General features: G+C 35.8%; 2 protein-coding genes and 2 non-coding genes across 4 annotated transcripts; all 4 read left to right on the top strand.

Annotated features, from left to right (window-relative positions):
• The first annotated feature begins 41996 nt into the window (after positions 1–41996).
• Positions 41997–43880, top strand: LOC110602054. Its single transcript, XM_021739480.1, has 3 exons — positions 41997–42087; positions 42271–43194; positions 43351–43880. Exons 1-3 carry the CDS (start codon positions 41997–41999, stop codon positions 43878–43880), a joined length of 1545 nt encoding a protein of 514 aa, XP_021595172.1.
• Positions 43881–51336: 7456 nt separating this feature from the next.
• LOC110602553 (thaumatin-like protein) lies at positions 51337–52324 on the top strand. Its single transcript, XM_021740102.2, has 2 exons — positions 51337–51410; positions 51489–52324. The coding sequence occupies exons 1-2, from the start codon at positions 51347–51349 to the stop codon at positions 52202–52204; spliced, it is 780 nt and encodes a 259-aa protein (XP_021595794.1). The 5' UTR covers positions 51337–51346; the 3' UTR covers positions 52205–52324.
• A 15817-nt stretch (positions 52325–68141) lies between these two features.
• Positions 68142–68219, top strand: LOC122722021. The gene has a single exon (XR_006348872.1). It is a non-coding gene; the product is annotated as a small nucleolar RNA Z199 (small nucleolar RNA).
• Positions 68220–68627: 408 nt separating this feature from the next.
• On the top strand, positions 68628–68720 carry LOC122722022. The gene has a single exon (XR_006348873.1). It is a non-coding gene; the product is annotated as a small nucleolar RNA R64/Z200 family (small nucleolar RNA).
• The last annotated feature ends 3369 nt before the right edge of the window (positions 68721–72089 follow it).

The following is a 72089-nucleotide window of genomic DNA, read 5'->3' as shown; positions in this document are numbered from 1 at the left end:
TTTCCGCAACATATTTGGCAGCAAATCCCGTTTTTCACTCCAGATCCAAACATCTTGAGCTTGATTTTCATTTTGTCCGCGATCTTGTTCGCAAAAAGCTTCTCCAGGTATCTTATATTGCTACTACTGATCAGATTGCGGATTTGCTTACGAAACCTTTGTCTAAAACTCGGTTTCTTGAGCTGAAGTTCAAACTAAAGGTGGTTCCCTCCATTAGTTTGCGGGGAGGTGATAAGGCACTATCGTGAAGACCTATTCTTTAGGCATAACTATTCCGTTTATATTTCTATAAACTGTATCTCTTTGTATCTGATTGTATCTCCTTTAGTTTAGGGATTTAGTTTCACTTACCTGTATAAATTCAGTCTCTGTTTACAGTAATATATTCATTGAAATTTCCTTTATACCTTGGGTCCTTTTATTATATGTACTTTTATATTAAATTTTAATTTTAAATAAAAGTTTTTTTTATCTACCATTGTTAAATTTTATTAATGTGGCATAAAATTTACAATAAACTATATTACGATTTTACAAATTTTTAATTAAGGACACTCAAATATGTAGTAATGACCAATGTGGCTTCACACAAATAAAAAATTTTCTATCAAAATTATAAATTTTAATGATATGACATTAAATAAAAAATTATTTTTTAATTATAAAATTGATTCCACTTAAAATAAAAATAAAAAATTAATAAAAAAAAAGATGAGAAGCACGGTGGTGACCCATGACTCCTGACCATCTGTTTTTAAAAGTAAGAATTAAAAATCGGAGTAATAAAATATGAGATTTCTCAAATTTACTCAGATATAATTATTGTTAGATTAAATTTGTGAGTGTTTCAGAACTATCGTTTTAAAAAAGTAAGAATTGAAAATCGAAGGAATAGAATATGAAATTTTTTAAATTTATTTAGATATATTTATTATCAAATTAAATCTGTGAGTGTTTTGAACTATCATTTAACGTGGAAATATAATATAAATTTAAGATATTTTTATAAAGTTTTATTTTTAATTTATAATGATTTTTTAGTGTTTATTTGATTCGTTAATATTCTTATATGATTATTTGTTAGGGATTTGATTTTTTCAAAAGCGAATATAATTCTCTTAAAAAAAGTCATAATTGGAATAATATTTAAATGAGAAAAGCGTGGGAGCAAAAAAAAATCGAATATTTTGAAATAAATTAAATATATAATTTAACTTTTAATTTTTATTTGAAAAATCAATTTACACTTTTTAAAATTCTGAAGTTGCATTTATGGCTCTTAATATTTTAAATATCCCATGTAAACCGTTCCCTCTAATTATGATTTTGGTGTGGTGATCGAGTTATTGATTAATACTGCAGCTCACTTAAACCTGATGCAGGTGAGGCTCATATATAATCACGGCTGTGTATGGTTTTTGAATTTTTAAATTGAATTATAAAATCATATCAAATTGTAGTAGAATTGAAAAAAACTGATACAGTAAAAATTAAGCCCTATCAAATTAAATTTATTTAACTATTTAATTATGATTTTAAATTTTTGTTGAGAGTCATATCGAAACTGAATTAGAAGTGTATTCAAATTAATATTATATATATATTTTAAAAATAATTTTAATAATATTGTAGTTATATTATGTTATTTTAGTAATTATATTTTATATAATTTTAATATAATCTTATAATTTATATTATTAAAATTATAGAATTTTATTTAATGAATTCAAATTTTGATTTTATAAATTTAAATAATATATAATATAAAATTATAAATAAATAAAAGTATAAACAAAATAGTTATTTAAAATTATTTTAAATTTAATAAAAATTTAATTCCTCATATAGTATATACATTCTCTTTTATTACTTTTATATTTAATATTTTTTAATTATTTTTATAAATTAAATTATTCATATAATTTAAATATGATTCACTCTCTTAACTATTAAATAATCATATAATCTAATTAGCTATTAAAAAAAATTCTAATAATATAATTTAAATGATTTAATTAGTTAGAATTTATAAAATCACTTGACGGATTGAAGTCGGTAGTGATAATAATGAATATTATTAACAGATTTTGAAAAATATTTTATCTACTAACGGAGATATAGAATCGTTAGTATTTTCGTTAGTGACTATTAAGCTTATTAACATCTATCACAAATCCGTTAATAATATACTAACAGATATATGGTCCGTTAAAAATTCGTTGGTAAATTAATTATATATACATCTCGTGTTATTTTCATTAACAGACTCAATAATCCGTTAATAAATTATAAATCCAATTAGACGAAATCCCAACTCAAATCCCTAATCCATGTTCTTACACATTTGAAAATTCTTAATTTGGTCGAAATCCCATTTTGTGTCGAACGACTGTAGCTTCCACCGCCATCACCGTCGACAGGTGTGCCATTCCTGCCATTACTATTAACAAGTGAGTCATTCCCGCCAGTCCTTCCATCTTTGCATCTTGAGTTTCTCTCCCATCACCATCCACAGGTATGCCACGCTTGTGTTGCGTTTGCTTAGCGTTTGGATTTTTATGTATCATGAATAATGATAATTTAGCCATGGCCAAGAAGAATAATAACGGTAACTTCTTCTAATTTTTTTTCTTTTTTCTTCTTGAAATTCTCTGTGATTGATCTCGGTGGAATTTCGATTTCTGCCTGATTTCTGTTTAGACTGCTACTTATGGTGTCATTGATATTTGTAATTTGATTGTCTTCCTTTATGTTGAGGGATTCGAATGATGTATGATTAAAATTGGAAAGTTTAGGTATTTTCGACCAACTGAAGAATTAGATGGGAAATAGGTTAATGATTGGAAATACAATGGTGACAGAAATAGGTTAAAGAAAAAATTGGGTTAGTTTTCTCACTCTTTCAGCTAAGTTGTGACTGTCTATAGCTTGGCCTCTTCTTGTTCTGACATGAATGTAATCCTTAGGAGGTTCAGGAGGCTTTGAGTTATTATTCTTGGCTTGTTTCTCATCTCCATCCTTCTGCTCTTCCTTTGCTTTAACAGCAGATTTTTTTCATTTCCATTCCCTTTATTTGGCTTGATTCTCTTGAAATGAGAGTATAAAACAATAAATTAAATTGAATTCAACCATTTTTGTCTCACATCAGTGTCTTAAAAACACATCAATTTTACAATGTTTCTAGCCATTATTGGTCAAGAAAGAAGAGTTATAGGATAGCAATGGAGAGAAATTTTTAATGGAGATGGTGGATTGAGGCTTGAAATATCAGAGAGAATAGAGGAGAGGTAATTATGGAGGGTAGTTGTTTCATGAATGCCAATTAAGGAAAGGATAGCAGGCTGGTGGCAAAAGTTAATTTATTTATGGTCCTCACAGACAGAGCCCTCTTTTTCTCATTGACTTGCTTGATGGATTCAATTGTACCGGTGCTTGCTGGTTACTAAGCAAATCGTTCCCAACTGGTATCAGCAAAGCTTTTATGGTGTTTTCTGGTCCTCGCAAAATTGTTAGGATCTTTATACAAATGAAGTTTACAAAATACGTGTATATATATATAAATTAGAAAAGAGATACATACCATAAATATATATACCATATATTTATGTTAAGAAGAAATATATTAATAAGTTGATAAAAATTACTTATAGTTTAAAAATGGATGAAAAGTAAAATAAATATATTTTGATGAGATAGGAGTAATGTTTTAGTAATTTATATCTTGGCCATTCGAAATGGAAAGAATTGTATTCTACCCATCATCTTCACATTCCTCTATCATTAAGCATTTTATTCTTAGTTCTCCAAACAATTGATATATGAGAAGAATCAATCTCAATTATAAAATGGGATTATACTATATTTGTTATGTGATTTAGTGTTTGAATTTGATATTATTACTGCATATTTTATTCGCACATAATGCATATATTAATGGTTGAAATGTACACTCAACTTTTGTTATTCTTATAGGCTACTTTTCAGGTTTCTTCGAAGATAAGATTTATAAGTATTCTGATTTCATATCAGCATAGTGATTGTAGTTATTATGTCTACTGAAAGAAGTTGGATGTATGCCCATTTCAGAGACGGTTTACTGAACCCTAGATTTTTAGAGGGAATAAATGAATTTATAGAGAAAGCTAAGAACTGCCCAGATTATTTAAATGGTGATCAGATTCTTTGTTCTGACAATCGATTTAAGTATCAAAACCGTAACTTTCAGGATGAAAGTATAGTCAAATATCATTTAATGAAGCATGTTTTGTACAAAATTACCTTGTTTGGTACTTGCACGATGAAACTGAAGTGCATCACGGTTCTAATGATTCACTATTAGACATGTCTCATAGTTCTGATAGTGTTAATCATCCAAATTTTAATCGGTTGGAGGATATGGTCATGGATGCAACAAATTGTCATGTAACAAATAATGAGACATATGAGATGCCAAATTCTGCTGCACAAAAACTGTATGATATATTAAATGTAGCTAAGCAAGAACTATGGCTTAGATGTGAAAGTCACTCTCAGTTATCAGCGATTTCACATTTACTAACTTTGAAGGCAAAATATCATTTCTCATATTGGTATTTTGATAAGATTTGTGAACTTATTAAAGAGATGTTATCGAGTAACAATATCATGACGGACAACTTTTACTCAACAAAGAAATTAGTGCAAGGATTAGGACTTCCTGTAGAAAAGATATATTGTTGTGTTAATGGGTGTATGATTTATTGGGAAATAGATATAGAACTAACTAGATGCAAATTTTGTGACCATACAAGATTCAAACGACTAAAGGACACTGTGGAAAAAGGTAAGACTCTTATACCATACAAAAAGATATATTACATCCCCATAACACCATGTTTGCAAAGACTTTATGCATCGTCTGTTACAGCAAAATATATGACTTGGTACAATGCACATACAAATGAGGATGGGGTGATGCGCCATTATTCAAATGCTCCTGCTTGGAAGCATTTCAACCAAACTCATCCAATCTTTGCAACAGAGATCCGAAATGTTAGACTCGGCCTTTGCACTGATGGCTTTTAACCATTCAGTCAATCTGGGCAATAGTATTCTTCATGGCCAATAATCTTAACTCTATACAACTTGCCACCGGGGATATTTATGAAAGATGAGTGCATGTTCCTGACAATTATCATACATGGTCCTAAGAATCCAAAGGAAAAGCTTGATGTATACATGCAACCATTAGTTAATGAATTGAAAGATCTATGGGAATTTGGTGTGGATACTTATAATGCTTTCCAACAGAACAATTTTATCATACATGCTGCTTTAATTTGGACTATTAGTGACTTCCTCGTTTATTCAATGCTCTCATGGTGGAGCACAACCGGACGCACTGCATGTCCATACTGCATGGAAAATACAGATGCTTTTACATTAAATAAGGGAGGTAAACAATCATGGTTTGATAGTCATTGGAAGTTCTTACCACAAGACCGCCCTTTTCATCGAAATAAGACATCTTTTATTAGCAATCGAAATGTCTGCAAGTCACTGCCACCAATTAGAATTAGGGAATACTTGTTAAAAGAAATTGGCTTGATATGAATAATAGACAATGACAATCAAAAAATAAATGGTCGAATTTCAAAGACAAATGGTTGGCGTGAACGGAGCATATTAAGGGATTTTCCATATTGGTCATCAAACATGGTTCGCTATAATTTAGATGTCATGCACATTGAAAAGAATGCATTTGAGAATATTTTAATACAGTGATAAATGTGGAGGTCAAAGGATAATATAAAATTACGGGAAGATTTAAATGAAATATGTAGAAGACCAGAATTGAAGAAAGATACAATCACCGGAATGACTAAGATTCATGATGATGTTTCGACAGATGAAGATGACTTCCTTAGTGACCCTAATTCAGATGCAGATATAGATGGTGATAATGAGTTCGATTCGTATGTATCAGAATGAATTAATTTACATCCTCAATTAGTTTAGATTTGTATATTTTCATACTTTGTCTGTAAGTAACTTACTACTTCTGCACATTTGTTATTTAATGTTAATGAATTCTATACTATTTTTGAGTCCTGACTATTTTCTTTTTTTTTCACAGATGAGGGGACGTGGAAGGTTTAAGAAGTCAAGAGGACTAGTTCGACTACCTAACCATACAAGTCAGGAGGAGCTTACTGCAGTTAACATAGCAGAGCATGAGCTACAAGTACCACGGACATCGACCAGAGTTGGTAATACAGAGCTTCAAATATGGCTACCACTTACATCCAGAGTACAAATATCTCACAGTGATCGAGCATGTCTACCAGTTCCTCCCTGTACCACTGCATCTCCTCTCCGTCCCACTGTAGCTCCTCCTCGTCCCCTTGCAACTCCTCCACGTCCCACTACAACTCCTCCCCATCCTACTGCAGCTCCACGACCTTCAGCATCACATTCATAGTCATCTTATCCTGCATCCTCTTCTGCTACTGCATCAGCTAGTGCAGCAGGATCTGCATCAGCATCTACACCAGCATCTGCAAGTTTGACCACTGCTGTAGGTGGCACACAGTCCTTCTGACAGACCATTTCACTTATTAATAATATGTAATAATGAATTATTTTTTAATTACTATTAATTTCATTGTTTTCCTTAACTCATTAACTATTTTGCATGTAGTTTACATCCGTCAAAGTTGTGTAGTCGCAGGATCACTCTTATAATAAAAAAGAGACTGGTCACAGAAGGGCACTGTTGGAAGACAGTACCAAATGATACGAAGGAGTTTTATTGGCAAGAATTGAAGGTAAACCATAAAATTTAATGCATATTGAACTATAATATGAAATGTAAAATTACTGACTACTCGTATATTTTAATCTTTTGCAGAAATACTTTCAATGGGACCAAGCAACTGACAGCTTGGTCAAAATTGCATGGCAGAAGAAGGCTACTAAGAGATATAGAGGCCTTATGTGTGAAATAAGAAAACGGAAGACAAAGAATCTAGCTACACCAGATTCTATTTTGAGGAAGTGGCAAGAAACTTGGAATACTTCTGAATATAAAGAGAAGTGTGACAATTTTTTTGCCAATAGGCGCAGTGAGGCTAGAGGGGTAGGATCTGGCATTTTCAAGCATACTTGTGGATCAGTTTCACAATATACCCACCAGCAGATGATGATATTAATAATCACTTTAATATTTTTTTCGTTATATATATTTTATTGCGATGCTAATTGTTATCCTTCTTATACCTGGTAACAGAAAGAAAGATTAGGAAGAGAACCATATTCTCATGAGCTTTTTGAGGCCACATATAAGAGAAAGAGGACGGAGGAGTTTGTTGATGCTAGGTCAAAAACTATTTATGTAAGTTGATAATAAATTTAGTTATAAACAATTTTGATATACTTAAATCTTATCATATTAATAATAAGAATAATTTTATAATGCATGACAAATTCATACAACTAAAGGAGGTAGCAACACAGCAACAGGAGGGAAGCAGTGAGCCTACACCCATAATGAGGCCCAATTACTACAAGGCAGTTGGCGGGCAAAAAAAGAGTCGAGTTTATGGATTAGGGTCCCAGGCTTCTGCCTATTTTTATGCATCATCACATTGTTCCGCCTCATACTTGTCTGCACCCCAAGTGGATCCTCCTACCATTGAAGCAATTAACAGGATGCAGAATAAAATTGATCGACTGGAGACAAAGAATGGTTGACTTAACTCAGTGGTGGAGGAGTTGCAGGCGTTTATGCATAGAATGATGACACAACAGGGTGCTGAGACATCCACTCAGACATCTGCTCCTCCGGCACCTCCAGCTCCATCTCCACAGCAGCAGCATGATGATGCCCCTGTCATTGGTGATCATCATACATACAATGATGATGATACAAATGATGAGTTTGCTAGTTTAGTTTAGTATGTATATTTTATTTGGACCAGTTGATAATTTTATTTTAATTTAGATCTGTTGTACAAAATTAATATATGTAATACAATTATGAAATATTGTAAGTTTTAAAGATATTTTAATTTATATAATAATTGATTTGGCTCTTACATATATAGTTGAATAATGTACATGGTCATAATAAATATATATGAAAGTACAGGGATGATGATGGATATATATGAATGTATAGGGATGATGATGGACAATTATATATGAAAGTACAGGGATGATGATGGATATATATGAATGTATAGGGATGATGATGGACAATTATGGACTTCACTAACGGATTATCAATAGATTTTCCGTTGGTAGTCCTAACGGAAAAAGTCTGTTATAATGGAAAACAATATTATTTTTCTTCGCTAACTCATTACTGACGAAAATTCCGTTATAGTCAATAATGGATAATTTAGTCCGTTAGTGAAGTCCAAATTAAAAGTTTATTACTTCACTAACGAATATGTGGTCTGTTAATAACAACAATGAAAACATCCGTTATTGATCCATTAGTGACACTAACGGATTTTAAAACTGTTAGTAAATAAATTACCGATGACTTTTTATACAACCGATTTTATCCGTCACTGATCCGTTAGTAAATTGTTTTACTAACGAAATTGCATTGTTTACGAACAAAAATTTCCGTTAGTTTGTTGTAGGGAGTTAATCATAAACAATCTAAATATGTTATATATATATATATATATATATATATTTGTTATTCAACTATAAATATATTAATTATTTTATAATTATAATTTTTAATTATATTATATGAGTAAATTATATATTAATAATATAATATATTTTTTTATATTAATTACATATATTTTTGCATTAAAAATATATAATTAATAATTATATATAAAATAATATAATATTTTTACACAGAAATATATAGAATATATATTAATATTATTATTGTTTAAATGTTAATATTATTATTTTAATATTAGTTATTTACTATTTTAAAATAAATGTATTAATATTATAATTTTATTTAAAAAATTAAGATTTAAATTAAAATTAAAATTAAAGTTAAAAAAACTAAAATCAAAATTGAAATTATATTGAAATTACTTAAAATCGTACCAAAATTTAGTGATATGAAATCAAATAAAAAATTATTTTTTAATTATAAAAATGATTCCACTTAAAATAAAAATAAAAAATTAGTGAAAAAAAAATGAGAAGTATCGGTGGTGACCCGTATCTCCGAACCATTTTTTTTTTTTAAAAATGGGGTTGAAAATTAGAAGAGTAAAATTTGATATTTTTCAAATTTACTCAGATACATTTATTATCAAATTAAATCTGTGAGTATTTTAAACTATTATTTAATGTGAAAATATAATATAAATTAATTTATAATGATTTTTTAGTGTTTATTTGATTTGTTAATATAAGAATATGATCATTTGTTAGGAATTTGATTTTTTCAAAAGGGAATATAATTCTCTTAAAAAAAGTCATAATTGGAATAATATTTAAATGAGAAAAGCGTGGGAGCAAAAAAATTTGAATATTTTGAAATAAACTAAATATTATAATTTAACTTTTAATTTTTATTTAAAAAACCAATTGACACTTTATAATATTCTGAACTTGAAGTTATGGCTCTTAATATTTTAAGTATCCCATGTAAACCATTCCCTCTAAATATGATTTTGGTGTGGTGATCGAGTTATTGATTACTGCAGCTCACTTAAACCTGATGCACGGTGAGGCTCTTATACAATTACGGCTGTGCATGTTTTTTGGATTTTTAAATTAAATTATAAAATTATATCAAATCATATTAAAATTAAAAAAAATAATAATTGAGTTGTATAAAATTAAATTTATTTAGTTATTTGATTTTAGTTTTTAATTTTTATCGATAGATAGTTGTACCAAAATTGAATTGGAACTATATTAAATATCTAATATTATATATATATATATATATATTTAAATAATTTTAATAATATTGTAGTTATATTATGTTATTTCAGTAATTATATTTTATATAATTTTATTATCATTTTATAAATTATATTATTAAAATTATAGAATTTTATTTAATAAATTTTAATTTTAATTTTATAAATTTAAATAATATATAATAGAAAATTATAAATAAGTAAAGATATAAATAATAGAGTGGTTTAGAGTTATTTTAAATTTAATAAAAATTTAATTCCTTATATGTGTACATGCATTCTCTTTTATTATTTTATATTTAATATTATCTAAATATTTTTATAAATTAAATTATTCATATAATTTAAATATGACTCACTCTTTTTTAACTATTAAATAGTTACTAAAAATGTTATAAAATAATCATATAACCTAATTAGTTATTAAAAATTTCTAACAATATAATTTAAATGATTTAATTACTTAATCATAGTTTATTTTATCTAAATATGTTATATATATATATATATTAATTATTTTATAATTTTTAATTATATTATATGCATAAATCACATATTAATAATATAATATATTTTTATATATTAATTATATATATATTTGCATTAAAAATATATAATTAATAATTATATATAAAATAATATAATATTTTTACTGAAAAATATATAGAATATATTAATATTAATATTATTATTGTTTAAATGTTAATATTATTATTTTTATTATTATTTTAATATTAGTTATTTACTATTTCAAAATAAACATATAAATATTATAATTTTATTTAAAAATTAAAATTAAAATTAAAATTAAAGTTAAAAAGAATCAAAATAAGAATGAAATCATATCAAAATTACTTAAAATCGTATTGAAATCTATCAAAATTTAATTTTATGTATAATTTTTAAAAATAAAAAAATGAGAGATTTAATTCCGATTCTAGTTGTCGACAAGAATCATATTAAAATTAAAATCCAGTGACACAAAATATTGGCTATCTGTATGATATGGTAACAAGTCAAATTGAATTTTTTTGACTTACTATTTTTTTAATATATCATATTAACTATACTACAGATAAATAAATTGATTATAATAAACCATTAACATGAGTTTTGCTGAAGCAAAATCGAATGATCTTACTGAAGATATCATGTAATTGAATAAAAGTTAAAAAGAATCATCATCAATTCAATGCTATAACTCCATCAACAATGCTATAGTAACATGATCAATTGTATTTATACTTAGTCTTTGGATTCTTTACAATTTTAATTATTTTATTTTAATATTTTTAATTGGTTTAAAGTTTTAGAGCATGAGAACTTTGTGAAAGGCAATGATGTTGTTGTGAATTTCATGTTCACAAGCTTAAAAATTTACCTTGCATTTAGATAATTGTAATAAATTTAGATGTTTATCTGGTCTTGGATGACTGGATAGTTAGATAATTGTTGGATGTTTGTATTTGATTATTTAGATGAATATTTGGATATTTGGTTGATATTTGAATATTTGGATTTAGATGATATTTATATAGAAATTTTTTTTTTCGAAATTCATAATTAGGAATTGAGAGTAGAATCTGAGATTTCTCAGATTTACTTAAATGTCTTACCAGCAGGCTAAACAATTTTAATGCATTTTAATAAGTTAAAATGGATCATATGACACTATAATGACTCATTTATTTAAATGAATTAAACATATTATATAACATTTTAGTGATCCAATAATTTAAATGGACTGTGTTATGTGTCGTGTGATCTATTTAATAAACATATTCATGTTAAGATTAAGCAATTTGAAATGATTAATTGAATGGATCGTAGATTAAATTAGATCATTTTAGTGCTGGCTGAATATATAATTGCATTCCTATACTAATTAGGATTAATATATTAATATTTAAACTAAAATTTTAACTTATTTAATACTTAAAAATTATGATAATATTTAAATATAAATTAATTATATTATCGATAATTTATTGAAATAATAAAAAATTAATTATATATATTATTGTCTATACTCTAAATTTTGTTAACCATATTCTAAATTTTTATGAATAGGTAAAATTAAATGAATATAATTTCATCATTTATAAGAATTTAGAGTTCAATTAGTAAAATTTTGAGTATAATTATTGATGTAATATAACAATCGCCCAAAATGAATTATAAGCTGTCAACATAAACATGACCGCATGGTGAGGGTCTGATAAGATAATACATGATTCCACCCTTGGAAAGAAAGATCCAAACATTGTAGTATCGTATTCTTCATCAAGACTCGTCCACTCCCGAAGAGGTCGAGTTTTTATATAAAGTTACCGTTAACATGCACAACTCAATAAATTTTCATTACATTTATAATCACGAAATCATCGATCAATTAGCCGGTGGGATCTCCTATCAATTAGCCGGCACCAATCAGATCTCCAAGAAATATTATAATTAACTCCATCTTCTTACAGTATAAAAGCTAACGATCCTAGAGACAAAGGTACGCAATTCTTACACAACTACTCATGTTCTAAGCAATTGCATACATTTGACCTTTCTCTTCCGTTTAATGACTTGAGCGTCAGAGTGGCTGCCGTAGACGCCAACCACCTCACATTCTCTTTCCTGTAGAATTGATCAATCACAGTACAACTCTATTTCGATCACATCATTTGGCTCATTTATCAGGAATATCCATTGTATTCTCTTTGTTCATTTGAATTAAAACTGGTCTCTTATCCCCTCTCTCTTAAAAAGAAATATATCTTTTCTCTCTCTTGAAATGGCTGACAATTCGCGAGTTGTTGTTAAGGTTGCTACCAATGAGGGCCCTATCATTTCTTCCGCTCTTGATAGTGGACAAAACACACCTTCTGGGGTTAATTGGTTTAAAGTTTTAGAACATGAGAACTTTCTGAAAGGCGATGATTTTGTGAAGTTCATTGTATGGTTTGGCAATAAATGGAAGAAAGTTACAAACAAATACCGATCATAGAAGCACTTAATAAAAATAATAACGAGATATTAGAAAAAATACTTTTCATTAAAATCTCAGAAGATTACAAAGGATGAGGGATGACTTCAGATTCCTCTTCTCAAGTCTCTATTACATCAATATTTCCTATATTTATTACATTTTCTACAGAGACTCGGTCGATATCATTGATCCTATCCTCCTCTTGCTCGTCCGCGCCCTCCTCTTGCTCGTCCGCGCCCTCCTGTTCCTCTGAAAAGATATCATCTATCCAAGTAAAGTCCTCAAAAGGAAACCACTCCACTAGATCCTTCTTGACCAAGTCTTGGCTCTCGACATACATTTCTCCTCCCCAGGCCATCATCTCTTAAAGCTCGGCTTGTAATTTAGTAATTCTATTGGCAGCGGCCTAGTTCTCCTCAACCTAAGACTATAGCTCCTAGACTTGGCATTGAAGCATGGCCACTTGGTCCTCAGCGCTCTTAGCCCAATTCTCAAGGGGAAGTTTGGAAGTGTTAGCCTCACCAAGGTCTGTCTGAAGCTTGTCCACCGACTCTAGAGTCTCTTTCATGGTGCCTTCTACCTCCTCAACTTGAGGTTTTAGCCTCGAGCACTCCTATTGTAATAGTTTTTTGTCCGTCTCTTATGCCCCAAGCTCTAACCTCAAAACCTCTTCTCGCTCCTTGGCCATGTATGTGCACAGGGCATTCTCCATTGCGGAGTGGATAATGTTGTCGTAGAGATTGTTTGTTTTGAAAACATCCGGACAATGATGATCTCCAGGCTACAGGTTCTTAGATATTAGGACAGACAACTAGGGCTCCTCTAGAAGAGAGGTTGTTCGAGTCAGTACCAGAGCTAGGTACTGGATGCCCTAAGGCCATGTGACTTCCGCTTTAGCATCTCCTTGTGAAATTTCGACTTGGCAGGAGCTACTTCAGGTTCACCCCTCGTGGAAGACTCGGGCTCAGCAGGAGTCGATTCTTCGATCACTAGGGGAGGAGGAGGAGGAGGAGGAAGCATGATCATTTCCTTCGCGCGACGGGCATGTTTGTGTAGAGGTGCAGACGTTCCTGCAACAACTTTGCCCTTACGGGTAGCACGTGCTGTCTCGACAAATTTTTTCTTCAACCTGACCATATCTGCATAAAATAAAAAGTGAGTAAGTAAGGCAGTTTAAAAAAAAGGGCTGGAAAGAGAAATACCATGCTCGATAGCCAGAGAGGTGCTTTCCCCCAGGCAGGGAAGGCTAGGCGAGTGAGGAACCCGAGCCTGGTTTGCCTGAAGAAGGCTCTGCCAAGATAAAATGACGTTCCTCACTGCCTTGGTGATATCCATCTTATAGGATGTGACCATCGTCTAGAGGAAATCTAAAGCCTTTTTCTCATCCCTCCACGGCTGAGCCCCATCCTTACTCAGCTCTACCAACATATTCTAGCTTGTTCGGAGGCATCCAAAACCCCCGAACATCCAATGAAAGAGGATAAAAAAACTTGTTCTTCCATAAAAAACTTATTCTTCCATCGCTTTAATGAAGAAGGTATCCGGTCAAATAGTGTTTGGCGTTTCCTCCCATTGAAAAACTAGAACTCTTCGTTTCTTCAAGTGCCCAGTTGATACAGCTGAGAGAAGAGGGCCACCTCGGCTCAATTTTGTTCTTATAACAAACCAGAAGGCTACCAAGATTCTCCAGCTGTAAGGATGCAGCTGGGCAACTGGAAGTTTATAAAATCAAAGGACCTCAGCAAAAAATGGGTCCATGGGGAACTGAAGACCCGCCTTTAGCTGCTCTTCGTAGACTATGATGGTATCCTCTATAGGAATCTGGTCATCCAAGCGAACGCTCGAGGATGGAGCAAAGACACAGAAGTTTTCGAGAAATTTGGTATTTTTCATAAAGGCGATCTACATCTTGCTTTGTTAGTATGGAAGGGGTGTCACTAATCAGGTTGCCTTCACTTTCATGAGCCACCCTCAATGTAATGATAGGAGCTGGAGTGCGGATGGAGCCATCAGAGGAAGAGCTTGAGGCGGAACTTTCATTGGGATTAAGAGAAGAAGAGGAAGTATTCTTATTCATTTTAAAAGGAAAAAGCAAATGGGAATTACCATGAAAAGCAAGGAAGTATAAACAAAAAAGAGGGGTGATCGAGTTTTTTCTGAAGCAAAGATGACAATTATGAGCAAAAGTGATATTTGGAGAAGAATAAGGATTCTTATTTGACAGTTTCGACAGTAGGCTTTAAATGTGGCTAGAGAAACATGGCACCCATCATTGATGGGCAAAAGCAGGTGAAATGGCGTGAACAGGTAAAAGCCAATCTAAATTAGCAACATGTCCTAGATCGTGAAGACAACTATTACTTTCGAATCTGAAGAATTGAAGATCAGAGAGGGGATCTCTGATGTAACATAACAATCGCCCAAAATGAGCCATAAGCTGTCACCATAAGATAGGGCTATATGGCAAGGGTCTAATAAGACAATACGCGATCCTGCCCTTGGAAGGGAAGACCCGGACATTGTAGCACCCTATTCTTCATCAAGACTCGCCCTCTCCCGAAGAGGTCGAGTCTTCATATAAAGTTACCATTAGCAGGTACAATCTAGTAGATTCTCGTTATGTCGGTGGAATCTCCTATCAATTAGCTGGCACCAGCTGGATATCTAGGAAATACTATATTTAACTCTGTCTTTTTACAGTATAAAAACTAATGATCATAGAGATAAAGGTACACAATTCTTACACAACCACTCATGTTCTAAGCAATTCCATACATTCACCCTTTCTCGTCAGTTTATTGACTTGAGCGTCGAAGTGGCTGCCATAGGCGCCAACCACCTCACATTCTCTTTCTTGCAGGATTGACCAATCACAACACAGTTCTATTTTGCCACATCAATTACCAATATATTAAACTATTTTCAACTTTTTTTTTCTAAATCATATTGAACTCATAAGTGTGATTGAACTCACTATATCTATATCTCTTTCTAAAGTCTTATAACTTCCCTCTATCTCATTAATTTTAATGGATTAGAGTTTATGTTTCAGTATCTAGATGATCTAACTCTATTAATTTATATTTAATTGTTATGATTTTTATAAGTTTAGGTGTTTAATAAGTTGTAATTTTAAAGTGTTTAAAGGGCTAATATGAAATAATATAAATTATAAATATATATTTAGCCTTTAAGTATTTTATATAAGTTATATGTATATATATATAAGTCGATATGACCTATTTATGATAAGCAAACACTATACTCATCATGAGGGAGTAAAATTATTAAACAATTGAAGAGAAAAGTCTATAGCAGTAAGTTTAAAAGACACAATAGATAAAAGAAAAGGTTGAAGAGAGGATAAAAATGAAAAATCAAAATCTCTTATTGCTACTGTTCATAGACTTTAGCAATTGGAGAATCATTTTTATTATATATATGTGTGTATGTGTATGTATATATGTAATGTATGTATGTGTGTATTTATGAATGTATTGTGCATTACACAGATATGAGAGTTGAAGTTATTGGCTATTGACTATTGTTTTGCAAATTCTTAGAAATCTTGAGTATAGCCCTCTTCTCTATTTTCTTTCAATGCTCTTTGCAGGCTTGGTCTATTGTCTTCTTCATCTACTTGATCGCTTCTTCTTTTCAAGTCTTCCTTCTCACTTTTTTTTCTTCAACCGCAGTGTCGAATTCCCCAATGTGAATAACCTAATTAGTATGTGTAACGATCCGAAAACCGGACCGCTACCAGCGCTAGGATCCATATCGACTTAAGGTCGCCGGGACCCGTAGCAAGCCTAACATACATTGAGCATAAAACCCACATGAACCTAAACATGCACATCTACCCTCACACAAGCATCAAAACTTCTTAAAACTTGCTTAAACAAAGAAAAGGGTGTGGATCTACACTTACCTCTTGAAGATCGAGGGTTGGTGCGATCCCTAACTTGGAGATAGGAGGAAACAACCCTTTGGGTCTCCAAGCTCCCAAAACTTGATCTTAAGTTCACAACTTCAAAACCCAAGCTAAAACATGTTAAAACTTGAAAGATTTGAGGAAAGAACATGAAATCGACCAAAGGAGGATATGAACTCACCTTAGCTTGAGAATGGGGAGAAAACTCGCCCATTTTAGGTCTGAGAGACCTTTTATAGGTGGCTGGTCAACCACCTTCGGCGGCCTAAGCTGCTTCCACAACTTCACCACCTTCGGCAGCCTAACGTGCCACCTAAGCTATCCCATGTTCGGCGGCCGAACTTGAGGTTCGGCGGCCGAACTTGGTATCTTCCCTCAAAGCCTTCGGAGGTCTAAAGCACTCCCGAAACAGCCCCATGTTCGGCGACCGAACTTGAGGTTCGGCGGCCGAACCTGGGTCCTTCCTCCTTAGCCTATTCTTTTCAAAAATCATTTCTTTTTTTTTTATTTAAAACCATAAAATCATGTGAAAACATTTTAGAAACACACTTTACCCTTCTAGAAGACTCTAGTATCTTCAGAATTCCAGATTCCAACGGAGATTCCGCCGGAAGGTAGGGATTCCGATGCCGGAAACTAGCCGGGTATTACATTCTTCCCCCCTTTAAGAACATTCGTCCCCGAATGTTCAAACAACAAACAAACAAGCAAGCAAGCCTAAAAACCTCTCCTAAAAGAGACATAGGTACTGCTGGAGTATAAACTCCCGGGCCTCTCAGACACACTTTTCTATTGGGTGGTGATTCCAAAGGGTTACCATCATCGGGATTCCTTGTTCCTCGGCTTTCTGACTTGTGTGTCTATGATCTGCACTGGCTGCTCAACATAAGTGAGACCCCCTGAGATCTCCACCTCTGGTTCTTTAAGAACCTCACTTGGATCTGACACGAACTTCCATAACACAGGAACATGGAAATCTAAATGGATTTTCTCCATCGAAGCAGGTAAATCTAGCTTATAAGATACATCCCCAATCCTTTGCAGGACTTCAAAGGGTCCGACGTATCTTGGAGCCACTTTACCCTTCGACCCATAACGAATCACCTCTTTATTGGAGACACCTCAGCAATACCCCAACCTTCTCCTGAACTCCACAAGCTTCCACTGCGCACTTTGATAGAACTCTTCTCCCTTCTGGAACTCTACATAATTCTTCTGCTGACTCATAGCAGTTCTACTTTTTTCTCTAACCACCGGCCTTCTCTCTACTATAATATGGGATAAACTGCCAAGTGACCTCCGGCTGAGGACGTCTAACATAACATTTGCCTCACCCGGATGATATTGGATCTTGCAATCATAATCACTATACAGTTCTACCCATTTTCTCTGCCTTAGGTTCAACTCTCACCGACTCAAGATGTATTGCAAACTTTTATGATCTGTAAAGATCTCACATTTTACCTCATGAAAGTAACGCCTCCACATCTTGAGCGCAAAGATCATGGCTGCCATCTCTAGATCGTGTGTAGGGTAATTCAACTCATACTTCTTCAGCTGCCTAGAAACATAAGCAATTACCCTGCCACTTGCATCAACACACAATCTAGCCCCACACGGGACGCATCACAGGACACTGTGAAATCTTTATTACTGGTAGGCAGAGCTACCACCAATGCTGACGTCAACCCTCTCTTCAGCTCTTCAAAGCTTTCCTCACACTATTCTGACCAAACGATCTTCTGATTCTTTTTGGTCAGCCTGGTCATAGGAGCTGCAATTCTAGAGAAGTCTTAAACGAAACTCCTGTAGTTAACCCGTCAACCCAAAAAACTCTTGATCTTTGTCACTATAATGGGCCTGGGCTATTCAGCTACAGCTTCAACTTTCTCGGGGTCTACCTCACACCCCTTTTTCTGACACCTCATGACCCAAAAAGGTATGCTCCTTAACCAGAACTCACATTTGGAGATTTGGAGAACTGGGCATCCAAGTCATTCTCCGAGGTCTACAACATTGTCCTCAGATAATGGGCGTACTCTTCTATATTTCTGGAATTCACTAAGGCATTGTCAATGAAGACAATAACAAAGTGATCCAGATACTGACTGAAAACTCTGATCATGAGGTCCATGAATGCTGCAGGGGCATTGGTTAACCCGAACGGCATCACAAGGAACCCATAGTGCCCATATCTAGTTCTGAACGCCGTCTACGGCACATCTTCTTCCTTGATTTTAACTGATGGTACCTGGATTTCAAATCTATCTTGGAAAGACAACCAGCTCCTACTAGCTGGTTTAAAATAGATCATCGATCCAAGGTAACAAATACTTATTCTGGGTAGTGACTTTGTTCAACTGCCTGTAGTCGATACAAAGTCCTAGGAATCCATCCTTCAATTTCATAACCAACACTAGAGTACCACAGGGCGAGGTGCTCAGTCGGATGAAACCCTTGTCTACCAACTCTTACAACCGCTCTTCCTACTCCTTTAACCTTGCAGGTGCCACCCTGTAGGGAGGGGTAGGGACGGGTCTGGTCCCCATTATCACCTTAATTTAAAACTCTATCTCCATAACAGATGGTACACCCAGCGGCTTGCCTGGAAAAACATCTAAGAACTTCTCTGACTACGGGCACTGAGGCGGGCTCCCTGACCTGACTGCTATGCTCTCTCACATGAGCTAGGAACCCCTGACAACCTCTCCTGAGCAACCTACGAGCCTATAGGGATGATAACAAACCTCTAGGTATCCCTACTCTGTCCCCTCTAAGGACTACCTCTGATCCATCCTGAACTCTGAACCTGACTATCTCGTCTCTGCTATCCAAGGTAGCACTACGAGCAGATAGCCAATCCATCCCTAGTATGACATCAGAATCAGTCAAATCTAGAACCACTAGGTCGGCTGGAAGTCATCTACTCACAACATGCTCTGAACTATACCGGCAGACTGACTCTGCCACCAATGGATCACACTTGGGTCCACTGACCCAAAGGGGATACTCTCACCCAGAAGTTACCAAACCCAACCTCTCCACGGCTCTCTTAGCAACCAAAGGAAGAAAAAAGCATTAGGGCTCATTACAGCATACACATCAAACATAAGAGATGAGATTACCTGTCACCGCCATGTCCGATGTGTCAGCCTCCTGCTGCGCCACGGTGAAGATCCGTGCTAGAGCTGATGGATCTTCCCCACGGGAACCTACTGAAGAAGGGGCTGCCTCCCTTCCTCTGCCTCGACCACTGCCCTGAAACATGACTGGAGCTACTGGTTGAGCCACTCTACCTGAAACTGTCTGCTGGGACTGTGTCACTAAGGTCGCAGTGGGACACTCACGTGCCATGTGCCCCTCCTGTCCGCACCTGAAACATGCTATTGTCCCAATCCAACAGACTCCCTTGTGCGGTCTACCGCACCTTGTACATCTGGAGCCATCCGAACCAGAGTTCGAGCCATCACCCATTCTCAGACCAGACTTTAACCGGTTCCAGAACTTGTTCTTCTTCGACCTTCTGAGGTCTCTGTCACCCTTTTTACTATTCATGGTAGCATCATTCAGAGAGGAGAGATTAACATCACTCGTCCCCGGGACTTTAGAACCCAAAGACTGTGCCATAGACTGCTTCACTATCCCCTGAATGATGGCACTAGCCTCCATCTTCCGAGCCATATCCACTATAGCATGGAAACTCTCCCTTTCTACTGATTGGATAAAAGAGGAATACCTGGAGTGGAGTCTCATGGTATACCTCATTGCTCTCTTCTGATCCGTATCATAGGCTTGCCCCATATAAGGCAACAACTCCAAAAACTTGTCGGTGAACTCATCTACACTCATCTCTTCTGTCTGCCTCAGCTGCTCAAACTCAATTATTTTCAACTCTCTGGAACTATCTGGAAAAGCCCATCCTGCAAACTCATTGGCAAACTGCTCCCAGGATAAGCTCTCCAACCTTGGGTCCACATAGTTTTTGAGCCACTCCCTTGCCTTCTTACATTTCAATGTGAACCCTGCCATCTGAATGGCTCTACTGTCACTTGCTCCCAACTCATCAGTTATCATCTTTACCGTTCTGAGATACTCAAAAGGGTCATCATCTGTTTCAAACTTGAGGGCATCCAACTTTAGGTGATCCGTCATCTTTACTTTACCCCCAACTAATGAGCTAGGTTTGGGTATCTGGACATCAGGAACTATTGGTTCCGCTGGCGGTGGAGGAGGTGCAGCATTCCCTGGGTTAGGGTTTGCTGGACCTGGGTAGAAGGATGAGGGTGGAAACATAGGGTACTGTGGGTACGGTGGGTAAAAGGGAGGATAAGGCATGAAGGTGGGGTATGGGTGGTAACTGGAATAATCCGATGTACTCCCCATCGAATACCTTGGGCCCTGTGGATAGGGTTGGTACTGGGGTGGGTGAACAAAACCCGAGGCCTGAGTGCCTCCTTGGGACACTTCCATACCCTCTACTGACATACTCACGCCCATACTACTATCTCTTCTCTGATCGTCCTCCTCTGATTCCCTCACCTCATCTGACATTCCACCCAGAACTGATCTCCTCCTGCTTGCATCAAAAGACCTTCTAGGGTCCCTTGATGTTCCTTCTCTACTTGTCCTACAAGACCTTGCCCTTTGCAGAGCAGGGGGATGGGCATCCATGCCCTCATTCTCTAGTGGAGCTCCAGTCAATCTAGCAGATCGACGAGTTCCTCTCATCCTACTTTCTAAAAAGCACAACATATACGCTTAAACATAACATCACATGATCCATGTGGAAACACATGAACCCTCAACACATACATCACATACATAGCATATTATTAATGCACATGTCATTAGTCATGGCATTACACATCATTATACAAGACAGGACTCTACATCCTATCCTAGTGGACATGATTTTTCCTATTGTGCTTGCCCTTCTATAACCTCTATGAGCCCGACACACTATAGGTCCGACCATATGAACCTAGGGCTCTGATACCAATCTGTAACGACCCGGAAACCGGACCGCTACAGACGCTAGGATCCAAATCGACTTAAGGTCGCCGGGACCCATAGCAAGCCTAACATACATTGAGCATAAAACCCACATGAACCTAAACATGCACATCTACCCTCACACAAGCATTAAAACTTCTTAAAACTTGCTTAAACAAAGAAAAGGGTGTGGATCTACACTTACCTCTTGAAGATCGAGGGTTGGTATGATCCCTAACTTGGAGATAGGAGGAAACAACCCTTTGGGTCTCCAAGCTCCCAAAACTTGATCTTAAGCTCACAACTTCAAAACCCAAGCTAAAACTTGTTAAAACTTGACATATTTTAGGAAAGAACATGAAATCGATCAAAGGAGGACATGAACTCACCTTAGCTCGAGAATGGGGAGAAAACTCGCCCATTTTCGGTCTGAGGACCTTTTATAGGTGGCCGGTCAACCACCTTCGGCGGCTTAAGCTGCTTCCACAACTTCACCACCTTCGGCAGCCTAACGTTCCTCCTAAACTATCCCATGTTCGGCGGCAGAACTTGAGGTTCGGCGGTCGAACCTGGTTTCTTCCCTCAAAGCCTTCGGAGGCCTAAAGCACTCCCGAAATAGCCCCATGTTCGGCGGCCGAACTTGAGGTTCGGCGGCCGAACCTGGGTCCTTCCTCCTTGGCCTATTCTTTTCAAAACTCATTTCTTTTTTTTTATTTAAAACCATAAAATCATGTGAAAACATTTTAAAAACACACTTTACCCTTCTAGAATACTCTGGCATCTTCAGAATTCTAGATTCCAACGGAGATTCCGCCGGAAGGTAGGGATTCTGATGCTGGAAACTAGCCGGGTATTACAGTATGGCTCAGCAACTCCACTGTGAAGAGCCCACTCTTCAATTCACCTCTGAATCTCTTGCTAACACTCATCGACAAAACTGAATCTTGGTGGGAAAGATTAAATCAGGGAAACACTTTAATGTGAATATCATTAAAGCTACCCTCCCTAAATCCTGGGCCACCAGGAAAGGGTTCACAGTCACACCAAAGATGAATAACGTCTTCGTGTTTTATTTTGAACATGAGGTGGATGTAATATGCATGTTAAAGCAAATATTGATATTATCAAGTCTTTACCTTACCCGACGAATGTATGGAAAGTGCGTGCTTTTCTTGGTCATGCAGGTTTCTAGAGGAGGTTCATCAAGGACTTCTCAAAGATCACTCACCCCTTCTGCAAGCTATTACAAAAAGATGTGGAATTCAACTTCAACACCTCCTATAAGGAAGCTTTTGACAGACCAAAAGAGATACTGGTCTCTGCACCAATCATGTGACCCCCTTATTGGGACATGCCCTTTGAGATTATGTGCGATGCCAATAATGTTTCGGTTGGCACTATCCTTGGACAAAGAGTCAAGAAGGGACCACATGTGGTCTATATGCCTCCTAAACGTTGGACAATGCTCAAAGTAATTATTCGACCATTGAAACTGAGCTATTAACCATTGTTTTAGCTTTAGACAAGTTTAGATCTTATCTTCTTGGCACTAAAGTTATTGTATATTCTGACCACGCAGCCCTGAAATACCTCCTTAAGAAGAAAGAAATTAAGCCGAGATTGATCCATTGGATTCTACTTTTATAGGAGTTTGACTTAGAGATACGAGACAAAAAAGGGTCAGAGAATCTGGTTGCCGACTACCACTCAGTGAGGAACCTTCCCCCTTACATGATGAATTTTCATATGAGTATCTCTTCTCCATCCATGAGGTAACCCTTAGTATGTTGATATTGTAAATTTCTTAGCCATAGGTAACATATCCACCGACCTGTCGAGGTCAGTGAATGAGAAAATAAAAAGACATACCACATATTATGTGCGGGATGACCCTTATTTGTGGAAACACTGCTCTGACCAAGATGTGAGACGATGTGTCTCAGATGAAGAGATCCAACCCATTTTGCAATTCTACCATGCCTGCACTTGTGGAGGGCACTTTGGACCTAAGGGGATAGCTCGACAAGTGCTTAAGTGCGGGCTGTTCTGGCCTAACCTATTTCGTGATGCATATATTTTTTGCAAAACTTATCTTAATTATAAAAAAACAGGGGGATTGAGCCATAGAGATAGAATGTCTTTTACCTCCATTTATACTATTGAAATATTTGATGTGTGGGGGATAGACTTTATGGGGCCATTTCCTTATTCTTAATGTTTCAATTACATATTATTAGCAGTTGATTATGTCTCTAAATGGGTGGAGGCCAAAGCTATCAAAACTGATGATGCAAAATATATCATTTTCTATCATTAAAACAAGCATGGTACCGAAAAACATGTTACTGTAGGAAGATCTGATGGGAATGATGAAGAAATTTCAGAGAACAGCAAGAGAATTATTATAGAACTCTTGAAGGCGGCTAAGAACAATCCAAGTCCAGAAGGTATGCAACACCGACAAATGCAAGTGCAGTTAGGAGTGAATGGTTGGAAGAGGAGAGAAAGATTGCAAACTAATTCTAGCTGCCACCCTTATCCCTCAGACATGCCCTATGCTCCACCATACCCCATGTAATCACCTCCACCATATTACTAGAATCCAGCAAATCATAACCTAAGGAGTGCAGCACTACCACCTCCTCCCCTACAAGAATCAGTAGTTCCTAAAACCTAACCACCTAGACCTAACCCACCAGTAGAGAGTAAGGTAAATATGATAGATTACCTAAAGTTGAATGCTCTTAAGTATAAGGAGAGAGATGAATAATTTGAGTATTTCAAAGCAGTGAAGATGATAGCTCATGAGTTGGGAGCGAGTGATAGTAGAGCCATTAAGATGGTAGGGTTCAATCTGAAGTGCAGAAAGGCTAAGGAGTGGTTCAAGAACTATATGGAACCAAAACTGGACAACTTATCTTGGGAACAGTTTGCAAATGAGTTTACAGGATGGGCTAGCTTTTTCTTTACAATTTAAGGGAATTGAAGGTGATAGAGTTTGAACAGTTAAGACAGACCATAGAGATGAGTATGGATGAGACATAACCAAGTTTTTGGAGTTGCTATAGTGTATGAGTTAGGCTTATGATTCAGAGTAGAAGAAACTTAGGAGGTATGCCATGAGACTACAATCTATGTATTCCTCCTTAATCTTAACAGTAGAGAAAGAGAGTTTCTACACCATAGTGAACACAACTAGAAAGATGGAGGCTGGTTCCATATTTAGGGAACAGTGAAACAATAGGTGGCACAATCATCAAGTTCTAAGGCCTCAAGTATAGAAAAATTTGACCTCTCTTATTTGAGTGCAGCCACTAGAGGAAATAGAAAATGGAATAAGTCCACTAAGCAACACATTATGATCTCAAAAGTATCTAGTAGAGGATTGTTTAACTCATTTGAATCTCCTTTACAAGACTAGAAAAACTATATGTACTGGTGGTTGAATGTGATCTTAATACTCATCTTCTTATTCATCTTCAATGGGAGTATTATTTGCTTTAAAGATCTACTGAGCCTCATCTCCAACCTATCTCAGCACCTCTATTGGAGGAATTAACTCTAGGTTTGTTAAATCACTATCATGTTCTAAGAAAGCCTTTTGATCCTTTCCAATATCATTGATGGTCTCATTTTCAACAAATATTGTATCACAGTTTATTAAATGTCTTCTCTAGACTAGATCATAATATTTATAGCCAAGTTGATCATGACCATTGTAACGACCCGATATTGGACCGCTATCGGCGCTAGGATTCAGATCGACTTAAGGTCGCCGGGACCCGTAGCAAGCCTAACATACAACCTGTCATACATAATAAATCCCATACATGATCATACATTTACATAAAACTTTAAATTTTCCATCTACAAAACTCGACCTGTGCATGCACTAGACTGAATACATAAAAACCCCATACTAGAGCCCTCATCAAATGCTCTAGTTGGGTCAACATTACATATATCAAGCTTGGTATACCACACATTAAAAAAAATATTACATAAAGATCATGTATCAAAAGGGATTAACCAACACTCTAGGGTCAAGCACAATACTAAACCTCAATACAAATCTGTATATTACATTACATTATCTTTCATGTCCACAACTAAACTATTACATATATAACACCTTTACTCTTGCTGACTTCCTGGTCTATCCCGAACCTGCAAACCTGGGGGTTAAGGGAAAGGGGTGAGCTACTAGAGCCAAGTGGGCAGAATAGTAAAACAATAAATTAAAATCTATGCTTTCATGAAATGCGTCACATCACAAACAAGTCACATCAAGGATGGACTTGTCATCAATAGCCCTCTACATATCCAACTGTGCCAGGGGCGTAGAATGGGCCTCACTGGTCTTTCTCTTAGCATAACATAACATATCCAATATGCCAGGGGCGTAGAATGGGCCTCACTGGTCTTTCTCTTACTCTGTGCCAGGGGCATAGAATGGGCCTCACTGGACTTTCATACCGTATCCTCGTCATCATATCATATCGAGGGCTAATGGGTCATCCAACATCCATCCACATTAACATCATAGTATGCAATGCAACGTATTCGTGAATTCTAATGCAAACAACCTAGTATATACATGGCATTCGTGATGCATGAACATGTTAAAAATTTATTTACTCTAAAACATAAAGATCCATTCTACTCACCTCAGGCTAACTCTAAAAAGACTCTGAAGCAGCTATCTCACTGCTGGGGTCCTCGGTTCCTCGGGTCCGAACCTACACAGGTGGACTCAAATGAGAGACCAAACATACACTGACATGACTCTAAACATCTCCCCAAAAATCCCCTAAAACACCATAAAACATTCATAGAAAACATGCAAAGGAAGGCTGGACAGGGCACTTTCGGCAGCAGGTTCGGCGGCCGAAAGTCCCTCTAGAGCCGAAAGTCAGGCACTTTCAGGGGCAGGGTTCGGCGGCCGAAAGTCTGTCCAGAGCCGAAAGTCACCAACCTTCGGCGGTAGGTTCGACGGCCGAAACTCCCCTCCAGAACTGAAAGTCCAAACTTTCAGGGGCAAGTTTAGGCGGCCAAACTGCCTCCACAGGCAGGTTCGGCGGCCGAACATGGCTTCGGCAGCCGAACCTAAGTTCTTCTAGAATGGGAGAACTCAAGCCTCTCATGCACATTTGCCTTCCAAACCCTCCAAACTCATACACAACACTCACAAGCATGCATAAACATGTATTCAAGCATATAGGGGTCTCAAACTAGCCTATACCCCAACAAACATTAACATAGCAACACATTTAACATGCATTTATCCTCAAACTACCATAAACCCTATCATTTCTACAACTAGTCTAATCATACATCTTTACCCCATAACCCTTCATAACACTTGCTTAAAACATCGAAGACGGTGAGGATCGACGCTTACCTCTTGAAGATCGAGAGAAGGCGTGACCTAACTTAGAGATTTGGGGAAAACGAGTTCCGGAGGTCTTCAAGCTTCACAACTTTGATTTTGAGCTTAAAACTTCAAAACAATATGAAAGCTTGTTAAAAACTTGAAAGATTTGAAGGAAAACATCAAAACTAACCATGGAAGGGTATGGACTCACCTTTGCCCGAAAATGGAGAAGAAAACTCGCCCATTTTCGGACATGGGGCCTTTTATAGGTGGCTGGCCAGACCACCTTCGGGGGCCAAAGGTGCTCCTTAAACTTCACCATGTTCGGCGGTTGAACATGAGGTTCGGCGGCCGAACCTGGCTTTCCTTCCTTGGTGCTTTTCTTTCAAAAACTCAATTTCTTTCTTCATTCAAACCATAAAACATGTAAAAACATTTTATAAAAAAACATAATTTACCCTTCTAGAGAGTTCTGACATCCGAGATTTCGCCGGACGGTAGGAATTCTGATGCCGGAGTCTAGCCGGGATTACAACTGTAATACCCGGCTAGACTCCGGTATCGAAATTCCTACCGTCTGGTGGAATCTCGGATGTCGGAAGCCTCTAGTAGGGTAGAAACATGTTTTCATAAAATGTTTTAAGGTATTTCATGATTTTAAGTATAAAAATTAAATGAGTTTTTGCATGAAAAGTCTTTGGAGGAAAACCCAGGTTCGGCCGCCGAAAGTCAAGTTCGGCCGCCGAACATGCATGCGTTTTGGAGGCACGTTAGGCCTCCGAAAGCATGAGTGAGGGAAGTTCAGGTTCGGCCGCCGAAAGTCAAGTTCGGCCGCCGAACATGGCATGCATGCGGAGGCAAGTTCGGCCCCTGAACGTGGCCTGGCCAGCCACTATAAAAGGGTCACTTAGCCGAAATGGGCGAGCTTTCTCCCATTTTCGGCCACAGCTAGCTTCCGACCTCCCTCTCCCTAGATCTAGTGTTCTTCCTTCAAATCCCCACCATTTTCTTGAGTTTTAAGCTTGCATTGAAGGTTTTGAACTTTTGGAACAAGTTTTGGAGCTTTGGGAACTCAGGAGCTCATTTTCGTGGATCTCCAAGTTTAGGTCGTCTTCCTCTCGATCTTCAAGAGGTAAGGGCCGATCTTAAGCTCCTTATATGTTTTAAGTAAGTTTTAAGTTGTTTTATGGGTAGAGATGCATGTTTAGGCTTGTTGATGAGTTTATGGGTTTTGATGTTTTGATGAACAATGTATGTTGTTTGTGTGTGTGAAGTGTTGTAGTTGGGGTATTTGATAGTTTGAGACCCCTAGGTGTGATATATGGTGTTTATGCATGTTTTAGAACAAGTTTATGCATGATTTGAGAGTTAGGAGGCAAATGTGCATAGAGGAGCCAAAGTTTCTGCCCTTTGGCAGAAACCAGGTTCGGCAGCCGAAGGCACTTTCGGCCGCCGAACATGGCTGGGGAGGCAGGCCTTTCGGCTGCCGAAGTTGCCCCCGAAAAGAGACTTTCGTCTCTGTCTGGGACTTTCGGCCGCCGAAGGTGCCGCCGAACATGCATGAGTTTCGCCTCTGTCTGGGAGTTTCGGCCGCCGAAGGTGCCGCCGAACCTGCCTGACTTTCGGCTCTGGAGGGACTTCCGACCGCCGAAGGTGCCGCCGAAAGTGCCCTGTCCAGCCTTTTCTTGCATGCTTCCTAGGAGTGTTTTGAGGTGTTTTTAGGAGGTTTTTGGGGGTATGTTTAGAGTTATGTTCTTGTTGTTTGGTGCCTCATTTGAGTCCACCTGTGTAGGTTCGGACCCGAGGAACCGAGACCCCCGGTTGTGAGATAGTCATTCAGAGTTCGTTGTTAAAGCTTCAGTCACCAGGTGAGTGGAACAACCCCTTAAGTTTTAAAGTAAAGTAAATGAATAAATGAATGAATCATAAAGCATTGCCCATGCATCATTATGCCATGCAATATTTCAGGATGTTTGCATTAGAATTCACGAATATGCTGCATTGCATAAATTGATGTTGATGTGGATGGTTGTTGGGTGATCCATAGTCCTCTGATGTTATGTTATGATGATATGTTATGGAAGGCCAGCGAGGCCCATTCTACGCCCCTGGACTATGTTAAGAGAAAGACCAGTGAGGCCCATTCTACGCCCCTGGCATATTGGAATGTTATGTTATGTTATGTATGTAAGAGAAAGACCAGTGAGGCCCATTCTACGCCCCTGGCATTTGGAGATGTTGAGGACTAATGGTGACAATACCATCCTTTATGTGATTAGCTGTGATGTGTTGCATTTCATGAAAGCATGAATAAGAAAAAAAAAAAAGAAAGAAAAAGTTAAATAATATGATAAAATAATAATAATAATAATAATAATAATAATAATAATAAAATGAATAATAATATACCTAAAAATGGAGGAATTAAAACAAATGTTTTTAGTTTCTGCTCATTGAGCTTTATAGCTCACCCCCTCTCCCCTAACCCTAGTCTTGCAGGTGCAGAGTAGATAGAGAAGTCAGCAGAGTAAGAGAAGTTTATGTAATAGCTTAGCTGTGGACATGGTTTGTTGGTAATGTAAAAGTATGAGATGTAATGTGATGTAAGTTTAATAATGTGCTTGACTAGAGTCTGTCGTATTCCCTGTACACATGGTCTTGTATGAGATATAATGTTTTTATGATGCCTATGTAATCCAAGCCTATGTTACGTTATGTTACCCCATTGGAGTATTTGATGAGGACTCCAATGAGAGGTTTATGTTATGTTGTGCATGCACAGGCTAGGCTTGGCAAAGAAATGTTTGAATGAAAGAAAAGTTTTTAATTTTTATGTATGTTGTTGACCATGTATGGGATTAAACAGGTTCACAGGATGTATGTTTGGCTTGCTACGGGTTCTGGCGGCCTTAAGCCGACCTGAATCCTAGCGCCGGTAGCGGTCCGGTTTCCGGGACGTTACAACAACCATATTTAATAAACACAACTAGTGTGTCTTAATATTACGCTTGGATCTCTCATCCTTAGGAACATGGATAAAAGCTTTACATCCAAATACCTGCAAATAATCATAAGAGACATTCTTTCTTAAATAGACTTTCTTTGATATTTTCATCCTATAAAGGAACACAGGGCAAGTTAGTATACAAAGTACTATTATCAGAGCTTCACCCTAGAAAGACATAGTGTAACTTTGAATGTGAGAGTAAATGTAATACCGCTTACCCTGTTTAGGTGTAGAATGAGCAAGAACTGTCACAAGTTATATTTACTTAGACATTTTACAACTAAACTATGTACTTAATATGTATAATTATCAAATTATAGATAATTCATGTAAATTTTATAATGTGAGTAAAGTAAATATCATTAAACTAAAAATTTTTGGCAAAGTTTTCTTTGTTTTATCATCATATCAACTTGTGGTACATACAAAAAGTACATTTATACTTATGAGCTCATCTATCATTTTATGTCATATAATTTATTAGTTAATCAAACATTGCAAAATAATATCATTTTTCACTCTTCCATGTTTAGCATTAGATGTATATGTTTAGCCCTTTTTTGGCTGCATTCATAACTATAGCTCTTTAACTTATATAATTTTTACCACAAACTCTACTTAATATGTACTTAAATATAACTGCACAATTATTCAAAGACTTAAAACAATCAGCTATATAAAAGCTTTAATGTTTTATGTTAATCTCTGATCACTTCTACAGTGATTACTTTATCTGCAACCTACTTGAAGTAGAAACTAATATGTGAGCTTACGTTCAGAGGTGGTTGCAAACAAATAATAACATAGAGCAAGTATATTCATGTATACATATGTTTAATAAAGTAAATATAAGCATATAGGATGCTTTTAATATCAAATATAGCATATCATATCAAAACTCTGGTATTAAGTATGAGTGCAAGTGTGCATCTTTGTGCACATTAAGAATTTTTACAGAATCAGTAAACAATTATTATTTATCATAATTGTACTTATCATGTCCATAGTAAGTTATTGTGGTCAAAGGCATGCTTTAGATACAAATATGTCAACATATACTATGAAATTCATAAAATTAGGTATTAAATCTTAATTAAGTTCTCAGACCCTATAACCACATAGTAGGATCGACTAGGTAGATAAGAAATTAGAACAATAGATAGAAGGTACTAAATAATAGGTTTAAAGGCCAAAATTATGATAGCAAGGCTTTGTGGCCGTACTTATGAAGTACCTAATACGTAATCTCAGATATAAATCACGCAATACTAGTAGTACTATGAACTCTATATATGTATATAGTACACTATACCTTTAAGCTAATCTCGACCGCTACTAAGTTTATCTAGATTAAGTATCTTTAATTTAATGTATCAAATTATTTAAAGTAATTGCACATATTATTTGAAGCCATTTCAAATTATTTTCCAAATGTATATAATACTTGTCAATGTTAACAAGATGAGAGATTCATAGCAAATAATGTACAATTTTATCGACTTAGCATTCGAAATAGTGTATCAATTCAATTCAGTTTTTGTAATTCATATCATTTTCAAGTTTATATTAGTAAATTTTTGGTAACCTATTATTACAGCATAAAGCTAGCATGTCAAGCAAGCACGTACATAATTTTTACAAATTAAGCAAGCATGTCAATTTTCATATATTCTACATCAAAAGTGGTTGCATTCTGCCCAACTTTACATCAAAGTTTAAGTTCTTCGTGAACTAAATTAGACTTAAGTTTCTTCATAAATAATTTGTATTTATATCTTAGCTTTTCAACGAGATATGATTCATGCAATTCTAATAATCTTGGCTCAAGTTGTGAATTTTTCATTGCAAACCACTCAAAGGTGCTGTTACCAGTCCATCTCAGGTTTTCAGTTTTTAAGTCATTCAATGATTTGATTATGCATATATATAACTATAGAATTAGGTTTTGCATCTATTCTACAATGTTTTAACCCTATCTCTCAAGGTTAATTTTGACACTAGTATTAACTTATTTCATTAATTACTTAATTAATTATGGCCTGGTCACTATAAGCTGATTTGGATTAACCTGCTCTACATTAGTTTTAATTTTATTCAACTTTTACACTAACATAGACAAAGAAAAATAATTTTCTCTAAATAAAAGTTAAAACTATATCTTAGCTTTTATTTGGTTTATAATAGACGTCATTTGGATAACTACACATCAAGTTATAGTATAAATATCATAAGCTGCTCATGTAGGACTTTAATTTACCATGTTAGGTTTCATACTTCTATATTTATTAGACATATTTTAATCCTTTCAATCATTATTCTAACACTTAAATAACACTTATAATATTCAAAGTGACATTTCTAGCAATTAAATCCAAAATCTAACCAAGCATAATCACAAGAAATTCAAGGAAAATAGAAAATCAAACAAACACCAAATCTTTTTTGAAATTTCCTTTTCTTTCCAATTTTTTTCTTTAGCTATCTCTTTTCCCTTTGATTTTCCTTCAACTAGGTCAATATGTATCTTAGGGAAAGATTGGATAACTTAAAAATTAAAGCCTCAGTTTAAATTTTTATGTGAATGATTGAAAGGATGATGTTTCCTACTCTTTTTATCATTACCTTTGATTATCTAGCTTTGCCAACTTGGAATCCTTACCTTTTCTTTTTCAAATCTTTCAATACATGGCTGCTTCTCTTGATCTTGGTCTTGAGATGAATTTTGATTGAAGAAAAGAATTGATTTGAAGGAGAAATTGGCTTGGAAATGGAAGGAAAGATAAAATTAAAGTTGGATTTTTTATAAGTGAAATTCAGCGATCAATAGTTTTTATGGAAGAAGATATGTTTCTTTCTCGCTTTTAAAGTTATTTTGTCTTATTTCTTTGCTATATTTTAGCTATGATGAAGAGGTGATAATTTTTTTGCCATATTTTAGCTACGATAAAGGGGTGAAAAAAAGTTTAGGATCAAATTTTCTTTTTAAATGTTGGTTATTTATTCTTTAACTTACTTAATTTTATAATATATTTCAATTTAGTTTTTAAATTTTCAATATTCATAGATTGACCTATTAAAGTTTTACTTCAGCCTTTAGAAATTTATTACACATAGGTAAGCACGTTGGCTTTAACAAGCACCTCAAGCTAGCACGTCGAAAAACCTCTAAGCATCTCTTGAAGGTGACTTGATTTCAACTTGCTTATCACATTGTTTGCTTTTATTTTTAAGTACACTCGTTTCTCTATTTGAGCTTTTTATAGTTCAGTTATTAGGATTTGAAAATGTTAAAATATTATCAGAGGTCATTTTTACTGTAACTCTATCTTAACGTTTTTAACTTTGTATGCAATGCAAGATGGATCTCTAAATATAACTTTTATGCTCTATCTGTAGGTAAATTGTATGTTAAACAATTGGAATAAGCTGGCACCTCCCTTAAGTAGTTCGGAATAAGCTAGCACCTCCCATAATACCACTTGCTCTAATTATAGAAAAGTTTAACTCAAATCTAGTAGTGTCACTATTCCTAGCTATGAGCTCAGAATGTGACAATAAAAATCTAACTCTCTCTATAAAGAATGTGTTCATCCTCTCAGCCAAATCATTTAATTGTGGCATCTTTAGAGGTGTAGTTTGATGTTAAATATCATGCTCGTTGCAATAAGCATGAAATGGTCCAATGTACTCTCCACCATTGTTTGTTGGAATACACTTGAGTTTCTTCCTAGTCTGTCTCTCAATTGAGGCATGAAACTACTTAAAGACATCCAGAACTTGATCTTTTGACTTTAGAGTGTGTGCCCATATTTTTCTAGAATGATCATCAAAGAAAGTTATAAAGTATTGAGCACTACCATATGACTTTGGGAATGGACTACATAGATCTGAATGTACCAAATCCAATATATTATTCATCCTAGAAGGAGGGGAACTCTTGAAGATGATTACATTCTACTTTTCTGCTAAACAATCACTGAATTTTTCAAATGCATCTCATTTATCTTGGATAATATAGTCATGTTTCTTAATTGTGCCATCCATTTTTCACCCATGTGGCCTAGTCTCTTATGCTATTGTTTAGCTGCATCTTTTTGCTCTATTGTACACTAAAAAGCTTTTCTTGCAACATATAACTTTGAGTGCTTTAAGCCTTTGGCCACCACTAGTGAACCTTTGGTAAACTTTGATTTTCCATATGAAAATATGTTACAGAAACCTTCATCATCAAGTCCTCTTATAGAGATCAAGCTCAATCGCATATCTGAAATATGCTTACCATCTCTAAAAAATAATCGCATCTTTTTCTCTATCATCAAGCAAACATCTTCTTTGCCAATGACTCTGAACCAATTATCATTCCCCATTTAACAACGTTAAATTTTTTCTAGTGTGTAAGATAAGAAGTTGTATGAATGGTTGCATTGCTGTTAATTACCTAACTGGTTTCATCAATTGCTAAGCTAACTAAATCTTCATCACAAATTATATTAAATACATCAAGGGAACTTTCAAGTTCATCGTCATTGTTGTCATCTTTCTTCATTCCTATGCTTTGGGTATTCTCTTGCTCCTTCTTAAACTTTCGGCGAAACTTTTTAATACCACTTTTTTTTTTTGCAGTGGTAGCACTTTAAGTTGGTATACTTGCTTGAATTTGCTCTTCTTTTATCTCTAGGCTTTGGTACCCCAGATTGGCTTCTTCCTCTGAATTTTATAATAAGGAGCTCTGATTGAGATTAACATGTATAACTCTATGATCTCTGTTACATCTCTTCATTCAAAATTCAATTCTTCACATATTCTGCACTTACTGTACCGTTTGGTGTAGAGTTTGTGAGTGAAGTCGTAAATAAGCAAGCAACATAAGAGTGAGCATCTTGTTGTCAACCTTCACGCCCATTCTTATCAATTGCTTCATGAACCCTTACATCTCATATAGGTAATATGCTATAGAAGTGCCTTCTCGATATTTCAAGTTCATCAACTTTATCAAATAAAATAATTTATTATTTTCGATTTTTGAAGCATACAAATCCTTGAGTATATTTCATGGTGACCGAAAATCTGTTTTATTGCATATATGATTGAACATATTATCTTCGACAAATTGTCGAATGAAGTCGCACACTTGCTTGTGCTCAAATTGTCATTTCTTATTTGTTTTGTTCTCCAGTTTGATTGTAGAGCATACCAACAAATCTAATTTTATCACAAATAGGAGATCTTGCACCTTATTGCATTTTGTTTCTCTATATGTTAGAGTTCATACTATTTAAATTATTGATCATCTTATTTATTCTTGCCTTCATTTCACCAGCACTTTGGACAGGAATTGAGCCTTATTGCATTTTATTTCTCTATATGTTAGAGTTCATACTATTTAAATTATTGATCATCTTAATTATTTTTGCCTTCATTTCACCAGCACTTTGGACAGGAATTGAGCTTTAGTTAGAAAATATTATCGTTATAATAGCAAAATTAAATGCTACAGAAAATAAATAAATAACACACAATAATTTAACGTAGTTTCCTTTTAATTTTAGATTACATCTACGACTCAAACTTTGAAAAATTCTTCCATTATTATAAAATAATAGGTAGAAAAGGAGAGTTTATAAATGAGATTTATCCAAAAATAATGACACTCAAAGTGTTTTTCAAAATACTAAAAATATTTTTCTAATTATTTTTATCACTTCTCTTTTAGGAAATAATTTTTAAAATAAATTATCCCTCTTTATTTTTCTTTAAAGCTACAAACTCCATAATGCTTAAAACCACTCAAAGGGAGCTGCTTGTTTGCTTGGTGCTGGAGGATTCCATCTTGTGCTCTTTTATAGGCTGGAGCCATGCCTGTTTTCAATAGCTCGTTAATGAGCCATTGAATAAAGAATTTAAATTCTTAATTCAATGGCTCCATCCATTCGTTGACTTTTTCTAAATGCCTCATCAGTCATGTGACCCTCCACGTAGGGAGCCATTTAACTATTTGGAACTCTTTAGAGACTTTGATCTTGTGCTCAATGATGGTCCTTATTCTTTGCCTAGTTCCAGTGTTAAGTGAGCTTGCATGTCACCATTTTAGCCTTACATTGCTTGATTTTTAACTAATTTCTATCCATGGACTCCCTCTCGATGGCACTGGTGGCTTTCAATTAATAGAGATGACAGTCATGGGGAGGTCATGTTTTGTTGCTAGGTTTGCTTTCTCTTATTTGGACTTGAATGGTTTTAACCTTTTATGACTCTAATGCAACTCTTTTATTTTAGGAAAAGAAATTGTGAAGTGATACAATTAATAGATAAGTTTATAATTATATGAAATTATTTTAAGTAATAAAGTGAGGAGTAGAATCATCGATTCTATGAGAATTAATTATTAATTATAAAAAAAATAATTATACTATTATATATTATGATTAAATGATAAATTAATTAATTAATTAAAATTAAAAGTTGATCTTTAAACAAATAATTTCACGATCAACATCAATAATGATATGTACTAGGGTAATTAGTTTACTAAAAATCTATTTTTATCATCTAATGAAGAAAGAATAATCCTAAATTATTTTATTCTCTCCCTGAGTCCTATCGAATATATAATTAAATTTTACTACCTATTTTCCTAATAGCTATAGCAAATAATAATTAAATCATTAGGCTCATTGATTATTCTATACAAATTCTCATAGGTCAAGCCTTCATCCCAATCTAGTTATTATTCTTATATAGTTTAGTGCAGATTAGCAGCATTTTCTTCTAATGTAGATGGATAAGGTAATTCAAAACTATTAAATAATTTAAGTTATTTATTTTGGATAAGTAAAAAGATGGATCCAGAAAATAAGGTTTACAGTAAGTGTATAAATTTGGATAGAGAAGATGATGTTCCTTCCATTTTATCCCTTTTCCTTTTGTCTGCTAGTAATGTCTAACCGCCCCTCTGTTAGAATGCCACATGTCTCTATCACTCAGGTCCATATAGGGGTGAGCAGTATTCGGTTTAAACCGAAATAACCGACCGAACCGATTAATTTCAAAAATTTGGTTCGGTTTTATTTTTAATTCGGTTCGGTTCGGGTTTAATTTTTTAAAAAATCGGTGATTTCGGTTCGGTTCGGTTTTAAATTCAAAAATTTCGATTAGATCGAACCGAACTGAAATCACCTATACTACGTCGTTTTGAAATGTACCCTTATAAGCTTATTTGCCCTAAATCTAAAAGCTGTGCCACTGAGTCTAAGTAGAGACGCTAATCTGTAATCTCAATTCCACGCCGCCTCACCCTCACGTCACACATGCCTGTGCCTCTTCTCTGAGCACTGAGCTCCACCACTTCCAGCGGGTCCACTGTCCACTGTCTAACCTCCACTCTCCTCCCGACATCGACCGATTAACCACCGTGGCTAACTCGGGTCATCGATCTTCACTTGCAACGCTGAGTCGCCGACTCCTCCTCACCTCACTGTCGCTCTCTAGTCTCTCTCTCCAGTCTCCACACAATCGTCAGTCGTCGCTCTCCACGCAATCTTCGGCCGTCGCTCTCCAGTCCATCGGCTCTCCGCGCCGTCAGCAACTTGGTTGTCCTCAATCCTCTGTCTTCCTCAGTCCTCAGTCTTTCTCAGTTCTCAGTCCTTGCCTCTTCGGTCCTCATCAGCAACTGCAAAAGGTAAGTAAATTTTTTTTTACACTATTGAGAAAAGTGTTAGTTGTGTAACTTTCTTGTTTGAGGTATCTTGTTAAATGTCGCTCTCCAGTCCATCAGAAATTGCCCATGGAAAGTAAATGAACTGTGAACTTGGCTCATTCACTGATCAATGATCAATAGCTTTCTTATTTATTTTTTACAGTACTTGGGTGGAGAGCCGACCGAATGCTTTCTCCAGTCCATCAGAAAAGTTTAAAAATTGGTTCAACCGATTGAACCGACTGAACCGAACTGAACCAAATCAGTTTGATTTGATTCGGTTATTTCTCTTATTTGGTTCGGTTCGGTTTGTGTAAAATTCTACAATTCGGTTTTTAGTTTTTTCGGTTCGGTTTGGTTTTGAACCGAACCGACCGAATGCTCACCCCTAGGTCCATATGTACGAACGCGTCAGGGCACTCCTCCATGCCAAGCGGCTATTTAATTCTCTCCGGCGCGCATACTGATAGGGCTGCGAAGTGATTGGGCCAGTTATTCTCCCTCACGTCATATCGCCGGGCTGGGTTATCTTCTATTGGACTCGTGCTCACGATTGATCCGGCCTGCTCCATGTATCCGGATTAGGGCTTACAGTGTTGGATCAGTCTGCTTGAGGATGACCTTATGGGCTTTGGACATGCGTCTTTTTTTAGAGTCCGGCTTTGCCTTCAAGTGTAGAAAGTCTAGTGGTCATCAAGGTAATTTTTAACTAGATTGTTACAATTAGTATAAGAATTACTCTATATAGAGCTAATGAGTATGCGAAAAAAAGATTATTCATGAGATAAAGTAGAATCACACTATAATACTCAAAGGCATCATTCTAGCTTAATAATTGTATTTACTATAATACTCAAAGGCATCATTCTAGTTTAATAATTGTATTTGATTCAGTATAGCACAATATCAAGGGTGTTGTAAAATTTCATGGAAGAAAATGTGAAAATTCATATCGGTGGGTTATAAATTGATTAAAGAATATATAATAGCTTGCTTATAAATTGATTAAAGAAAAATTATGGGCCTTCAAAATTTGATGATCCTCTCTCAATCTTCAAGTCTCTAAAAGCTCTTCAGTACTTTAAATCTCCACTATGCGGCTAGGTTGAGAAAAGTGTCGGCCAAGGTTCTAACTGATGAAAAATTGTCTTATTTATACTTGGAACACATCTTCAATTATTCAGCGTAGTTCTACGAGAAAGACAGACGCAACACTGCTCCATACAGAATATTGAAACAAACAAGGTTCAAAAGCTAAGGACGGAGTCTACATTGTGTTGAATACTGCCATAGTTTGGTCCACTCATCCCTTTTATGAAACTTAGACCAAAGCTCAAATACGTGTTGGACAACAGACAAAATCATGACCCACTTTCTTTTCTTCTTTTTATGATTCCACATCGAAGGCATGTACCATGCAGGCAAGGGCTCCGTTTCAAATCCTATGATTTGAAGATCGAATTAAAATTGGCTTGATTTTGAATAATTCAAAAATAATTTCAGTTTTTTTTATTGTTTTAATCCAATTTTAAAACAGTTGTAGTTATGATTTTAGTAAAGTTCAGATTCTAAATTATCAATTTGATTTCAGTTTTAGAAATTTGAAAGAGAGTGAGAAAAAATTAGATAAAATTAAATAAATATAAAGAAATAAATATAAATATTAAATATTATTATTAAATAAATAAGTAAATTATATAAAAATTGTACATTTACACAATATAAAAATAAAATACCATTACATTTAAATAAAAATAAAGTTTTTTATAAGTGAAAACAAGGACTTGAATTTAATGATAATTAATAAGACCATTTTCATCGAACACAATTTAGAGCTCGGAAGTAATAAAACAGTTTGCATCCACGGATTTAAACTAGTAAGTATGTCTGTATAAATTTGAGAGATCTAAAATTTTGCTCCCTCAATCTCTAAATCTCTATTTCAAAAAAAAAAATAAAGACATTAATAATTAATAAATTAATATAATCTCCTACAAAATAATCTTAAAAATTATAATAGTATTTAACGGAATTTGTGCACCTATTAATAACCTTTTAACCCTATGACACAATAAATATGTATTTTAAAGTGAATTTATTATAGTATAAAAAAATTCGGTTCTAAATATATATAAATAAAGATTATGATTTATGTATCGAGATTTATATATCGATAATTTATAATTTATTTACCTATATAAGAGTATTAATATTTATTTTTTATTTTTTTATATGTTTAAGTACATGTTATTGTGTTAAACTGAATTACATTAATTTAAAAAATTTTAATAAAAAATTGTTGGAGTTTGATAATTAATATAATTGTATTCTCAATGTGTATTATGATCGTATGCTCAATGTGTATACTTTCTACGCACTAGAAAATAGAGATGTCAATCTTTCTAATTATTTATCATATGCTTAACATTGAGATATGCTTACCATTGAGATGTCAACCTTTTCGATTATGTGTCATATGTCTAATTATGTAGAGAAAGGAGAAGGATATAATTTAAATTTTGAGAAAAGTATAAATTTATACTCTTAAAGAAAGTCTATATTTAAAAATTTCTTATCCTAATTATTTCAAAAGTCATGTGTCAATAAAAATGTTGCATCGTAAGTTATACATCAAGCAAGGGCGAAGCCCTTAAGAGTTTAAGGGGCCATAGCCCCTCAACTTAAATTCATACTTTTGTAGGATTTTTTAAAATATATGAGATAAAAACTAAAATAAATAAATAATAAATTAAATAATTAAAATAAAAATAATGAAACTGAATGTAAACAAATAAAATAAGGAAACGTAGATAGAGAGAAATTTATTTATTACCGTACTCTGATATTAAACTGTTGCAGAATTTAGGATCAATTCATGATAAAAAATCCCGTTATATAATTTCACAAAGAACGAGATAAAAATATCTTCTAGAAGATTGTTCTACTACACTTCTAATCAACTAATGTGATTAAAAATATAGATAATCAAACGGAGTTGCGGTTAGAGAACGCCACAAGAAATTCTTGATAAGTTAAAACGTATGGAGGAAATCTATATTAGAACACCACAAAATTGAATTTTGATAAGTTGCTAAATAATGGAGAAAAACTAAAATTTTAAAAATAAATTCTCAGAGAAATATCAAATTTTTATTTATTAACTTATTTTTTCTCTCTATATACAAAATAAAAATTATTCATAACCAAATATCTGCCGATCCTAATTAGAATGGAAAACAAACAAATTCTAATTAAAATAGAAAAATAAGACAAATTCTATAAGGTAATTCTATTTGAATAAGAAAAATTATATCTAATCCTACTAATTTGACTTCTAATTCATATAGATTATAAAAGACATCAAAACATACTAAAATATCTCATATATAAATTTCTAAAAATAAATAAGTTATGACTGGAATTAGACCCACACATTTTTTAAAACATAAGATCATTTCTTTTTATTGTTTTTTAAATGTGGTATTCAGAATGAATGACTTGAATTCTTCTTGATTTATCTGATTCAAAACTTCTCGTATTGAATTTTTGAAGAATCGCAATTTATTATTTTATAATTGTATCGTTTTCATGTTCACATCACCTGGGTTATTTTGGAGAGTGAAAATCAACCTCCGTTGCCTGATTTTTTTTTTTTTGTTGTTGTTAATGACGTGTGAGCCAAGTTGTTAATGGAGGTGATAAGCCTCGGAGGACTAATCAAATGGTTGTTCTAAATAGGAAGTATTTGGATTAATTATTTTGTTTTAAGTTGACTATTGCTGCTGAATAAAGTCTTGCTACTGCTGAATATTTTTGCTGGTTTTTTCTTTTTTTTTATTTTTGAATAATTCTTTGTAAGAACAAGTCATAGTTGATATCTTAACTGACTTGCATATTTTTAGCTATTTTTGGGGAATAATCTCTGTTAGTGGCCTGTATATAGGACTGAGTTGTTAAAGTCCTACTGTTATTTAAGAAAGCTTGTATAGCAGCTATAGTCATCAATGAAAATTACTCAAATTATTCTCAATTTAATTCTTTTCTTTTACAAGTTTTGACTGGGACCTATCAGTGGTATCAGAGCTTACTAATCTTCTCTATTTCCTTTCTTTTCTCTTTTCTTATGGCAACCAACAAAGAACGTATTGAAAATCTCGAAGCTGCAGTTGGACAGCTACAAGGTTCTGTTAGCCAAATGGATCATGGGATTAATAGTAAGTTACAACAGATTGAGGCAGCTATTTCAAAGTTCTCTGAGATGTCTTTCTCTAACAAAGACGGATCCAGCAACGTCGGAGATTGAAGTCAAAATCGATCTGGCCGAGAGGATTTAAGAGAGGGAGGAAAGCCTATTTTTGCTTCCAAACTCGCAAAGATTGAATTCTCTAAATTTTCAGGCGATGACCCAACTGAGTGGATGACTAGAGTGGAGCAGTTCTTCGATTACCAAAAAATAGATACCTCTGAAAAGGTGTATTTGGCTTCTTACCACCTCCAGGGTGAAGCAAATCAATGGTGGAGATGGCTCAAGCGTTCATACGAAGAAGAAGGCAAGGGAGTATCTTGGGACACATTTGTCGAAGAATTATGGTCCCGTTTTGGACCAACCGAATGCGAAGACTTTGATGAGTCCCTTTCCAAAATTCGACAAACGGGCCCTCTACGAGACTATCAATGGGAATTTGAACGGCTGGGGAACAAAGTGAAGGGGTGGACCCAGAAAGCCCTAGTGGGAACCTTTATGGGCGGCCTTAAAACAGAGATATCAGATGGAATTAGAATGTTCACACCCAAGACGCTCAAGGAAGCCATTAATTATGCTCGAATGCGGGATGAACAACTCCAAAGGCAGAAGAAAGCCATTCGAATATTTACCCCACCCAACTTGCTATCACCAACAAAGGAAAAGACTGCAACTCCGGTAAAACGCCTTTCATGGGAAGAGATGCAAAAACGCAGGGCTGCTGGGCTTTGTTTCAACTGTGATGCAAAATTCACTCCTGGGCATAGGTGTGCCAAACCTCAATTGCTTTTGTTAGATGGCGGCACTGAGGATGAGGATGAAGATGAGCCGGAAATATCCCTCCATGCTCTTACCGGGTGGTCTAACTCACAAACCATGAGAGTTCTGGTCAAAATCGGATCCACAGAGATGATTGTCCTCATTGATAGTGGCTCAACTCACAACTTCATCAATGGCAAGATGGCAAAATCCCTCAGATTACCGGCAACGGCTGTTAAGCCAAATAAGGTGAAAGTCGCCAATGGGGGACACTTACAGTGCAGTGGAAAGTTTGAGGATATGAATCTCCTGGTTCAAGGTATACCCTTTACTATTACATTATATAATTTACCTATAATGGGTTTGGATATGGTGCTAGGAATCTAGTGGCTCCAACAATTGGGGGATGTGAATTGCAATTGGAAAAACTTAACTATGAAATTCCATTGGAATGGACATCTCCAATTTCTTAAAGGAATTAACAGCCAACTCATTCAACCATATTCCACCAAGAAGATGGAGAAAGAGTTAAGACATGGGGGATCTATATTTGCAATTTGCTTCCAAATGCAACAAGAAGTACTTCCAAACGGAATTCATCCAAATATGCAACAATTACTCCAGCAGTATTCTGATATTTATCAACATCCGACTGAGCTGCCTCCGAATAGGGAAATTAATCATCGCATCCTATTAAAGGAAGGGACAGATCCTGTTAACGTTCGTCCCTACAGGTACGCATATTTTCAAAAAGCCGAAATTGAAAAGCAAGTTCATGACATGTTAAAATTGGGGCTTATTCGAACTAGCACAAGTCCTTTTTCTTCTCCTGCTTTACTTGTTAAGAAAAAAGACGGATCTTGGCGATTCTGTACAGATTATAGAGCCCTAAATGCTGTAACTGTTAGGGACAGATTTTCGATTCCCATTGTTGACGATATGATAGATGAATTACATGGGACAACCTACTTCACTAAACTTGACCTTAGGGAGGGATTTCATTAAGTAAGAGTTCATCCAGATGACATTCATAAAATAACTTTTCGTACCCATAATGGTCACTATGAGTATTTAGTCATGCCCTTCGGGTTATGTAATGCCCCCTCCACCTTTCAAGCCCTTATGAATTCAATATTCCGTCCATATTTACGCAAATTCGTGCTAGTATTTTTTGATGATGTGTTGATTTATGGCCCCAATTGGACCATGCATCTTGAACATGTCAAATTGGCTTTTGAAATATTGCGACAACACCAATTTTTTATTAAGCTCAGTAAATGTGCATTTGAGCAGCAATAGATTGAATATTTAGGTCATATTGTGTCTCATGAAGGAGTAATGGTGGATCAAGGAAAAATTAGAACAATGATTGATTGGCCAAAACCTACTAATGTCTCTAATTTACGTGGTTTTTTAGGCCTTACAGGTTACTACAGAAAATTTGTTCGAAATTATGGCATGATTGCACGACCCTTGATGGATTTGCTAAAGAAGGGAAGGTTTGCTTGGACAGAACAGGCAGAGCAATCCTTTACAGATTTAAAGCAAGCAATGTCCTCCACACCAACTTTGGCTATGCCCAACTTTAATGAGGAATTTGTCATAACAACAGATGCTTCGAATGAAGGCATTGGGGCTGTCCTTTCTCAGTAGGATAAACCCATTGCTTTTATGAGCAAATCCTTGGGAGTTTCTAAACAAACCTGGTCCACCTATGCTAAAGAAATGTTTGCCATTGTTCACGCAATTCGAACATGGCGACCTTACTTACTCGGCCGGCGGTTCTTGTTTCAAACTAATCAAAGAAGCCTTAAATACCTTTTGGAACAACAGATTGTGACTCCGGAACAACAAAAATGGGTCTCTAAGCTGCTTAGTTATGATTATGAAATCAGGTATAAACCGGGTAAAGAAAATGTCACCGCCGATGCACTATCAAGAATTGTAGGGAGTCCTAGCCTTGATGCACTCTTCAGTCCACAGACCTCTTTATGGGATTCTTTAAGGGCAGCTATTACTACACATCCCTACATGATTCAAATTGGGAAATTGGCCACCAGTAATTTGGGAAAACCATATTTGTGGAGAGCTGGGTTAATTCTTTACAAGAATCGGGTTGTCATTCCCCCTGATTCTGACTTAATTACTCAGATTTTACAGGAATTTCATGACTCCCCAAGCGGTGGACATTCTGGAGTTTTGAGGACTTGTAAGCGGATTGCTGCCCAGTTTTATTGGCCTTCTTTAAAAAAATCAGTTCGTGACTATGTTGCTGCTTGTTCAATTTGTCAAAAGAACAAATCATCAACATCTTCACCGGCCGGTTTATTACAGCCTCTATCAATTCCTCATCAGGTTTGGGATGATATAACAATGGACTTCATTGAAGGTCTACCTTTGTCTAGTGGAAAAAATGCAATCCTGGTTGTTGTGGATCGTTTAAGCAAATGTGCTCATTTTTTTAGCTTTAACGCATCCTTTTACTGCTAAATCAATTGCTGAGAAATTTGTTGAAGGTGTTGTCAAGCTCTATGGGATGCCGAAATCCATTATCAATAATCGTGATCCTATTTTTGTCAATCATTTTTGGCGTGAATTCTTTAAATTGTCTGGCACCAAGCTGACCATGAGTTCTTCTTATCACCCAGAGACGGACGGCCAATCGGAGGTTGTGAACAGGTGTCTTGAACAATATTTGCGCTGTTTTGCTTCCCAACAGCCACGAAAATGGAGCTTTTATCTCCCTTGGGCTGAATTTTGGTATAACACTTCATATCATGTTTCTATTGGCATGACCCCTTTCTTAGCATTATATGGCAAGCCTCCACCATCCATTCCACGATATGATGCGGGTTTGTCCCCTGTTCATGAGGCAGATCATATTTTAACAAGTCGTGATGAAATTCTTTAGCAACTTAAAACTACCCTTTCCCGTTCTATTCACCAAATGAAGCAAACGGCATATGCAAAACGCAAGGATGTCGAATTCCAAGTTGGTGATTGGGTTTATCTAAAATTGTAGCCTTATCGTCAACAATCAGTTGCCAAGAGAGCTTATCAGAAGCTGACTTGCCGTTACTATGGGCCTTACAGGATTTTGGCTAAGTTTGGAAAAGTTGCTTATCAATTACAGTTACCTGAAGGCTTCAAAGTTCATCATGTTTTTCATATTTCTTTGCTTAAAAAACATGTTGGTACAACTACCCCAGTATCAACAGATTTGCCTCAATTCAATGATGATGGTAATGTTGTCTTGGAGCCTCAAGCGTTACTGGATACCATATGGGTTAAACAGGGATCGCATTTGGTGGAGGAGAGGTTTGTTCAGTGGAAGGGCTTGCCCACTGACGATGCTACATGGGAAAGCACAGAAGCTCTGTTTGCAAGATTTTCTCCTTCAAACCTTGAGGACAAGGTTTTTGAAAATGGGGGAAGTAATGATAAGCCTCGGAGGACTAATCGAATGGTTGTTCCAAATAGGAAGTATTTGGATTAATTATTTTGTTTTGAGTTGACTATTGTTGCTGAATAAAGTCTTGCTGCTGCTGAATATTTTTGCTGGTTTTTTCTATTTTTTTTTTGAATAATTCTTTGTAAGAACAAGTCATAGTTGATATCTTAACTGACTTGCATATTTTTAGCTATTTTTGGGAATAATCTCTGTTAGTGGCTTGTATATAGAACTGAGTTGTTAAAGTCCTACTGTTATTTAAGAAAGCTTGTATAGCAACTATGATCATCAATGAAAATTACTCAAATTATTCTCAATTTAATTCTTTTCTTTTACAAGTTTTGACTGGGACCTATCAGGAGGTATCCAAGGAGACCTGGGTTTACAGTACAAACCTCACCACTTTCCTGATTATTCACTGATACACTCGATACTCATGTAGAATACAACCTAGACCCATTTGTTTAATACCCAAAATGATAGCCTATAATCCATCTCCTTTCTCTTTCAGACTCGATGCTACAGCCACCAACTTTCCTGCAGAAAATATCAAATCCTCTCCATTGATACCAAAACCTCACCCTCACATTTTTTAGAATTAGTTCAAACGAGTAACCTCTACTAAACCGCAACCTCACATCCACCATACCCATGACAACTTAGACCCATTTGCTCCATACTACTATTTCACATTCTTGTCGTTTCCTCCATAATGCTAGACTACCACTCTTTTTCATACCCATTTGCGAGCTCCATGTCACTGAACTAGTCTCCCTGTTCCGTATTCTTCTCCCATAATGTATTTGTCTTTGCAAGATTAGGTTTGAAACTCACTGGTTGAGCATTTCAACTAATCATTAACCATGGTGGAAACTCATATCCCTTTTCCCCTTTCATATCTCCGATTCTCTTCTTTCTAGGATTAAGGTTGAGGACATTCAGATATGAAGATAATTTGAGATTTGTTTATTAAATGTGTTTTATTAAATTAATTGATTTCAAATTATTTTATCCTTTACCTAGAATTCCTTTAATATGCAACCATGGTAATCCTACTATTGGGTCCTACCTTTTATTAATTAAAGAAAGTCATATGGCTTGTCAATTAGGTAGGGACACACTCCTTCCAATGTGAGAGTTCATTATATGAAATAATTAGTCTTAAATTTTAAAATACACTTAAATCGAATATAATTTTTGCTGTAGACGTCCGATAAAAATATACGATAACTTTTCAAAAAAAAAATTTTGAGATGCACGATTTTCAAAAGTATGATAAAAACTAAAGGTCGTTGAGACGAAAATTCTACCATTTATGGATCAATTTTACATTTTAATTATTTTTTTAAATATTTTTATAATTTTGCATATTAGAGTTTTGTTATTATAAATAGTCTTTCCTTAACTATTTAATATTCACTTTTTAATTTTTTAAGAATTTTAATAAGATTTTTTGACTTTTAATCCCTCATTTCTATTATATTTTTTTAATCAAATATTATTATTAAAATTTCTGACGTAATCTAATCAGCTATATATCAATTCAATTTGAATAGAATTGTAAAAAATATTTAAAATCTGGTTTTAAACTTTTGAATTAAATAAAAAAATATGAAAAATTTTGAATTTTTTTAGTCAATAAATCTAATTAATTATTTTGATACAATTTATATAAGAGCGTTATTGGCCCCTCTTGTGTAATGAGCTGGCTCCACCTCGACATTCTATTATTTTATATTAAATAATAAATCATTTTAATTCAAATAAAATATTATTTTCAATAACAATTTGTTATTTCATTTGAAATCACATGTCATTTCTCCAAAATGACTTTTTTTTTCAACTAACATAATATTATGAGGGCACAATAAGGATCATCAAATATTTTGTAAATTCAAAGTTGGATTTTTATTTTATTTATTATATTTTTCATTATTACATGTACCTTACATGATATAAATGTAAATCTCAATCAGCTTAATACTTAATAAAATACAATTCTCTAAATTTATATATATTATATTTTACAATTACTAGAAATACATTGTAATGATCGAAAAAAAATGGTATTTTCAAAAATAATAATGAAATAATGATGATGAACTGAAATGGAAAAAAAAACTTAGAGAAAAAAAGGTGAGAGAAAAGTAAATAAAATGAGAGAAAATAGAAGAATAACATTAAAAGTAAATAAAATGAGAGAAAACATAAATATGTGAGAAAATTAAATAAATTGAGGGAGAAAACAAAAAAATAGAAAGAAAAAAAGGATAAAATGAAAGAAATGATAAGAAAGAGAAGAAAATAAAATAAGGAAAGACAAAAAAAATGAGAGAAAAAGAAGACCATCAAAGAAAGGAGAAAAAAATGAGATAAAAGAAAAAAAAACTGAGAGAAAGAAGAAAATGAAAGGAAAAAAATGATGAGTCAATAAAATAATTAAATAATAGTAAAGGAATGAATATGATAAAAAGCATGAGAGAGAAAAAAAATAGACAACATACAAAATATGACCGAAGATAATAAAATAAGAAAAATAAAAAAATGATAAAAAAATTAAAATAAAATAAAAAAACAATAAATGCATTATAAATGGATTTCAAATACTCATTGGCAATTTATTATTAATTGAAAAAAAGTACACGTTAATCCTTTGTATTTGTAAATTATAAACTTATCACGATATACGTTAATAATTTAATAGATTTCTTTTAGTGATATTAATACAAAAAAAAATTACTAGCTAAATTTTTAAAAATAATCCTTTTTTTTTTCTCTTAATTTTTTTCCTTTTCATGATGCAGCATGCCTCTTATTTTACTGAATTCGCAACTGTGCTTATTTTGGTGTGGGCTTGTCTTCTTCCCCTCCTAAGTAAGGTGTAAATATCTCATTTTATTTTTTAGTTGCTTTATTTGTTTTCTCAATAATGTTATTTTAAGTGGAAGATGGTTTTTCTGTATTGTTCCTCTCGTTGTATTTGTATAGATGGTGGTGGTTCCAAATGGATGGTTTTGATGGTTTTATTTCGACTGCTTGGAGGGCGATAGACAATGTCTCTTTTCTTCATCTGGGTTTCAAGTTTTAATGGTTGTCTCTATCGATTTCTAATGATGGTGGCCGGTAAGATTGAAGAAAACTGCCTTCTCTTTTAGTGATGGCAGATTCCATTCCTTTTTCAGATCTCAAATTGCATATGCTTCAATCTCCTTTTTTTTTATTGAATGAAACTTACGATGGTCATAACTCAAGAAAGGAAATTAAGTGAGGCGGTTCATATAAAGGAGGGGTCCTCTCTATGAGTTAATCTTCTTGGTTGGTAGGGTTTTCTCTCATCTTTTCGAGTTTCAGTTTTTCTAGTTAGCCGATGAGATTTCTTTCTGGAGTTTAAAATTTGTTAAAATCCTTTTGGGGAGCTTTTTTTCTTGAGCCGACCGAGGGTTTACGATGATTAGGGTAGCGCTTGTCAATCAGGCTCTAGAACTCCAGATAGGTTTCAAATGCTTTTATTAATGTTGACTATGGATTTATAATAGTTTATGAACTTTTTTTTATTCAGTTTTGAGTTTTATCTTTTATGAATAAAATATATTTTTAAAGAAAATGTGATATATTTTTTTTGTATAATTTATTTTTTATAAATTTTTATTTTGATAATCATGATATAAATAATACTATATTAGATATGCTTTCAAATAAAAAATTATATAACAAAAAGACATTCATATTTAACTAATTTTAATTAATTTTTTAAACTTTAATGTATAAAAATCAATTTAGATGTTACGTAATATATATAAAATACATAGTAGTTGTAGTAAAAATCGAATAAGCAAAAAATATAAATATAAATATAAATGTAAAATATGTTTTATACTTCTTTACCCATTTGATGGCTTCTAGATGTGAAAAATGATTTAATTCCAGCATTTTAAAGATGCCCATCAGTCACAATTTCCCTCCGCTGAAGCAAAATTGACATTGTATAATGGTTAAAGGAGTATGCAGATCGTATTGAATATTCGATCGGTTCAGTTTAAAATTAAATCGAATTAAATAAATAAAAATTAAAATTTTAATATTTATAAAAATTAAATTGATAATGAATAGAAATCAAATTGAATTGATCTGAATCGATTTAATTTGATTTAGTTTAATTGATAGGATTTTTTAATAAATCTTTTATTTTTTATACTTTACGTTTTAGTATTTTAAAATTTAATTAAAATATTATAACTTTGATTATAGTTTAATTTCTTCAGATTATTAAAAATAATATATTATTATCATTAATCGATTCGGTTTAATTTTTTTAATTTTTTTCTAATTAAAATCAAATCGAATCGAAATAATTAAAATTTTTGAAATTAAAAATCAAACCGAACTAAAATAAATAAAAAATCAAATCAAAACTTTAAATTAATTTAATTTAATTAATTTTTTTCAGTTTAAACTGAATACGGTGATTCTATATATACATGCTTCAACTTAATTATAAATACCTCTTATTCTTTTTTTTTTAACATTAAAATTAATTTTTATTAATAAAATCCAGAAGAAAAAATACCTTAACATTTCAAGTTGAAATTATCTTAGGTTACAGCAAACCTAATATTTTGAAATGTTAAATAAAAAAAAAATTAGAATAACATCAGACTGAAAAAACGTAAAGAAAGCTCGAAAACTCTGATGACAAAATGAAACTAGTATAAAATATGTCCATCATAGACAAATAATGAGCAACCAGAAATCCAATTTGACCCTTGAAAGAAAGATTTCTACAATCAGCCATATTATAAATAATACCATTGTCACCTAATGCTTGTTGGTTTACTTTTAAGGAAGGATGATGATGAAAACATATAATTAATTAATTTCTTTATTTCTTATCTCCAAAGATTTGCTTTATCAAACCTTAAAGCGCAATGGAAGATGAAAGTGATATAATATTTTCCAACATACACTTCAGCTATAAATAAAGTTTCTAAACTCCTTTTCTTTTCACCAAATTTCAGACAAAATGAGGTTGCTAGACATCACTTCTGCTTTCTCTCTCTTCTTCATCTTTCATTCTTTATTTTCTGGTAATTTCATCACATCACATTATAATGTTATCTTTCTTGTTTATTTTTATGTTCTTAATGAACAAATTAACATTGCAGGGTGTGCACTAGCCCATCAAGTTGCATTTTACGTGCACAACAAATGCCCATTTCCCATATGGCCAGCAACAGCAGCCAACACAGGCCATCCAGTAATAGCTGATGGTGGATTCTACCTACCCTCTGGTGAAACTCAACGCATACTAGCTCCCTGGGATTGGAACGGCAGGATTTGGGTTCGCACAGGCTGCAACTTCAGCTCCAATAGGCAGCCTGCTTGTGAAACAGGGGACTGCGATGGACGCCTGGCCTGTAATGGACTCATAGGCACACCTCCAGCAACTCTAGTTCAAATCTCTCTCCAATCAGACAAAAGCAAGCCAAATTTCTACGATGTCAGCTTAGTTGATGGATACAATCTTCCTGTTTCTGTCACGACTAAACAATCTTCACCCAAGTGCGCCATTGGAGGTTGCTATAGGAGCTTGAATAATTTGTGCCCTCATGAGCTTCAAGTGTTGAACAATGATGGTGAAGTTGTGGCTTGTAAAAGTGCTTGCTTGGCTTTCAATCTTGATTCTTTTTGTTGCAGAAATGAGTATGGAAGCCCTGAGAAGTGCAAGCCAAACGTTTACTCAAAGATTTTCAAGGAGGCTTGCCCAAGTTATTATAGTTATGCTTTTGATTCACCTCCTCCTTTGGTTAATTGTGCAGCTAAAGAATATGTCATCACCTTTTGCCCTTCTTCATGGGGTGGTGATCACAATTCTACATAGCTAATTGAAGGTGATGATATGCTTGACTATAATTAATTTCAACTAGAAATTAAGAAATTAATATTGAGAGTTGTGTACTTCTCTTTTTTCCAATAAATAAATAATTATATTTAAACTCTACGAATATTTATTAAATTAATAAAATAAATTGATATAATTAGTACTAATTTATCTTTAATGCGAATACATCATCGATATCCAATTTCAACATAACAGTTTTTGTTGTGAAAACTGCTAAATTTATCACTCATGTTATAAATGGTATCTAATTTTAACATAACAGTTTTCATAACAGAAATTACTAAATTTATCACCCACGTTATTTTCGATACCCATTTCGGCAAAACTACTTCCATCTTAAAAATTGTCAGTATATTATCCGTAATACAACCGTGTCCGATTATGACTCCGTTATCCTCTCTTATATCAATAATTTTATAAAAATTTAATTTAATTAAAACTTTTTCTAAATAATTCTTTTATTTAAAATTTTTAAAAAAATCAATTCTCACTGCACTAAATTTAAGATATTGAAACTAAAAATTATGTCTCAAAAAATTATTGTTTCTGTATATTTTTAAGGATAAATAAATATTTATCTTATATACCGTCGTTAATGTAATTAGTGATAAAATAGAAATAAATTTATATTTAACACTATTTTAATTTTTAAAGATAAATTTATTTGTCTCTAAAAATAAATTATAGGGACAAAAAATTATATATATATTTTTAAAAACTAAATTATTTGTCCCTAAAATTACTTTTAAAGAAAATTTAAATTCAGTTTAATAGTGCATGCTAACAAAGTTTTTTTTTTCTAAATTTATTTTATTTCTCTAATTACACTTTTTAGAGATAAATTTTTTTATTTTTATAAAATATTTTTTAAATCATCAATTATTAATTTAAATTTATCATTTAAAAATATAGTTTTAATAGAAAAATATTACTGATAAAGCCGCTCTATTTTCTTGAAAAACGATGTGAGATTACAATCTCTCACCGGTTTCTTTTTTTTAATATACTATTTTAAAAAAATTATTATTACAAATAAATAGTATAACATATAAAAATTAATAAATTTTTATCACGAAAAGTTTATTGTAAAAAATAAATAGTATATAACATATGGAGATTAAAAAGTTTTTCTTTCAAAAAGTTTATTATCAAAAATAAAAAAATTAATATTTAGAGATTAATAATATTTTTGTTTTGAAAAATTAATTATTAAAAATAAATTATATAAAATTTAGAAAATAAGAAAATTTTATCTCAGATAATTAATTATTAGTAACAAATATCTTATTTCTCTAAATATGTAAATAGCTATTTTCTAGTAATGATTTTTTAACTTTAAAAATTTTTATTTATAAAAATAAAAATAAAAATTTTATATAATTTTATAAAAATTTATTTAAATATTTTTTTAAAAATATTAACAATATCAAACAGAACGTTAATCATGTAAGTGTGGGAAGGTTTATATTTGAAGTGCATCCATAAATTTTCCTATTTTACTTTACTGTACTATTTTTAAAAATTAACGCATTTATATATGTGCTTGATTCAGTTTATTATCGAATTAAATTAATTATATTCTAAATAACTGAATTTTTTTAATATAAAAACTGAATTGTTTAAATATAAAAACTGAATTGACTGAATTGAATTGTATTATTGAATCTAATTAGTCTAGGGCTGAACTGCATTTAATGAATCATAGATAAAGAGAGGCATAACATTGATTGATGCCCTAAGGTAATGCATGACTTTTTTTATTCCCACATTATCTATCTTACATGAAATAATAAACATTCCACGATCTTTGTACTTAACTGGAAGTTTCCTTTAAATAACAGCCGACACACATTCTCCTACACTTACCTTCTCATGTTCAGTAAGTTTTTTGTAGTTGGTGCATAGCTCCTTCAAGAACTTTGCATATCGTGGTATTTGTTTGACGGTATCTAGTAAAGTTATGTTTATCTCCACTTTGCGAAAGGTTTCATGTATTTCTTTTTCTTCTTTAGATCTTGCTAACCTTTCTGGAAATGGAGGTGGAACCTTGAATTGATCTAGTGGTCTTTCTGTTTTCTACTGTCTTGGTGCAACATCTGTAGCTTGCTTTTTAGCAGTTTGCCCAGTGATTTGGGCAAATTGTGGTTCAGGATCATTACTTTGCAGTTCTTTCTCAACGGTTTGCCAAGAGGTTTAGAAAAACCGATGTTCCAATTTGTCACTCTACAGCTCCTTCCCACTTCTCAAGGTGATGACACTAGCATTCTATTTTGGGTTGATCTCCGTTTGGGAATGTAATTTTCCTTGTGACTCTAGCTTACTTACTGATGTGGCAATTTGACTGATTTGTTGTTCTAGATTCTGCATTGTATTTACTAAAGATTTCACGATCTCTTCAAGGGGCACGCTGGATTTTTGACGTGCTGCTTGGGCAAAATTTCTTTGTTGATAATTTTGGTATTGATTTTTTCTATCATAACTGAAATTCGAGTGCTCCTTCAAACCTGAGTTATGGGTGTTAGAGTAGGGATCATATTTCTGTTGGCCATTAAAACCCACCAATCGCATTGACTTGCTGCTTCTCTTCTTGAAGAGAAGGATATAGGTCAATTGGATATCCCACTGTGGCACAGATCAGTAATCTATGAAGCTAAGGAAGATGTACTTGTAATACCCGGCTAGAATCCGGCACCGGAATTCCTGTCGTCTAGTGGAATCCGGGGTGTTGGACTTCTATCGGCAGGTAGGCATTATGTTTTCTTTCATGTTATAATTTGTTTTAAGGTTTTCAAAGTTTAAATGATTTGTGTTTTGAAGAGCAAAGTCTATGGGGACTTTTGCCAAGTTCGGCCGCCGAAGGTAAGTTCGGCCCCCGAAGTTTAAGTTCGGCCCCCGAATGTTGCATGGTTTTGCATGCGATTCGGCAGCCGAAGCTGAGTTGGCCAGCCAGCTTTTGGGCATCCTTAGTCAGCATTTTGGACAGGTGTTATGTTCAACTTGTTGCCAGAAGCTTGGCCACGTCTCCCATGATTTATTTGCTCAGTTTGAGCAGCTCATGCAAGAGTTAGCTAGTGTTCAAGAGATTTTGAAAGTTTTGAAGAAAAAACTACGTTTTTGCGAGTTTGAGAGGTTGAAGAGAGTTGGTTCGTTTCCCTTTGTTCAGGGTGTGTATCTTCTTATTACAGGAGGTAAGTGATGCTTTTGAACCTGTTTATATGTGTTCTGAAGGTTTTAAGGGAGTTAGGGAGAGAGATGCATGGTTAGGTGATAAATGGTGGTTTACATGATTATGTGTTATGTTTGCTGTGTTTTGTTGGGGTTTTTAGGTAGTTTTGGACCCCTTTGTACATGTACATGAGTATATGTGTTGAGGAGTTGACGTGAGCATGTTTTGAGGGATTGAAGGGATGGAGGAGCTTGTTTGCCGTCGGGGCTGAGTTCTGGATGAACTCAGGTTCGGCAGCCGAAGGTTCATTCGGCCGCCGAACCTCTTGCATGGTGGCTTTGGTTGCCACAGCTTGCCCCCGAGAGTTTTGAATGTTCGGCTCTGTTTGGGGGGTTTGGCCGCCGAAGGTGCTGCCGAAGGTTAGAGACTTTCGTCTCTGGAGTGCCTTTTGGCCCCCGAAACTTGCCCCCGAAAGGGTTCGGCCGCCGAAGCTTGAGATTCGGCCGCCGAAGGTGCTTGAGGTTCGTCTCTGGAGAGGACTTTTGGCCGCCGAACCTGCCGCCGAAAGTGTCCTGTCCAGCTCTTCTTTTGCATGCTTTGCTTGAGTTTTAGAGTGAGTTTAAGGGGATTCTTGGGGAGTTTATAGAGTGATGCTTATGATAGTTTGGTCCCTCATATTGAATCTTTATGTGCTTATACAGACCAGAGGAACCAGAGAGAGCAGCAGTGAGCCTGCAGAGTCAGTCCAGAGCCAGAGGTGAGTGGAACTAAACTGATTACTTGATTTAATTCAGACAATAACTACTTTGAGCATATTTCATGCATCATAGTTATGCCATAGGGTGATTGCATTAGAATGCATAAAGATGTTGCATTGCATAGCTTCATTGTTGGTGTGGGTAAATGCTGAATGAGCCAGTAGTTCCAGACAGGAAGACCAGGACCCCATTCTACGGCCTGGCAGGTAAAGGAAGACCAGGACCCCATTCTACGGCCTGGCGGGTATAGGCACATGGTCTATACTGGCAAAGGGTAAGTACAGGTGTTATATACACATATACATATATGGTACAGGAAGTCCAGGACCCCAGTCTACGGCCTGGCACGGTTTACTGGGACTATGTGGTGACAGGTTTACTCTTGATGTGGACTGTCTGTGTTATGATGCATTCCATCATATCATATTTTATTGAAATGTTTTCGTATTCTACTCACTGGGCTATAGAGCTCATCCCACTCCCTTAACCCCAGTCTTGCAGGTTCAGTGTACAGTGTACAGGGGATGTTCAGAAGAGTTCAGAAAAAGAGAAGAGACTTGTAATAGCTTAGAGTGGACATGTAATATTAAAGAGATATGCTTGTTGTGTATTCAGTTAGATATGTGCTTGACTTAGTGGTTTGTGTTGTAAATCTTTTGTTGTGTACATGATCTGTATATGTATATGTTTTGACAGAGTATGTGAAAAACCAGGCTTAACAGGTATGAGACAACCCATCTAGAGCAAGCTCTAGTCAGGGGTACAGAGTACTGGGTACTGAGATAGTGCATGCACAGGTTAAGCCCTGGTACAGAGAAAAGAATTGTTTTTTTTCACAGTTTATGTTTGATCATGTATGAGATTTACAGGTACACAGAGGGTATAGCAGGCTTGCTACGGGTTCTGGCGGCCTTAAGCCGACCTGAATCCTAGCGCCAGTGACGGTCCATTTTGGGGTCGTTACAGATTGGTATCAGAGCCCTAGGTTCCCATGATCGGACCTATAGAGAGCATGTCGAGCTCATAGAGAGTACAGTTGATCAAGCACAATAGGGAATCATGTCCACTAGGATAGGATGTGGAGTCCTGTCTTTTTTATGCTATGAAATGTGCATGTGTATTATGATTGAGATTATGTTTATGTGCTAATATGCTATAGTATGTGTTGTTTTTCAGAGTTAAGATGCGAGGAACTCGTCGATCAGCTCGATTGACTGGAGTCCCATCAGATAGTGAGGGATTAGCTGCTCGTCCTCCTGCATTGCCCAGGGCAAGGTCTCAGAGATCTAGCAGGGAAGGCATGTCAATAGACCCTAGAAGGTCTGTAGACGAGAGCAGAAGAGGGATAGTTAGAGGAGGTAGATCAGAGGAAGAGAGGGAGGCCATGGAGACTGATCCGTCTATGGATGAGGTATGGGAGAATCTCTGGGAGGTGTTCAGGCCTCAGGTTTTGATTATCCAGCTGTTTTCCAGGATCTAGAGTATCCGATGGAAGGTATGTCGGAGTACTCTCGATTTGACCCATATCCTACATCTATGCCATATATGCCATATCCTTACTATTACCCATCATATCCACCATATTCTATGTATCCATCCTCCCCTATCCATCCAAGTGCAGCACGCCCAGAAATAAATGAACCAGTACCTCCACCACCACAAACAGAACCAGTAGTCCCTGTTGTACAAATACCTCCACCTAGTTCATCTGGGAGTAAGGTGCAGATGACTGAGTACCTGAAATTGGATGCTCCTAAGTTTAATACAGGAGATGATCCATTTGAGTATCTGAGATGTGTGAAAATGATTACTGATGAGTTGGGTGCGGATGGTAGTAGAGCCATTGAGATGGCGGGATTTACACTAAAGTGTAGAAAGGCTCGGGAATGGTTCAGAAACTATATCGAGCCTAGAATGAACAGTATGTCGTGGGGAGAGTTTGCTAATGAGTTTCCAGGATGGGCTTTTCCTGATAGCTCCAGGGAGATGAAGCTAATAGAGTTTGAGCAGTTAAGACAAACAGATGAGATGACGGTTGATGAGTTTACGGATAAGTTCCTAGATTTGCTTCAGTACGTGGGTCAGGCCTATGACACTGATCAGAAGAAAGCAAGAAGATATACCATGAGACTTCATCCCAGGTATTCTTCTTTGATCCTTCCAGCAGAAAAGGAGAGTTTCCACTCTATTGTGGATGCAGCTAGAAAGATGGAAGCTAGTGCCAATATTCAGAAACAGTCTCAGGCATAGGCTTCGGGTTCTAAGGCCCCCAGTTCAGGCACCTCAGGTAGCAAAAGATGGGATAAGACAAAAGGAACAAAGAGTAGGTTCTGGAGTAAAGTCAAGTCTGGTCTGGGAATGGGTAGTGGCTCAAGCTCTGGCACAGCTATTCCAGCATGTAGGAGATGTGGAAGACCACACAGAGGAGCTTGTCAGTTGGGATCTTCAGCCTGTTTTAGATGTGGACAGGTGGGGCATTTTGCTCGAGAGTGTCCTCAGGTGACTTTTGTGGCACCTTCCCAGCAGATGAGTTCAGGCAGTGTAGCACAGCCAGTAGGGCAGCCAGTGGCTCCAGCCATGCCTCAGAGTAGTGGCAGAGGTAGAGGGAGAGGGGCAGCCTCTACTTCAGCAGCAGGTTCCCGAGGTGGAAATCCTGTAGCCCCAGCACGGATTTTCACTATGACTCAGGAGGAGGCTAATACATCGAACATAGTGGTGTCAGGTAATCTCATCATTGGGTGTTCAGATGTGTATGCTTTGCTGGACCCCGGTGCTTCTCATTCCTTTATTGCTTCGAGAGCCATAGAGAGATTGGGTTTGATCAGTTCTGAGTTAGAGTATCCTCTCTGGGTCAGTGGACCCAAATGCGACCCATCAGTGGCAGTGTCAGTCTGTCGTTTCAGTCCAGTGTTCATAGAGGGTAGATACCTTCCAACTGACCTTGTGGTTCTAGACTTGACAGATTTTGACGTCATTCTAGGGATGGATTGGTTATCTACATATAGTGCTACTTTGGACTGTAGAGAAAAGGTAGTTAGTCTCAGAGACCAGGATGGGTCAGAGTGTGTCTTCAGAGGAGATAGGAGAGGTACACCCAGAGGTCTGATTTCAGCCCTTCAGGCTCGTCGTTTGCTTAGGAGGGGTTGTCAGGGGTTTCTAGCTCATGTGAGAGAGCTAGACAGTCAGGTTAGGGAACCAGCCACAGTACCAGTAGTCCGAGAGTTTCTCGATGTGGTCCCAGACGATTTGCCAAGACTACCACCTGATAGGGAGATAGGGTTTGAAATCGATTTGCTGCCAGGTACCAGACCTATCTCTATTCCTCCCTACAGGATGGCGCCAGCAGAGTTAAAAGAGTTGAAAGACCAGTTGCAGGACTTGGTAGATAAGGGTTTCATCTGCCCTAGTACCTCACCTTGGGGTGCTCCAGTGCTTTTTGTCAGGAAGAAGGATGGATCCCTCAGACTTTGCATTGACTACAGACAGTTAAACAAGGTCACTACCAAGAATAGATATCCTTTGCCTAGGATTGATGATCTATTTGACCAGCTAGCTAGAGCAGGTTGTTTCTCTAAAATAGATTTGAGATCCGGATATCATCAGTTGAGAGTCAGAGAGGCAGATGTGCCTAAGACAGCTTTCAGGACCAGATATGGGCATTATGAGTTCTTAGTAATGCCGTTCGGGTTGACTAACGCCCCTGCAGCATTCATGGATCTCATGAATAGAGTGTTCAGTGAGTATCTGGATCACTTTGTGATTGTCTTTATTGATGACATCTTAGTGTATTCCAGAGATGCAGAGGAGCATGCCCAGCATCTGAGGATAGTTCTGCAGACACTGAGAGAGCATGGGTTGTATGCCAAGTTCTCAAAGTGTGAGTTTTGGTTGAGGAGTATTTCCTTCTTGGGACATGTAGTATCAGCAGATGGGATTGCAGTAGACCCCAAGAAGATAGAGGCTGTAGTTAACTGGCCCAGACCCACTACAGTGACTGAGATTAAAAGCTTTTTAGGACTGGCAGGTTACTACAGGAGGTTCGTACAGAACTTCTCTAAGATAGCAGCTCCTATGACCAAACTGACTCAGAAGAACCAGAAGTTTATCTAGTCAGACCAGTGTGAAGAGAGCTTTGAGGAGCTCAAAAAGAGATTGACGACAGCACCAGTGCTAGCTCTGCCTGTTAGTGATGAGGATTTCACAGTGTTCTGTGATGCATCTCGAGTGGGATTGGGTTGTGTTTTGATGCAGAGAGATAGGGTGATTGCTTATGCTTCGAGACAGTTGAAGAAGCACGAGTTGAATTACCCCACCCATGACCTAGAGATGGCAGCAGTTATCTTTGCACTTAAGATGTGGCGGCATTACCTCTATGGGGTGAAATGCGAGATCTTTACTGATCACAAGAGTTTACAGTACATCTTGAGCCAGAGAGAACTGAACTTGAGGCAGAGAAGATGGGTCGAATTGCTTAGTGATTATGATTGTAAGATCCAGTATCATCCGGGTAAGGCGAATGTTGTGGCAGACGCCCTAAGCCGAAAATCACTAGGCAGTTTATCTCATATAGCAGCAGAGCGGAGACCAGTAGTAATGGAGCTTTATCAGCTCATTGAGGAGGGGTTACAGCTAGAGTTATCTGGTACAGGTGCGTTGATTGCACAGATGAGAGTGACACCAGTGTTTCTGGAACAGATAGTGCAGAGACAGCATGAGGACCCTGTATTGATGAAAATTGCCAAGACTGTTCAGTCAGGCAATAGTGCAGAGTTCAGATTTGATAGGAAAGGGATCCTTCATTTTGGGAGTCGACTTTGTGTACCAGATAGTAGCAGTCTGAAGGAAGACATTATGAGGGAAGCTCATAATGCGAGATATAGTATCCATCCAGGAGCCACCAAAATGTATCGGGATCTGAAGAAGGTGTATTGGTGGCCAGCCATGAAGAAGGAAGTGGCGCAGCTTATAACAACCTGTGAGATTTGCCAGCCGGTAAAATTAGAACACCAGAAGCCGGCTGGAATGCTTAACCCACTGCCGATTCCAGAATGGAAATGGGAGAACATAGCTATGGATTTTGTAGTGGGCTTACCAGCAGCGTCCAACAGGATAGACTCTATATGGGTGATTGTGGACAGACTCACGAAATCTGCTCATTTTATTCCAGTTAGGAATAACTATTCTGTGGATAAGTTGGCACAGGTATATCTGGACGAGATAGTGAGATTGCATGGAGTCCCAGTGTCTATAGTGTCAGACAGAGGACCTCAGTTCACTTCCAGATTTTGGCGAAGTCTGCAGAGTGCAATGGGCACAAGGTTAGATTTTAGTACTGCTTTCCACCCACAGACTAATGGGCAGTCAGAGAGGACCATCCAGACCATAGAGGATATGCTCAGAATGTGTGTGTTAGACTTTGGCGGTTCTTGGAGGCAGCATCTACCCTTAGTGGAGTTTGCCTACAATAACAGCCATCATGCTAGCATTGGGATGGCTCCTTATGAGGCGTTATATGGGAGGAAATGCAGATCACCTGTTTGCTGGGAAGAGGTAGGAGAGAAAGCTCTTGCAGGACCAGAGTTGGTCGAGATTACCAGTAGAACAGTGCCCGTGATCAGAGAGAGGATCAGGACAACACAGAGTAGGCAGAAAAGTTATGCAGACATTCGCAGGAAACAGTTAGAATTTCAGGAGGGTAATTGGGTATTGCTGAAAGTGTCTCCAATGAAAGGAGTGGTTCGTTTTGGGAAGAAGGGTAAATTAGCTCCACGGTACATTGGACCCTTTGAGATTTTGCAGAGAATCGGAAATGTATCATATAAACTGGATTTACCCACTTCCATAGAGAGGATTCACCCGGTATTTCATGTTTCTATGCTACGGCAGTTTGTGTCAGATCCGAATCAGGTTCTGAGTGAGCCTGAGGTGGAGATTCTTCCAGATCTCACCTATCTAGAGCAGCCAGTGCGGATTCTAGACACTCAGATCAGACAGCTAAGGAACAAGGAGATCCCGATGGTGAAAGTTTTGTGGAACCACCATAATGTAGAAGAGTGCACCTGGGAGACGCGGGAGTCTATACTCCAGCAGTATCCACATCTGTTTTGAGGTTAGTTTCCTCCTCTTTGTTGTGTTTTTGGTTATTTTAGGAACATCCGAGGACGAATGTTCTTAAGGGGGGGAGAATGTAATACCCTGCTAGAATCCGGCACCGGAATTCCTGTCGTCTAGTGGAATCCGGGGTGTTGGACTTCTATCGGCAGGTAGGCATTATGTTTTCTTTCATGTTATAATTTGTTTTAAGGTTTTCAAAGTTTAAATGATTTGTGTTTTGAAGAGCAAAGTCTATGGGGACTTTTGCCAAGTTCGGCCGCCGAAGGTAAGTTCGGCCGCCGAAAGTGCCCAATGTTCGGCTTCCGAAGTTTAAGTTCGGCCCCCGAATGTTGCATGGTTTTGCATGCGATTCGGCAGCCGAAGCTGAGTTGGCCAGCCAGCTTTTGGGCATCCTTAGTCAGCATTTTGGACAGGTGTTATGTTCAACTTGTTGCCAGAAGCTTGGCCACGTCTCCCATGATTTATTTGCTCAGTTTGAGCAGCTCATGCAAGAGTTAGCTAGTGTTCAAGAGATTTTGAAAGTTTTGAAGAAAAAACTACGTTTTTGCGAGTTTGAGAGGTTGAAGAGAGTTGGTTCGTTTCCCTTTGTTCAGGGTGTGTATCTTCTTATTACAGGAGGTAAGTGATGCTTTTGAACCTGTTTATATGTGTTCTGAAGGTTTTAAGGGAGTTAGGGAGAGAGATGCATGGTTAGGTGATAAATGGTGGTTTACATGATTATGTGTTATGTTTGCTGTGTTTTGTTGGGGTTTTTAGGTAGTTTTGGACCCCTTTGTACATGTACATGAGTATATGTGTTGAGGAGTTGACGTGAGCATGTTTTGAGGGATTGAAGGGATGGAGGAGCTTGTTTGCCGTCGGGGCTGAGTTCTGGATGAACTCAGGTTCGGCAGCCGAAGGTTCATTCGGCCGCCGAACCTCTTGCATGGTGGCTTTGGTTGCCACAGCTTGCCCCCGAGAGTTTTGAATGTTCGGCTCTGTTTGGGGGGTTCGGCTGCCGAAGGTGCTGCCGAAGGTTAGAGACTTTCGTCTCTGGAGTGCCTTTTGGCCCCCGAAACTTGCCCCCGAAAGGGTTCGGCCGCCGAAGCTTGAGATTCGGCCGCCGAAGGTGCTTGAGGTTCGTCTCTGGAGAGGACTTTCGGCCGCCGAACCTGCCGCCGAAAGTGTCCTGTCCAGCTCTTCTTTTGCATGCTTTGCTTGAGTTTTAGAGTGAGTTTAAGGGGATTCTTGGGGAGTTTATAGAGTGATGCTTATGATAGTTTGGTCCCTCATATTGAGTCTTTATGTGCTTATACAGACCAGAGGAACCAGAGAGAGCAGCAGTGAGCCTGCAGAGTCAGTCCAGAGCCAGAGGTGAGTGGAACTAAACTGATTACTTGATTTAATTCAGACAATAACTGCTTTGAGCATATTTCATGCATCATAGTTATGCCATAGGGTGATTGCATTAGAATGCATAAAGATGTTGCATTGCATAGCTTCATTGTTGGTGTGGGTAAATGCTGAATGAGCCAGTAGTTCCAGACAGGAAGACCAGGACCCCATTCTACGGCCTGGCAGGTAAAGGAAGACCAGGACCCCATTCTACGGCCTGGCGGGTATAGGCACATGGTCTATACTGGCAAAGGGTAAGTACAGGTGTTATATACACATATACATATATGGTACAGGAAGTCCAGGACCCCAGTCTACGGCCTGGCACGGTTTACTGGGACTATGTGGTGACAGGTTTACTCTTGATGTGGACTGTCTGTGTTATGATGCATTCCATCAGATCATATTTTATTGAAATGTTTTCGTATTCTACTCACTGGGCTATAGAGCTCATCCCACTCCCTTAACCCCAGTCTTGCAGGTTCAGTGTACAGTGTACAGGGGATGTTCAGAAGAGGTCAGAAAAAGAGAAGAGACTTGTAATAGCTTAGAGTGGACATGTAATATTAAAGAGATATGCTTGTTGTGTATTCAGTTAGATATGTGCTTGACTTAGTGGTTTGTGTTGTAAATCTTTTGTTGTGTACATGATCTGTATATGTATATGTTTTGACAGAGTATGTGAAAAACCAGGCTTAACAGGTATGAGACAACCCATCTAGAGCAAGCTCTAGTCAGGGGTACAGAGTACTGGGTACTGAGATAGTGCATGCACAGGTTAAGCCCTGGTACAGAGAAAAGAATTGTTTTTTTTCACAGTTTATGTTTGATCATGTATGAGATTTACAGGTACACAGAGGGTATAGCAGGCTTGCTACGGGTTATGGCGGCCTTAAGCCGACCTGAATCCTAGCGCCGGTGACGGTCCATTTTGGGGTCGTTACAGTACTTACCTCGTTAACTCTCCTCGGCAGTTCTTTTTGATCTCCATATTATTTTGAGGCTGCTGCCATGATGGAGATCAGGTCTCTTATGGCTTGAGGTTTCTTATCTTTAATTAATCCCCCACACGCTGCATCAATCAATCTCCTTTCTGAAGGTAACAAACCTCTGTAGAAGTATTCAATGAGGGATTTATAAGAGATATCATGTTGAGGGTAGCTTGTGAACAATCGTTTGAATCTCTCCCAATATTCATATAGTTATTCAGAGTCCCTTTGCTTGATACCACTGATTTCTCTCCTAGTGCCAATGACCTTTGAGGTTGGAAAGTATTTATTCAAGAAGGCTCTTACCGTTCTAGCCCATGAATGATGGATCCGGGTGGCAAGTAGAACAACTGGTCTTTGGCAAAATCATCAAGGGAGAAGGGAAAAGCTCTGAGTTTAACATCTTCTTCAGAAATAACTTGAGGCCTCATTTTTTAGCACACAATGTGAAATACTTTGAGGTGCTTATTTGGGTCCTCATTTTCCAAACCTCTAAATTTTGATAGGAAGTGGATTAATTTGGTTTTCAGCTCAAAAGAGGCTGTCAAATGTCGATATGTGATGCATAAGGGTGCTTAATCACCCACGAGTGCTGCTATTTCATGAAAAGTCCTTTCTTGTACCATTGGAGCTCTTACCCTAGTATTTTCAGCTTCAATTTCAACAAAGTCAGTTGCTGGTTCAACTTCTGCAGGTATTCTGTGGGGTGTTTCTGGTGCAGCAGCTAGCATACCAGTTGCTGTTGGTTTTGTCACTTGTGCAGCAGGTTCCGGGTTTGTTGCTGTCTCTTCAATTGTTGTAGATGAAGACGGTTTTGAGGCTTGGTTCCTCAGGTTTGCTTGTCTTCTTAAGTTCTTGGAAGCGCGTTCGATTTCTGAATCATAAAGCATATTCTCTTTACATCCAGCCCTGATCATGAAAGGAAAATACGTTATTTTAAATCAATTCCCCCGCAACAGCACCAATTTTTGATGGGATGTCAAAGCCACTGAAAATAACCTATTAAATATAAAAAAATATGAATTGCGTATAGTGATAATAGGATTAAATCCACAAGGAATTGACACTAAGACTTTCTAAACAATGATTAGGAAAAAAAATGAAAATAAAATAAGAGGGACTTTGATGATGGATTAAAATAAAGATTAAAGTAATTTGAAGAAGGCGATAATTAAAAGAGGAATAAATCAATGAAAGCAAGGTCTAGTTGAAGTGTAGGATCCATTTCAGTGTGAGAATTGATCATCGATATAAAAATACTTTTATTCGTTTCAATAAATTAGTTATAGTCATGGAAGACACTCCATATAACCAATCTCTCCTTAGATTTTAAATTAATTAGAAAATGTTCGCTAATTAATTTCTAGCCAATAAATTGCCCAAAGAACGTCTTTGAGATCTTAATTTATCAACTACTTTAAGTTTTAGAGATATCTAATTTTAATTGACCAACCGCGTAGTGAGTTTGAGTTAGATTATGCAACTTCATAGTTGTTACACTAATTATTACTTGTGTTTGAATAACCTAAGCAATTATGGACTTCAAGCATTTAGACTAACAATATACTACTTTGAAATCAAGAACAATGGGTCCTATTGATCCAATGACAAAATAATAATAATATGAAAAATAGAATTTACATAAATATTGAAGAATAAAAGATAAATAGTTGAGTTTAGATCTCCCAATTCATATAAAAACTGAAATTTCTCCCAACTTTAACTAGAAATAAAGTATTTAGCCACTCATGGCTTGCAAAGAAAATACAAAGGAAAAAAGAGAGAAAGAGAAAGATTCGATGCTATCCAATATATATGTTATGCGGCTGTCAATGTTCTGTTTATATAGGCGTTAAACCTTAGCAAAACATCTTTTGGAATGGTCTTCTTTGATTTTATTTGGAATTCCTTCCTTTAATGTGTTTCTTCAAGAATATAATTTCTTAATTTGAGGAAGACTTGCTACCGCATTGTTTGAGGAAATTCTACGTGGCTCCCATGGTTTTAATGAGAAGAACAAGTTTCTTAATTTCAAATCTGAAATTTTTCCGCCTGCTATTGATTCTGTGCAATCTATTGATTTACCTAGTTGGTTTGGGCAAATCACTGTCTAAAAATATATCATGCAGGTCAGTTTCAGATTTCTATGCAATTCCTGACTTCTATACAATACACTGGAAGGTTTGTCCAAATCGACTAGTCAAGTCAGTTTTCATACTTTTAAGCCGTTTTTCATCAAATTTTCTTTTCTTTATGCTTTCCTGCAAAGCATGACCAAAATTACAAAATTAGCTAGAAAAATACTTAATTAAGTACTAAGAATAGTATGAAAAATGTATTTAAATTATATTTGATCCTAGGCTATAATAACTTATCCTTTTTCCTTAATATCAGATTTGCAAGATTAAAGTTAGTATGGAAGTTCAGCAGTTTCCTTAGACATAATTTCTCATATAATAGTTTAGTTGTGAACATATAATATTATTATAGTTTAGTATTGTACTTTGTTCGAAAATTATTTTATAATCCTCTTGTTGATGATCTTAGTATATAAAAGTTTTAAATTTCATATTATGATCGGATCAAACTATAGTATGTAATAATAACTATACTGGAGTATTATTTAACGAGAGCTCTAATATATATTTATATTTACAGTTTTATATGTATGTGCATACCAAGTTTGATTCATATTATGATAATGTTTTATGTATATTTTTTTAAGATCATGTTTGGATTATATTGGATATGGCAGGATATATAGTAGGCTTGCTATGAACTCTGATAACCTTAAGTTATCTAAACTCTAATGTCGATAGCGGTTTGATTTTTGAATCGTTATAAAAGTACTTTGAGTAGAGGTTTAGAACTTACTTAAAAATTACTTAATACCATTTAAAAATAAATCATAACTATCTAATATTTCTAATTTAATAAGGTGGCAATAAAAATATTCTTACGTTTTTACTGACAAAAAAATGATAAAAGGATTGGAGTTTAGATAAATTAATTATAGAAAAATTTAAATATTTTAATTTTAAAATATAAGAATTAATTTATTAATTATATCAAAAATTAAATCCTAATTTATCCATTTCAAAAAATAATAGAGTTGTTTTTACGCTTTTAACTTTAAGAAATAAATAAAGGATTAAGTTTTGGCAGCACTTCAATTATTTCCAAAACTATTAGTTTTAAATTTGAGTCTCAATAAATGTCCATTGAAAAATGAAAGGACGGGCTTCACTTAAACGAGCCCAATCGGCCCATGGCTCCATCCCCACGGCACTCATCACTCATCAGAACAGCGGAAGAGATCAACCTATCTGTTAGGGTTTTGCCGTCGCCTCTATAAATACATGGAGAATATCACCATGTTATCGGACATACACAATAGCTATCTCTTCTTGTTCTCTTGGTTAGATTCGAGTTATCATCATTCTTTTCTCATTATAATTTCTTCTTCTTGTTTCCTTTCTGGTTTTTATTGCGCCTCTGCTTCGAAGAAGAATTGTGGATCAAGTGATGAGAAAATACTGCAACAATATGATGGATTTATTCCATGATTCATGGTATTTAAGTCTCTGATGGTTGATTCTGTTAATTTTCTTCTTATCTGAGATATATATGTATATATATATATTTTTTAATTTGAATAGAAATTTTGTGAGATGTGATGAGTAGTCTTAATTGGTCCGTGTTTCTGATTAACCGTGACTGATACCCATTTAGCACACTCTGATCTCTTAATTTTCTTTTGCTATATATTCATTTTTTTTAGTTTTAGGAACTTTTCTTCTTATTTCCTGGGGAATTTAATGAGCTCTGTGATTAGATGGCCTTTGGGCTGTATACACTTTTCTGATTCATAACATCAGCAAAAATCTGAAAGAAAATTAGAGCTATTTCTTTTTGCATTTGCAGTTATTTGTTTCTTTTTTGGGGGGTGGGGTTTCTTGTTTATCAATTCTAATATTCAGTAATTCAAAGGTGTATAAAAGCTTCTGCGGTGATGAATTAATGAAACAATTCACATGTCAGACTTCAGAGATTTTTCAGTCAGTGAGAAGAAAATTCATATTTCTGAGCAGATGCAATATTGTTTGAATGCAGATTAGAACGTAAGATTCAATGTGGATTTCTATTTGTGGAACTGATTAAATATTGTCAAATTCTTCAGTTCTTTGCCTGAAGAAGGCTCTAGTAATATAGGCTTTTAACAAAAAAGCATCCGAGCCTCAGCTTTAGTTGAGAAATTTGAAATTTACAATAATTTAATTCAATGATTTTTTTTTATTAAATTTTCATTGAATTAAGAATTTTATAAAAACACAATCTGAACTTAAAAGACATCCATTTGTGCCTCTCGTCGGTCTCCATTGATTCATCGTTGAGGCCAAGTTCCAACTATAGTAAGAAACATCCCAAGGACATCAACACCAATGCAGTTGCTAAGCATTGCGGAGGGTGGCTACCGAAAAGGAGCTCAAAACGATAAGTCCATGGAATATGGTGTTGAGCTCTTTCAGAAAAAGACCAAGAAAGGTGAAGATAAAATCATAACCAATAAGCAGAGAATAATGGGTTTTCATGATGTCTCTGACAACCATTCCTAGAGAGGCTATCAAAATTGCTTGCCAGATCTAATTAAGGGAAAAGTACAAGCTCTTGGCACTCCAGAAATTGGCCATGCAAGCAAAAGCAAGAGTTCTCCAGGAGACTCCAAAGTCTTCTCCTTCTAGACTTGCAAAGTACGAATGCACAAAGTAGTCTTGACGGCCTTGATAGGCGTCTGATTTCTTTTTTCAAATTAAAAAATTGACCTCTAGTCAGTTGATATATAGTCTTTTAAGCTAAATCTCTATTTGTAACCTAAGCATCATGATTAGGTTGTCATGGGCATCATTATATCAACTGTCCTAGCTAGCCAATTTTAGTTTTAGATTCTTAACATTCTTTCTTGTGTTCAAAGTCTTAGAAACATTTTCTATAGCCATATTTGTAGTTCCATTAAAAATAATGCCAATTTTCTTGAATTTTTATATTAAGGGTATCTTATGTCACAAAACATTTTGTTATGCACATGATAGATATTATTTCTCTATCTCCTTGATACATATTTCTCAAAAATTTGTCTTAAATCTTTAGAGGTAATTACCTTTAATGTATGAACACACGATATATCTTTTGATTCAAATTTCTACGACTGCATTCAAATGCATAGCTTTTTTTGTTGTAAAAAAAAGTATAAACATATTCATTTATATACCAGTTATTCATCATACTTCTTTCTAAAATTTTATGCTATTCAAATCCCTACTCCACAGAACACACCGTTAAAATCTGAAATGCAATTCACAATTGTATTTTTAGATTTAAAAATCAAAAAAAATTTTTTTTTTTTAATCTTATTTTGTACTGCAGTCTCATATTACTCAATAAATTATTTAGAGTACCCATAAAATAAATATACCATTCAAAAACGTTTGTGATGACCGCTGGATTTCACTATCCCGGACCAAGACCAGGCCCACGATGACAGCCCATGACCTGAAGGCTTCTAAGTCTCCCGCGTGAGCTAGGTTCAGCCCACTTAGTTTTAAGACCGGGCCCTATGTAGATTTCTCAATCAGGCCGGCCTTGCCTTTTTCGGCCCAATGATCAGACCTCCTTTAAGCTCAGCCTTAATCTCCTCTCCCAGCCCAGTCCAAAAGAAGGAATATGGCCAGTCCATCCGCTTGGTGGGTCCCCCAGCATGCGTGCCAGAAGAGAATTAAATAGCCGTTACGCATGGGACAGAGATCTGATACTCTCGTACGTCCGTATCAGTATGTCAGAGACAGGTGGCCCAATGAAAGCAAGGCCGCTACACGTCACTAACAGGCAGAGGAAAGGAATAAAAGGAGAAGAACACCCTCTTCTCAGACTAAGCTTACAGAACGCATTGTAAACCCTATTTTCTAGATCTCAGATTATCAATTGGCGCCGTCTGTGGAAAACAAAGGATATATTTTCATCGCCGGAGTTCCACTCTTACAAAACCCACTGAGATCCACAATGGCTAAAACAGGCATCAATGCCCAAAGCCTCGGGGAGGCACAAGACCTCCCGGTGCCATAAAAACGAACTGAGATGACAAGGCCCCAGAAAACAGAAGACCGGGATTCCCAAGATCTCCCGGCACCTCAAGACCGGGATTCCCAAGATCTCCCGGCACTGTAAGACCGGGATCCCCAAGATCTCCCGGCACTACAAGACCGGGATCCCCAAGATCTCCCGGCACCACAAGATCAGGATCCCCAAGATCTCCTAGCACCGAGCTGAGACAACAAGACCTCAGCCAGAAAGGCGACCAGGATCCCCAAGATCTCCTGACGCCGAGCTGATAAGACAAGCAGCGTAAAGCAAAAAATATCGACCTGCGATACGCAAATATAAGCCTGGAAAAAATAAGCAGGAAAAGAGCCGAACTCAGAAAGCTCAAGGGCAAACCATAGCTACAAGCTCCCTATGATCTTAGAGGAAGCCTAAAGCATGAGCAGACAAGGCTCCGGCCTCGATTCCTATCAGAACAGAACTAAAAACAAGAGGCTAGCCCCTACTCATCACTTTAAAAGGTACATGATCCTTTTTACTTTGGTTATATGAAGGTTATACATCCGAGCCCTTATTAATAAAGTAATTAAAAGAGAAATAAGGACGTCCAGTCAATTGTTAAAAATCGAACTCATAGGTGACGACCTGATATGGTTAATCCTGCGAAAGATTAGATAAACATGTAGCTTAAAGGTTTTTATCTTTAAGGTAAATCCAGCTCGGAAAAGGCTTGCAGACAGGATTGCCTTGGTGAGATTGGAAAAATTTATAAGTTAAAAGTTTAGCCAATTGGCAGAATTTCAGCTCTGACTGGCTTGAGGGCAAAGAGGAAAAACGGTATAGTTGATTCCTTGGAAAAATTATGAAGCACATGGTTTAAGTATTTCATTCTTAATATATATGGCTTAAGTATTTTGTCCTTGACACTTTGGGCTTCTTTACAGCATAAGCAATTCGGTAAAGCCTGAACAGCAAACAAAAATAGAAACAATTCAAACATAAATACAAGTAAAAGTAAAATTTCATTAAATAAAGTTACAATTACAACCTACTCTACTGAAGGAAAAATTGTCCTTAAGGGACTTACATGCCTAGGCATGTTTACGTTATCTACATCACTATTTCCTACACTACTATCTACAAAGGGGATAATCTCCTGCCCCTGAGGACCGGCACCTTCGTCCTCCTGCCTCGGCTCGGCAGCTGCCTTAGAAGACCCGGCTGCAGTACGAGAAGCTCCTTTGGGTAGGGGTCTATCGTCCTCCCCGTAGAGCACCTCCTCGCCATCAGAGTCTTCCTCAGCAGCTCGGAGTTCAGCCAACGGGGTGGAGGGGGCATATCTGGTAGTCCTCAGGCCTCGATTATAT

This window comes from Manihot esculenta, chromosome 15 (assembly GCF_001659605.2).
Source record: "Manihot esculenta cultivar AM560-2 chromosome 15, M.esculenta_v8, whole genome shotgun sequence".
NCBI classification, from domain to species: Eukaryota; Viridiplantae; Streptophyta; class Magnoliopsida; order Malpighiales; family Euphorbiaceae; genus Manihot; species Manihot esculenta.
The sequence above is the reverse complement of the archived record's forward strand: the minus strand, read 5'-3'. Positions and strand labels throughout refer to the sequence as shown.

Bases quoted from the DNA above. Each gene is read 5' to 3' on its own strand.
- LOC110602054 (XM_021739480.1), top strand. From the start codon at position 41,997: ATGGCAACCAACAAAGAACGTATTGAAAATCTCGAAGCTGCAGTTGGA. The intron at 42,088-42,270 runs GTAAGTTACAAC...CTAAATTTTCAG, and splicing joins AATGGATCATGGGATTAATA to GCGATGACCCAACTGAGTGG. The intron at 43,195-43,350 runs GTATACCCTTTA...AATTTCTTAAAG, and splicing joins TATGAATCTCCTGGTTCAAG to GAATTAACAGCCAACTCATT.
- LOC110602553 (XM_021740102.2), top strand. From the start codon at position 51,347: ATGAGGTTGCTAGACATCACTTCTGCTTTCTCTCTCTTCTTCATCTTT. The intron at 51,411-51,488 runs GTAATTTCATCA...TTAACATTGCAG, and splicing joins CTTTCATTCTTTATTTTCTG to GGTGTGCACTAGCCCATCAA.